The sequence below is a fragment of the Cornus florida genome, unplaced genomic scaffold (genome assembly GCF_030987335.1).
Source record: "Cornus florida cultivar Cherokee Brave unplaced genomic scaffold, ASM3098733v1 CherokeeBrave_3.0.0_Hap2_Chr05, whole genome shotgun sequence".
NCBI lineage: Eukaryota > Viridiplantae > Streptophyta > Magnoliopsida > Cornales > Cornaceae > Cornus > Cornus florida.
The window spans coordinates 36,394,338-36,466,426 of record NW_026775575.1 but is presented as its reverse complement, the minus strand read 5'-3'; the positions used below and the strand labels follow the sequence as shown (position 1 = coordinate 36,466,426).

Here is a 72,089-nt window from a genome sequence, read left to right as displayed (position 1 = left end):
GTAGTTTCCTTAATTCTGGGAAGAAGGTAAGAGCGAATTTCGAGGACAGAATTCTTTTTGTTAGGGGAGAAGAATGTAATACCCCTAATTTTAAAAAGGATAGTCCTGGTAATTTAGTTAATTATTTAATTGCATTTTTAATAATATAATAATTTAAAATGTTTAATTGCTTGTGTATTTGAATATTTGAATTTATTTGAAATTATTTGTTTATTTGCTTGATATTTGACTTAATTGTGACTTGTTTGAATTATGGTGTTTAATTTATTTAATTGTTTAGTTAATTGTATTTTTGTATTTTAATTCTTTTAAATGCTTAATTGGTTTACATTAGGGTTTAGTTAACGTTTAATCTAGGGTTTTGTTTTAGAAGTTAAGTCTTGGTAGCCGACGTAGATTTAATTAGGATTTTCTTTGGGCCGACTAGATTCATTGTAGGGTTTGGATTGAATTTAGGTTTTGTATAAACTTATAAATATACGTAATAAGTTCTGCATAGGGTTTTTAGAAAACCTTATTCACGACAGTGGAGGCAGAGAAGGAACAAAGGAGGATTACGCTAGTTTGCCGGAGAAATTTAAGAAGACGACGTTGGGATTTTTAACCGAAATCTCAAAGGCAAGTTCTAATCCTATCTCTATTCCTTAGGCTCATGTTCTTTGCATCTCTAATACAATTCCAGGATTATATAAAGTTTAAAATTCAACTGGTATACATGTTTGAGTTTTTTTTAAACTGGACGTGGTTGTAAGATGTGCATTGTTGGTTTTAATTTCTTCTTTGCATAGCTTCTGTTTTAACTTCGTGTCAGTTGGTGTTTTAAGAGTTTAATTAGTCTGGAACCTATTGGAGATCACTAGAAGTAATCTGGATTACAGTATTTGAATTGTTTAAACAATAAGCGTTTACAAACTGTAAATTGTCTGTGTTAAATCCTTAATGTATAATTTGGGTTTAAATCATTGTTGATCACTAGACAAAGAGGTTAATGGTCTCTGGAACACCTTAGAGTTAGTTCAATTTTTTTGAACCTTAGCTTAGGAGGACAGACAAACTGGACGTCGCCGGAATAGACACAGGGGAAGAAAACAAGCAGAGAGAGGAGAGGGGGAAGAGGCGGCTCCATGGAATCATGGAGCCGGCTCTAAATGGTCTTGGAGGCGGCTCCAAGTAGGTTGGAGGCGGCTCCATCTTTTTGGAGGCGGCTCCAACTTGTACCAGAATATTTTCTTATTTATAAAAAATTTATTCTGAGAATTTCATTATTATATTATTGTTTTAGTTTTCTTTCAGCCATTTTAATTATTCCTATTTATCATATTTGTATTCTGTGTTCAATTATTGCCATTTGTTTTGATATCCTCGGGTATTCGGGCGTGGGCTTGGCCAACCCGCATCTGAAAATCCGGGGGTATCTCAAATACCACCCTAGTGTGCACTATAAAAAAGGGAGAACTCATACCTCCCGCACTAGAGCCAAACTCTAGCCATATCTTTGTAACAATGTCCCAAGAGAATCCAAATTCATAATTAAGTTCAAAACTTCATATACGATAATTAAGGCATGTAAACCACCTTCCATGTACAAGAAATTTCAAATCACACAAACCATGTCTTAGGGTTCCAAGTCTAAAATAACATACCAAATGACAAGTCTCTATCATGATATAATGTACAATATAATACCATCAACTTATCTATTTAAATCATGCCTCAACAATAAGTTTTATATACTAGATTACAACATTGTAGTAATAGGCTTCTAAAATAATTACTAATAGTAATCAATAAGAATATAGAATTATCACCACAATAAATATAACAATTCAAGTCAATAAGAATTGTATATAACATTAATAATTCTACATAGATAAATACATATCATACATGCTTAAATCAATAAATCCTAAGTCAAATGTAAGGATTTCCTACAATATGTAAGACTAAAAGTATGTGCACAATATATATTAAACCCCAAAGGGACATAAAACACTTTAAGTATAAACATACTACCACCTTACCTTAATAGAGAATTGAATTTCTATAATCCAAAATAACCAAGCTTAAAATGGAAAAGTAAACTAGGATTGTGTAGAGGAGAGTGAGAGGAAACTTTTACTTTCCAAGGTTAAAGGTCTAAGGTGAGTGGAGGAGGCCAAAATGCAATGATAAGCCCTAAGCCAAGCTTTTCTTCAAAGGTGGCTAGGTTAGGGTTTTGAGAGTAAAGGGAGTGAGGAAGATGAAATAAAATGTGGTGAGTGGAGGATCTAGTATTCATCTTCTCACTATGTGCTCTTACATTACCTCTCACACACACTATTACAAGACTTAATTTGGAACCTACATTTGTCACTAATCCATGGCTCCTTTTAAAACTTAATCCTACACCTACACTTGTCAACTATCCAAGCCAACATGTGTACCTATCCTAGGCCAACAAGTGGATAAATCTCCACCCTCCACATGTTAAAAGATTAAGCTTTCAAGTAACTCCACCTTAATGCCAACAGTGGCTCCATAAGAGTGTGACACTTGTCACACTTTTCAAAAATTGTAAAAGGTTATTTTTTAAAATATTTTCCAAATTAAATTAAAAAAGGTCCCTAAGATGAAAAATAATTACTTTACATAATTACACTAAAATCCCAAAAATAAAGAATATTTCCAAGAAATTATGCATCCATGCCCTTTATGAAAAAAGTAAACAACTAGCATGTTTTCCTATGAAAGTAAAAATACAAATATCTTGGAAATCAAATATTATGGATGCATGCAAAGTTGGGATCAAATCCGAGTACAAAAAGTGCGGTTATGCAAAGGAAAACGATAAACAGGAAAAAGACGAAATAGGGAAAAAGATGAAAAAAGAAATTACCGAAAAAAAAGAAAGGAATTAAAATGACCGGGTCATTACATGTTTACTTATGCTAAACATTCAATGACATTAGGCTATGTTTCGTTCAAGGAATAGAATAGACTAAAATAATTATTTCTCATATTCTACTATTTGGTCACAAACATGAAATTATATATATATATATATATATATATATGTATATGTATATTAAAAAGACGTAGAAGAAGAAATGAAATGGATATATTTTAAATAGAGTGGAGTTAATGGGGTTATAAAATGGAGAGATAGAATGGAGAATATGAATTAAAAGATATATTCAAAGTTAGAAAATTGCGGGTAAAAAAAAAAAAAAAAATTAATTCGATGAATAAAAGTAATTTTAATTCTTTATTTTGGGTCCAAGTGGGTTGAAAGCTTTTAGGTTCCTGTGGATTGAAGTATTCTAAAAGAAGGGGTGTGGGTTCAATATTGTAATAAATATAGTTTGATTAATTTCAAATGAATGGATATTGAGATAATTACATGTTTGGCTATCAAATAGTAAGGTGCTTATAAAGAGTTTATTTGATAATCATGTTAGCCAATTTCCACAGCCAACCTTTTTATGTAAACTCAAATTGTTTGATTTCAAATCTATTAAATTATCCACTGTGTGTCCTTACAATGCTGAAACATTACAAATGGATTAAAAATTTATCCAAAAGGAAAGATGGACAACTAAATTGGGACAGAGGGAGCACCTGTTAAACTCCCCAAAGTTGTTCACCAATGGTTTTATGCTAGCTGGTTTAAACTTTTGATTAACTTAACTAATCAAAAGTTCTTTGTATTTTGAAAAGATACAGGTCGTTCATTATTGAAGTATAAGGCATGCTTTATTTATGATGGTGAAAGTGATACTAGGTTGTTGATTTTTGCACTGATAATTATTTAATTACATGCATAAGAAGTAGAAAGGGTTTTAAGCATATAAGAAATATTTCAAATGACTCAACGAAAGTAAAAATTCATAATAATTTGATTGCAGGTTTTTGTCTTTGTCACATTATATTTCTTTTGAGAATTGGGATTTTATCTCAATTTTGTGTGTGAGTATATGGCCGAAAAATTCATAGTGTTGAAAGATGGTTTAGGATTTCGATTTCAATTGAGTCTCAAAGGGCTGTCGTTACAAAATTTGGATTAAACCTTTTTTGAATGTGGTGCATGAAAAACTCCTATAAAAGCATTATGAGGAGTTATTGTTTATCTGGAATAATGGTTGAGTTATGATAATTCAATTGATAGTGATTCATAGATAATTATAGCTAGGTTTATATGCATAATCCAATATTTATCTCAATCATTTTAGTAATCTGCTGCGCATACTGATTGCCAGCCTACATTTCCTTATTTATTAAATATTATGTAATGACCCAGTCATTTTCATTCCTTTCCTTCTTCCTCAAATTTTACAGATGAATTTTTTTTGTTGAAATTTCTTTTCTAAGTTCGATTTCTTGTCACTTAGTGTCGTCTCAAGTGCTCGAAAATGATTTCTGAGACTTTTTTCTTGGGATTGACAACTTCCTTTAAGGACCGAGTCATTTTTACATTTTTCATTTTTTGTCACTATTCACTTTTGTCTTTTCTTGATTTCCATTTTTCCTTGCATAACCTCACTTTTTGTGCTCAGATTTGATTCCGGCTTTGCATGCATCCATGGTATTTTATTTCTAAGATATCTACATTTTTACTTTTGTAGAAAAACATATTAATTGTTTAATTTTCTTGTAAAGGGCCTAGGTGCATGACTTTTGGTAATTATTCATAACTTGAGGGATTTTTGTGTAATTAAATAAAGTAAATCTTTTTCGTATTAGGGACCATTTTGCAATTCAATTTGGAAGATATTTTCAAAAAGGACCTTTTTGCAATTTTCCAAAAATTTAACAAGTGTCACTTTCCTATGGTGCCACTTGTAGGCATTTGGGTGGAGAGACTTGGAACCATAATCTATTGACACATGGAGGGTGGAGATTCATCCACTTGTTGGCCTAGGATTGGATCACTTGTTGGCTTGGATGGTTGACAAGTGTAGGCCTAGGATTAAACCTAGAATGGAACCTTAGGATGATGACAAGTGTAGGTCTCACATTTAGTCTTGCAAATTACTTTTGGGCCACTTTGGGATTATGGTTTTAAAGAAGGGTTTTTGTGTAATTGACAAACTAGTGTGTGTTGACCATAGTGTAAGACCACATAGTGAGTGGAGGATTTCTATTTCCTCCACTCACATTCTCTCACACTTGGCTTCATCATCTCCCTCTCATGTAAAGAAAACCCTAGCCTCCATAGAAGAAGCTTGAAGCCTTAAGCTTTGACCTTCATTTTTGGCTACCTTCCACTCACCCTAGACCTTTAAGCTTGGAACACTTTAGATTCCTCTCACTCTTCTCTACAAAACCCTTGTTTGGTTTTTCATTTTTAAGCTTGGTTGCCTTGGATTCAAGAGGAACAATCCTCTTGTGAGGTATGAGGTGTTATCATTTATCTTCTAAATAATTTAATTGTTCTTATAGTGATATCCAAGTTATATGCATGTCTTGTACTGAAATAAGAAATAAATGACTAATGGTAACTTGTATGAAATTCACGTTAGACTTGATAAATGGCATGACCATGACTTGATCTTTGTTGTGTATTAATTTGGCATGATTTAAATGAGCTTTTAAATCTAGAGGATTAATTGATTTATGTTAATTTAAATTCAAATTAATTATACCATGCTTGTAATTCATTTGTAACTTGATATAAAGCATGGCTATGAATTACTCCATGTCATATATTAAATTGGAATCATTTGGACAATTCTTGAAATCTAGAGAAATTACCTAGTTGGTCTACTTAATTTCTACTATGTTAAACTAATGATTTAGTCATGTAATCCATGGAACTCATTGTGTTTTATCACATATCATGACTTGTTGCTCTACTTGTTGATTTTGGAAACTTAGGATATTATCAAGAACATGACTATGCTAGGACTTGGTTCTAGTACGGGGGATTATCCCTTTACAACTATAGTGCGTACTAGGGGAAGGTACCCATGGGTTAATAGCCCTAAAGTGATCTCAAGAGTACGGTTTTAATTCGGGCAATATCCAAGTATCCACTTTGGTTTGATTTCGCATTTAAATTCCAAGTCGTTAACTTTGTGAATTTACATCTCATTGTGCTATGTTGAAAGTTCTAATGTCACTTTGATAGCATGAATTAAATTGTATTGAATTGCAAACTTGGTATAAATATAAACCCATGCATTCCCTACGAGTAAACTTGTTTACTCACCCCTAAGTTACTGGGTGTTTTTCAGGTAAAGAAGCCATAATGTGGGATGCACAACAATCTTAGACTTGCTAGACTACTTGGAGTATTTTTTGCTATGTTAGAATATGCACATGTTAGCATATCTTGTTCCATTTTGCTTACTATGTCAAAAATTTGTATTTATTGTTCAAGTCATGTAATGTGCACTTAAGTGCACCTTTTGATACTCTATGGATGTGTTTATAATGAGGCTAAGGGCCAAGAACAATTATATGACAAGTATGCTAGCCTAACTTCATTGTTTGTCTATGGAAATTATGGGATTAATGCATTGAAGGGTTCTATTTTGCATATGACATGCCATGAGGTCATAGGCCATTGCAACACATCTATTTTATCACATTACATATGCTTGCATGCTCACTTTGGCAAAAAATACCATCCTTGATGAAACAAAAACTCTAAGTAGCATTTTTAGGGAGTTTTACCCTATTCTGTTCTAGGGGTATTTCGGGTATTTTAAAATGCATTTTTTTCATTTTTCCTCGTGGGTCACGTAGAAAACTCAATTTTGAGGGGGGTTTTTTCTTTCTGTTTTTCCAGAAAATGCCATCTTGGCCTTCAAAAATCTATTTTTTTCCAAAAAATTATTGCTGCCAGGTTTTTGCTGATTTTAGTGCAAATGTACTTGGTATCATCGACTTTTTTTTAAAAAGTGTGATGACCGATCCGAAACTTCCGGGGGTCTTGTGGGTGTATTTTAAGATTGTATTTTCAATTTAGGCAATTTAAAAACCTTCCGAAGCCCCATTTCCTTTCTTTGGGCAGTAGCTTGAAAAGATTTTCAACTTCTAGACCTGATTTTTTTAAGGGTATTTTGGGCGTTTCACAGTGCATTTTTTTGGTTTCCGTCCGCTAAGGCGGGCCGAAAACTTGATTTTAGGGGAGGTTTCTTCTTTGAGTTTTTCAAAAAAAGTCCGTTTAGATACCTGTTTTTACTCTCAATTGCAGCAGTAGTGGGTTGACGTCACTGTAGTTGTCACGGCCTTCATCGGGCCGCCGCGACGTCGATTTTGTTTTTGACCTTTCTCCCTCATCCGGACTCCAAATCAAGTGAATTTTTTTTTGAAATTGATAAATTTTACATTGCCTATCTAACAGTGTGCTCATTTACACCTGAATATTTTTGGATAATTACCAGTTTGCCCTTTTAACTTTATTGCTCGTTTTTCTTTGTTTTGTCGTTTCTCCTTCATCCGGATTCCGAATCATGTGATTCTTGAGTCCATCTCGATTAGTTTTTCGTTGTCTTTCCAGCGGTGTGCTCGGTAATACCCGAATCTATATATTTTTAGAAATAACCATTTTGACCTTGGGACTATTTTTGTCATATTTCCGATACTTTGCTTCCGCATTCAGACCCATCAATGGGTCAGCACAGGACGCACTGGGTTTAAAAATCCAGAGTCATCACATATTATATATTTCCTTGTAAATATCTCCACACACCATCCTTAGATTTTCTGCTCTCCTCTTGGACTAAATTAGTTTTATCTTCTTGGAAGTCTTACTCATGAAAAGAACAATCTCGTGTTGGAGATCAAGAGAGTAACTTTTGGAAATGATAATTCAAGAAGTCTCATGGCACATATGTTGATCCTGGTAGTTTCAGCTTTCCATTATATGTGAAGCTTTGGGGATTGATTCGAGATGCCCCAACATTTCTTGCACGTTATGTATTAAGTGAATTACATTGCACCTTTATCATATTAATTTTGTTCCTTGGGTGATATGAATTAGTTTACTGTTTTGCATCATACTGTTGAAGTGCCTTTATACAGGAAACCATAATAGTTTATAAATTTAAATCCTAAATTCCTAATTCTATCAAGTGTAGTAAGACTAGGGTCGGGCTTAATATAGGTATAAACAACCCATATGGCTATATCTTATAGAATGAATCCTGGGGTGGAGGAACAAATATGTTGAGCGATGCCCATTTCTTTGTAATATGATTTGCCATTTTGAGCCAAAAGTTATTTACATTATCATTCCAATCCCATTGCTTTCCCTATAAGGCTTGTTCTTTAAACCTTTCCACTTAATGTTTTTATGTCCCTTTTTATACTAAAACCTTTCAATTAATATGTCTAAAATTAATAAGCGATGTTCGTTTGTGAGGTCTCCCCCAGGAATTATTATACAATCTTTATATGTGGCCCATTCCCTTCTTTTATACAAGCTTGCGCTTTATATGTTTCACTTTCAAATGTTATTAAATGTTCTTTGCTTTTTTAAAAAAAGTGTTTGCTATCGCTAACTCGTATGCTTTTGCAAATTCTAAAAGTGTTTCACCTATCTCACTACGTTCCCGAAAACCATATCCTCCATGGATACATATATATCTTATCCTATCCACACCTCATTGTCCATTAAAATCACCCCTTACAAATGTGTTTTCATGATTAGGTAGAGATTGTATCAATTCATCTAACGAGTCCCAAATAGTTTCTTTGTGTTGTCATCTAATGCTCCTTAAGGCACTTACGCACTTAGTGTATTCAAGATATTTTCATCTAAGACAATTTTAGTAGTTATTTATTCATTTGCTTGTCTTCTCACATCTACTGCTTTATCCCTCGTGTAATTACCTACTACTATACCTACTATGTTTTGTTGGTTATCTTTCCCTTCCGAGTAAAAAAGTTTTTATCCTTTCCCTATTTCCCAAGCATTTTCACCTTTCCATTATGCTTCATTCTATAGGAAGGGAAAAAATTGGATGGAGGGAGTGAATAATGGATAGATGAGACATCCGTAAAGAAGAGATTGTGTCATTCACTCCTTCCCTCTTTTTGTTGCGTTGGATGGAAGAGAAAATAATAAACTGGATTGACTGTGTTTGTTAGGAAAAAAGGGAAGAGTTCTAAGTTATTTTTACCATTATACTCATCAGAGCATTATTATTTATAGAATTGTAATTTATGAAGGAGGGATGAAATTTTGTGAAGGAGGAAAGATAACTCATCCATCCTATTATCACTATTCTCCGTGTTTTTCTCTCTACCAAATGATGAAAGTTTATTCCTTCTTTCCTATCTTCCCCTTCACCCCTCTTCCTTCCTTCCTACCGAATAAAGCATTAGTCTCTTGTAAGCAAATTATATTTACTTTTTCTTCATTTTAAGGTATTCATTAATTCATTACACCTACCAGTTAATGCCCCTATGTTCCATGTTGTTGTCCTAATTTATGTCTACATTGAGTAGATCATGTGATGTGCTGGGAGTGGGTATGCACTGTTGACCTCAAGATTTTAACTTAAGGGCAATATAGTAATTTTTATGATTATAAATTATTAATGATGTTTTAAGGATTTACGTCTACATAGAGTACTTCTGATAGGTATGACAAATTCTAAGACTTAGCTTAACGGAGAAACCAAATATAAGTCAAAGTCAAGCCATACTCATATAATGTATTAGTTAGTTATCTTAAGCACACTGCACAGACGCACAATTATTTATTAGTTAGTTGTCTTATGTCTTATGCATAATGTATAAACACACAATTATATTAGCTATAGAATTTGAAAACAACGTGTGAAAATTTCGTACTCATGTAAATTTTTTTGCGTGTGTGAAAGTTCATCTAGGGCCTCTAAAAATATTTTAAATCTCACTGTAATGACCCAAATCGGGGTCCGGATCACTAACCGGGTCCTTAACCAAACCCGATGATACACTAGGGGTAAAATGGTCATTTTACATTGTGAGAGGGTAATAGGACCTTAAACTAGTCAAATAAAGGCTAAAATAATTATGGTAGACATTCCATAATGTTCGGTAAGGTTCTATGGTCACCGGATATGAATTCCCAAAAGTACCCTTACTCGTTTCAAGGGAAATTCTGACACTGCCCCACTAAAAAGACCATAACTCTCAACATGAAAGGAATTTGAGGATGAGGTTGGTCTCATTGGAAAGCTAACTCAAAATCCTTGAAAATAAGCTTAAGAATGACCCTATTTGGGTTTCGAATGAAGAAGTTATGACTATTTGAAGTCAAGCATCCCAAGCTGTCAACTGAAGAAGACAAAATAGTGCACTGAGGGACTTGAAATGGTTTAAGAATCCTGAACCGGTTCAAGATGGGCAGTGTGCCCATTCTCGAACCAAAGATCCCCCCCTTGAACCGGTTCAATGGGGCTGAACCGGTCAAGATGCCCAGAACCTCAAAATGCCCCAAACAGCCTGAAATTGTGATTTTGTTCACCTTAGCACTACTTTGGTCCCTTGGTGACCCTATTCAATGCCCAAACCTGTCCAAATATTGGATTTAATGATGAAACTAACACAATTAGATAGTAATGAAATCAAATAAGGCCATACATAAGTCCGATACACCATTAAAATTATACAAGTTTGTCATATATAAAAAATATGGCCCTAAGGCATTACATGGATATTGAAATCACAATAAGACCACAAAATACAAATGAATGGTCTCAAGACCATTTTCAACCATGTAGAAGATACAAAAGGATCCCTAACACTTTTTACAAAAAAAAGGGGTGAAATACACATTGAGCACAAAAGAGTTCAAGTCTGTCAAACCGATTAAACAGGTGGTGGATTGTCGTCCGCCACTTCTTTGCTATGCCTTGAAAAATGTTAATAATAAAAAGGTGAGCAAAATTGCTCAGTAGGTAGTGCCTAAGGCACACCTCTTGTGGCCCCGTGAATCCAAACAATGAATAGACTAATAGGGAATGAGATCATGCTATGCTGGGAGAAAATACAACATCAATTTCAATTACAAATGAACAATATGGTGCTATGAAATGCAACGCCCTGCTATGTCGCTCCCCATTTTCAAAATCATTCATTACTTTTCAAACTGTTAATATAATCTGTCCGTTGGTGACTCTGCGGCGACATGAGAGAAGGATTGGCTACTGTCCCTGACCTTTGGTACCTCCGCGGCGTCACTTGGGGCCAGATAGCTCAACCACGCTACAGTGATTTCCCCAGTTCCCTATAGGTTACATTAACTCCATGGACCATTGGTACATCCGCGGCGTTCGGATTTTCTCAAAACTCTTTTTATCAAAACTATGTTCCAAGAATTCCCCTTTTTCATTTCAAAACAATTTTTCCCTTTTTCTTCCCAATGTTTATGCAAAAATGCATCATGCTATGTCAATAATCATCATTTTATAATTAATTCAACTTAAACTACATAACATATTTTACAAAAACTTCCAAGGAAATTGCAACATGCTTTCATATAGCAATTGTAACAAGTTGACAACACAATAATCATAGAAAATTAACATTTGACCATGCTTCTCATATAAACCAACTTGTACACATATTCATGAATTTCATACACATCAAATAAATCATTTTAGAGGTAATCAACACAAAATAAACATACTAGGCAATAATGAATAAAGGAAATTCACAAAGGAATAAGAAATTTCGTGGATTAGGAACCCCTTCCTCAAAGTGATTAGCCAAACAAGGCCTAAGGCTAAGCCAAAATTTGAACTCTCCCAACCCCTAGCAATATGGGTGCCAAATGGAAACTCTCCTCAAGCTCACCAATTTCCTCTCTATGGCATCACCAAAAGCACCTTCTAATCTTCCGAAATCCAAGGTTGAAACATATGTGACATATATGTGATGTAGATATGAAATATAGAGAGAGGAAAATGAAAGACAAAGAGGAGGAAGAGGGATGCCCGAAAAAAATGAAAGAGGAGGCGGAAAAGTTGGTCTTGCACTTGGTCAAGTGGTCCTAATGGTGCCATTTGTCAAGTAAGGAATGCTTTATACTTTTGGTGAAGTTTCAATCTTGCCCTTACTTATTCAATGTAATGCCTCCTCTATCCTCCAAAATATCTTCCCAATTATGTAGATATATGAATATGAATATATGAGTGAAATTTCCATATTGCCCCTTACTTAAAATGAGAAAATCGGGAGAAGTCCTCGAACCCGAAAATCATCCCGACCTCGAAATTTTTTAAAAATGACACCACCACCTCTAAATGACTTAAAATGATTAAAATACATCTCTAGAACCCTTGGCTAGAGAAAATGACTAAAACGCCCTTCGGCACCAGTGTGACACGCCAAACGAGGTAATAAAATTAAATAAATTCAGAAAATTTGAAAAAAATGCACGAAAATGGAAAATAGAAAAATGGGAAACTTCACACTCATGGCAGGCCCTCCTACAAAGCTAAAAAGCTAAGTTCGCTGTTCCGTTCCGCCATTAAAACCACCTCCAAAGTCGACGATGAAACCCTAAAAAAGTTCGTCTCATCCATAGATAATAGTTCATCTCCTGTCGCTCAACGTTCCATTAAGATTAGGTAACCGCATAATAAGCCACCATCTCCATCTCCATCCCAATCCAACAACTTCGATGCAGCACCGTCACATCCTCTTGGTACGTATTTCTTCATCTTCTTCTTCTCCTTCTCCTTCTCTCAATGCTTTCTCGAAAAAAATTGAGGGAAAAGAATTCAAATTTCTAAATAAGAAACTTTTTATTTTTTATTTTTATAATGATTTATGCCTAAACCAGAAATGTTTGATTAATTTCATCTTCTTTATCTTACATCACTTCATTGTCACAACAGCAGAGCATTACTATCAAGGGAGATATCTGCCTTATTATGCGGTATGTGCGTGTTTAAAAAAAAAAAAAAAAAAACAGAAAAAAAAATTTAAATCTTAAACGAAGTATTTCGACCACAGGCTTCTCCTTTTTCGTTGCTTCTTTGTTAATAATTGGGGAAAAAAAATTTGTAATTGTTTTCTTTTCTTCGCTGTTATTATTTCGGAGGAATGGTTAGAGTGTAGAAAGTTAGTCGATTGCTGTTATGGTCAAGTTGTAATTAGTTTGAATACTAAGAATAGAAAGGCCTACAATTTCCACCAGGTCATCAGTCTTGTCCTATAGGGGTCTCACTTACATTTTCTTTTTCTTTTATTTTTTTCCTTTGAAATCTTGTTCTCTTAAGGTTATTCTCATTTGCAGGTGGTACAGATTCCGATTTGGTTAGTTCACCTGATTCACAAGTGAGCAATTCTCTCTCTCTCTATATTGATATGTAAAAGTAAATTCGGAAGTGTTCAAGACGAAAATAGGCCCGAGAGCTAAACAAAAGCCACATGCGACCCTAAGGACCCTTCAAAACAACATTTTTGGCCGTCTTAAATATTGAATCCAAGTAAAAAATATTTCTAATGTCTCATTTACCTTTAACTTACGTATACTCCGTATTATTTTTTTGCGTGTTCTTCTCTCTTCATCTCCATCATCTTCTTTCGGTTATAAAAACAATGACTCACGGATTTTGACACAGGGTTTGACCCAAATGAGGTATGTGCGCGGTGGTGGGTGTGTTGTGTTTGATGTGGCTGTGTGCTGCGGTTATAGTGTGCGTGGGTTGCGACGGTTGTAGTGTGCGTGGGTTGCGACGGCGTGCTGCAATTGTAGCGTGCGTGGGTTGCGGCTATGGGTGTGGCGGCGGGTGAAGGGAATATTGATCAGGGTTATTTTGTAGGTAAAATTCTTATAGTTGACAGAGTTTAGGATTTTATTAGTGGTCAATATGAAATTTTTGGAGTATTTTTATAAATTAGAAAGATATGTTCTATAATCACTGACCAAAAACAAGGCAAATTGATCACGTTGGAGGATTCACGACCGTCGTAGTGGTGGAGATTTGTAGAGACCACCCATTAGAGAGAAAATTCACAGTAAGAAGACCAAAAAAATAAAAAAGGGAAAAGAACGGAGAGTCGGAGAGAGGCAGCAATAGGGTTTGTAAAGGCAATCAGCCACTAGATAATTTTTAGACATTTTTCAGGCACTCTAAATTGGAATGCAACTCTTAACAACACAGATGTAGAGACAGAAACCCACATAATCCATGCATCCTTTGAACGTAAAAGAAAACAATGCAAGTAGCCAAAAAAAATAAACATATTGGACTGTTTTTAGTTATCCGAACAAGGCTCGTCTATAATTTACACACTGTGTTAGCCAGCTTTGGTGCTTAATCTGTATGAAATTTACAGCTTCTCTACTTATTTCCAGAAATGCAAAAGATCAATGCTACCACCGTGTTCAAGTTAGCTGCAGTTGCCCAGACAATGCCGAGGACCACAATTACTAGCTTCCATATCCTGATCGAAGAATATGCAAGGAATATGTTTCACCGAATATGGGAGAACTATCTTCTGTATTTTTTTTTTTTTTTTTCCCCTTTTAAATAAAAAATATATATGGATAAAAAAGCAGCAAAAATGGTAAAATGGGGGTTCCAACTACCTCATGGTATGATTCAATAATATATGAATAACGTTTTCCGAATAAAAGGCTTTGGATATGCTATAAGTTGGATTGGACATTAATCTCTCTCTATCTCTTTTTTCTTCATTTGCATTCACAGACTCATTTCTTCACTGTTCATCTTATATTCTTCTTATTCCCTTTCTCGGAAGTGAACTTGCTGTAAGTTGCTTGACATGCTTTAATGACACTGCGAACATGGGGATCATCTCTTGGTATATGTTTTAGCATATTCGTCGCAGATTTATGGTTTCCTGAAGCCAAAAGGGCCTGATACATCCTGCATAAGCATGACAAGGATGAAAATTGACCAAAACAATGAGAATCAATAAAATTATCTACTATCTCACAAGTATAATGCGAAATTCCATGACATCATAATATAAGTGTAAACAAGTTTTTTGGAATGTGAAATCTTCCTGTACGAGTACCCCTTTCCTTCTGGCATAATTTCACTTCGATACTTGTTAACCAATCGAGCAGATAATCAGACATTTAAATGACACTTCTGTTCTGATTCTCAGCTCAAAACGTTAAAAAGTAAGAAGCAAAAAAATAAAAAAATAAAATCATTAAATCCATAAAAACACGAAGAAGTCCCTACTAGACATGACCCGACAGACAAATGAGTGGAATTTTTTTCCTTTTTATTTTTTATTTTGTGTCTGTGTGCACGCATGCCGCATGCGTGTGTGGTGGTGGTGGTGTTTGGGGGTGTGGGGGTATAATTTTCTCACAGAATCAAGGTTCTAATGCAGGAGGGGAAGATATATTTAATAGAGAAAGTACTAAATAATATTAAAAGATAAATACAAGAAAATGAAGTATCACTTGCCTTAAGAAACTTAAGGTATTATAAGGAAGGCCAGCAGTCTGATACTCTTTCCAGATCAAGAGAGAGCCATGTACATCTTTGGCATTAACACAAGCACTGAGGAGAAAATCAAGACATTTTCGTGAAGGGCGAAGGTCAAGCTCTTCCTTGATAGCTTGAAGCAAATCCAGGCCAATCTGCAAATCTGGAGGTTCTGTCTCTGCTATTTGGCAAAATACCTAATCCATGATTATCATAATGAAATCAAACAAACAAATTAGATAATTGCCTTTGTGAATTCACAAAACATGCTGTAAAATCTCAAAAGAAGATATAAATGAAGCTTAACAATTTCAACTTAATTCAACGAGGGGACAACCATAACCTCATCTAAGAAAACTTCAGTAGCCACTTCATCATTACAGAACTTGTCCTTGAGTTGTTTGAGCAAATCAATGGCAGAACTAAGCCAAAAAAAAAACAAAGCATGAACATAAACAAGCTACACAATGCAAAAGTTTTTACAAAGAAAGTAAATATTTATTTTCAGTAGACCTTAAATGCTTGTGTTGAACACAATATAAGATAATTCTAAAGCATCCATCATGCCAATAATCTGAATCATCTAACTCCTCAAGTAGCTGAAGCAATCTACTTAACTCTCCTTCAGATTGAAGATGATCCTGAGATATGGGTTAGAAGTGTTACTTTTCAGAAGGTAAAAAATTACTAGAGAAAGATTCATTAAAGAAACTTACAATAAGAGATTTAATGGCTTTGGGCTCAAGCTTGCATTTTGCTTCTTTGATTTCTTTGTAAATGTTAAGTGCATCAGACATTTGACCATGTGATGCAAGAGCAATGAGAAGCACGCTTTTAATTTCATTTAAGTTCTTGACAGGTATCCCTTTGTCCAAGACTACCTGCCCATAAATTAGTGCAGTAAGATGAGCACACAAAATTTTTTATTTCAAATATTAAGCAATAATATGCCAAGTTTTCATATATCAACAGATGATCACCTAAGAGAAATATACGAAAAATTCTACTTATCCCAAAATAAAGAAAGAGAAAAGATATAGTAACTTATTTTGATACATTTGGAAGATCTTGGAACTCCAAAAAACAGACAATAAGTCAAGAGGGCATGAATAGACTAGAAATTGAGTAAGGCTGTATAACAGATAAGTCATGGTGATTTGCAAAGGAGAAACAAATTGGAAATAAATGAGACATGAGTAGAGATATATGGGACAAACAGGAATGAAAATCTAAATACAACTTTAAGTTAAAGCTGTTCATTAGGAATGATTAATTATTTATAGCTTTAAATTAGATATGTGTATTAAAGATGGAAAGTTGTTCATTTTCTATATTCATTTCTTTGGCAGTTTTATTTAAATAATTAATTGATTTGCATACAAATGAGAAGATGCATTGCACTTACCAGACAAAAAAGACAGAGACGGAGGGAAGGGAAGGAGGAGGGAGGGGGGAATCTGTTGCATGCAAAGTTTCTTGACGAACTTGTGTTGGTGGATAAAATTAAAGAGGACGAAAGATGTCTAGAAGGTTTATTGATGTGAAGCAAGTAGAAATTATGAGAAAGAAAGATTCTATGCAAGGTTTTTATTCAAGAACATCTAAACAAGACAAAACATCGAACTGCACTTTTAACCAAGGCATGCATGGATGTGTGTGTCAAGTATAGAATTAAAACTAAACTTTGTGGCAACGTCAAAATCTGTAGCAAGACAGAACAAGTAATTGTAAAACTGAAGGACATATTTCATAGTATGACCAGAAACCTATCATCTAAGATTTAGGATGATTAACAAACCAACACCACTATCAACATGTTTATTGAGAAAATTTTGACAATTGGGAAAACTAAAAAGCTTAAATATTAAATGTTGGTAATTTATTTTTCCCTTTCCCATTTCTCTTTGTTGTTTTGAAAATGGAAGGGGATTTAATCTTAACCCCTGGCCAAGCCAATGAGCAAGGTTGCATGGTCTGCCATATTCAGATACCTAGCTAGATATACTCCTTAATGCAGCATCCCTTAAATTTCCTCACGGAAAGGAAGCTAGAAACATCTGCACATGGGATCAATGGTAGAGGTCTCAAAATAAAATTATAGAAAAAAAGAAGTAATATGTAAAATAGAGAAGTAAATGGAATTATTGATGTGATACTAAGGGCTCAAAAACAATTGTATATCAACAGACTTCAAAATTTTTGCTTCAGCACTTTGTACTAAGATTGAGAAAAATATAGACTTCTCCTAGAATAAAATGAAAGAGAAATATCCATCAAAACATCAATATGGGGACCTTCAACAGAGATCTTAGCAGAGCAGTTATGGTACAAGTAGAAGCAGAAAACCTTCAGTTCAAACAGGTTCAATGACAACAGGAGCTACATTAACATGCAAAAGTACCTGTTTTGCCTTCTCATGCTGTCCACAAGCTGCATATGCATGTATAAGTGCCATAAAAATATGCTTTGTAACTTGAACTCCGGCATCCTTTAATTCTTCAAAATGCTACAACATATCACCAAAGAACCATCTCTTATGACAAAATTGTACAACATTTACAGATTGGAGATAACAGAAAGTTAGCAATGTCAGAATCATCATTGACCTCCAAAGAAAACATTAAGCAATAACATAATCTCAGTATAACAAGTTTTCAATAAAAAAAAAAAACTATAAATGAGTTCCCAATCCCCTTCTCCCACTGGGATAAAAACAAAAAATTGGATTAAATAAATGAATATCAAGATTCGTATCCTATTCTATTCAGATTTTGAAAAAAATGTTAACATCTTACACAATTTAGACAAAGAGAAATCACAGACCAAAAGAAAGAAAGGCACAGTAAGACATTTTTTAGTGACATTTTACCTGGAAAATCCTGATCCCAGTTGAATTCTAATTTTTTTTTTTTTTTTTTTTTCCTTCCTCTTAAAATTCTTCAAGCAACCGTATTCCACTAAACCTAAGCTACCGATATGATTTTCTTTCAACAATTTCTCAAAGTAACTTTTTTTTTTTTTTTCTTTAATTTTGACATCTTTCACCAAGACCAGAAAATCCTCAGCTCTTATGCACTCAATACATTAGATTATTATCTTACACAATTTAGACAAAGAGAAATCACATACCAAAAGAAAGAAAGGCACGGTAAGACACTTTTTAGTGACATTTTACCTGGAAAATCCTGATCCCAGTTGAATTCTAATTTATTTATTTTTCCTTCTTAAAATTCTTCAAGCAATGATAGTCCACTAAACCTAAGCTACCGATATGATTTTCTTTCAACAATTTCTCAAAGTAACTTTTTTTATTTTTATTTTTCTTTAATCTTGTCATCTTTCACCAAGACCAGAAAATCCTCTGCTCTTATGCACTCAATACATTAGATTACTAGTTTTCCTCAATATTATCTTAGCAAGTTTGTATACGTTGTTATCCCATCCTTTGTATTTATTTGAGAATAAAGATAATTGGAGGATGCCCTACACTAGCTTTTCTTACCTTTTTTGCCTTTAATTTCCTTGTTGACATTTTTGTATATTTCAAAAATCTTTTCTTTTCTTTTCTTTTCTTTTTTCTTTTTTTTCTTTCTTTTTTTTTTTCTTAATTTGTTGGCCTACTTTTAGCAATATTCCTTTCAAAAAAAAAAAGAATATGACACTTCTAGTTAAGAAAGCCATTGATTCCATCTTTAGCTTTTTGGCACACTCAAGAGTTCGTTTGATGTCTTTGTGAACTCTAAGTTTGACCGTATTTTAGAAAACCATGTGTACAGTAGTTTTTACAACAATGTGGACTTCCTAATTTGACCAGCAAGTTTCCTACATACGGAATGAGATTGTCATCAAAATACGACAGATCGTGGTTATTTGGTGTTGTATGCGCAAGAAGACGGAGGAATCAGTGAATCATCTCCTTATTCACTGCCCGGTGGCAAGGGATGTTTGGTCTATGTTTTTGGTTGCTTTTGGCATGGTTTGGGTGTTTCCTAGAACCACGGTGGATTTGATTGAGGCTTGGAAAGGGTGTCTACTGGAAAGCCGAGCCAAGGTTGTTTGGAGAGCCACTCCCCTTTGTCTTTGGTGGGGTTTATGGCATGAGAGAAATAGGAGACATTTTGAGGGCAAGGAGACTCCTATTTGGTCTCTCAAATACACTATATTGCATACTTTATTCTTTTGGGTTAATGGGTGGAATTCTAAATCTTTGGGGGATCTTTTGGATTTTGTGGATAGTTTAAAGCGTTAGTTGTCGCCTTTGGCCTTTTTGTGTATTCCTTTGAGAGTACTCCCCTCTTGAGCGCCTTTCTGTGAAATTTTTACTTATCAAAAAAAAAAAAAAAAAAAAACGATAGCAATATCATATTTAATAGGGTAAAGTGCAATAAACCCCCTCCAACTATACCTTAAGTGCAACTAACCCCCTTTAACTACATATAACCCCCCTCAACTATGGTCTTGGTGTAGTCTTAGGACAGAGAAGGTTATTCCGGTCATCTCTTTTCACCGGAAATTAGAAAAGTCCATTTTACCCGCAAATGCAGCTAATAAAATAGAGATAGAGAGAAATGTATAGAGAGAGAAAGAAGGGACCAAAGAGAGAACTCAAGAAACGATGTCTATGGCGGAAGAAAAAGAACCACAAAGAGGTAACATCTATGAGAAACCATCATCATCTTCTATAGAACCTCCTCAAATCCATACTCCCTTGGTACGAATCAGCCTCTACAATCACATCATCTTCTTCTTCTGGGTTGCCGGCGTTTTACGCCTCTGTTCTGCCGGAGGTTAATTCTCAGGGCCTCTCACTGATGCAGAGAATTAAACTTCTCTCTCTACTACTCTGCAATCCTTCATTTCGAAGAACAATTCTCAGTCCATAGTCCCAAATCAGAAACCCTAACCATCAATTAAAAAGGGCTTTTGAAAATACGCCGGAGCAATTCGTCCTCATGATCGTATTGAGCAAGAAAAGGTACACCGACGGCAGCACCAAAGGAGGAGAGGCATCGGTCTTGTTCGGTTGGGTATGGCGGTTCATTCATCTCTTACTGGGTGCCCAATCTCACCACAACTCATTCTCCTAATGAGACCTAACGAAGTGGGTCTTCCGCTTGTGCCCATCATTCCCACCACAATCCTCTCAAAACCCAACTCTGAAATTGACAAATCGGTTCCTATATTCACCCGAGCCTAACATTTTTGTTCTATTTTCTTATAACAAAATCATTTTATGTGTGTGAGGGGGGAGAAGCAAATTATCTGAAACCCATTTTTTGATTCCTTCTAATTTCACATTCCATTACCACTCAGAAAAGGGGAAAAAAAAAAATCTGTGCTTTGTGAATGTTGTAACCAGAAGATAAATTTAATCACAAAAAAAATTAATTTTAGCATTGAACTATGTTTTACTCTTAGATGCTTGATTTGAACTATGTTGGCATGAAGTATGTGTGAATGAGATAGAGTGATGGAGAATTTTTTTTTTCTGCTCTGCCCATGTGATGGAGATTGGGTTAAGCTAAATTGTAGAGATTTTCTTTTATTTATTTTTTGTTGAATAAGTTCTATATATATATATATATAGATAGTGAAAGAGAGGTTCAGTGTTGAGAAACGATATATTTGTGTATATATACATATACATGGACGGTGCAGTGGGTGGGAGAGAGGTTCAATGAGCAGAGACGATATATATATATATATATATATATATATATATATATAGACAGTGAAAAGAGCAGTGGTGTTTGGCTGTGTGGATAAGTTATAAATGTTTGGATTGATGGTAACAAAATGGGTATTGTTGTCCTTTCATATTCATAAGGGCACTATGGTCATATACATTCAAAATGTGTGTCAAACCAACAATTCGTAGGGTAAAGGCACTGGAATGGGTAAGTTGCAACCAAACAAGTAAGTGTAAGGGGGTTTTCTGCTACTTTAGAAATTCAGGGGGGTTTTCTGCCTATTGGGGTATAGTTGAGGGGGGTTTATTGCACTTTACCCTATTTAATATAATATATTCTTATTGATATTCGAATAGTTTCAACTTTAAATTCACTTTGACTTTAACTTATGCAACTTTAGTATATAAATTATAAATTAACTAAAGTTCTATAATTGTCATACTTGATACTTAATAGAGATATATAAATAAAAATTTATATTTATAATAGTTGTGTCCACGCCATTTCCATGTCCTACTTTTTAGGATTTGATGTGCCAGCATATCCATGTCGTGTCGTGACCATGTCCATGCTTCTTAAGTTACAACTTTTCTTTTAAATTATATTTACTGTTGGAGAATATCATAGGTTAGCCAATGACATTCTATAATATTTACCATTACCTTAATCCATTGGGTAGATTACACTAAGAACCCGCCCTCAGGGGCACAGCGGCGTTGGCAAGGATCCGGGAGGTAAATCCTTGAGGTTTCACTTTCGGACCGCACTCCTGACTTGAATGGTGCATGTGTTGTGGGGCCAATACACGTGCTCTAAGAAAAAGAAAAAGAAAAAAAAAAATAGATTACACTAAGAACCTGAGGTTTGGGTTTATTCCTCAGTGGTTAAGATTGGACTTTATTACACCGCCATCCCCCGATGTTCTAAGCATCGTTACAATGACCTCCTGCCATTAACTCTCAGAAATTTTTATTACAATGATGGATTTGCCTTCTCATGTCTCAAAAGACGTATAAAGCCTTCAGAAGTTCACACAACTACATTCATACCCAAGTCTCATTGACGGATATACCCCTTCCCCTTCTCTCATTGCAAAATACCTCTTTTACCTAGATGTGGTGCTCATTTGGATTTTATTATTGATTTTTTTTTTTGGGTTAATTACACTCACACACCCTAAGGTCTGCCCTATTAACAGCCAAATGAAACTTAGTCCTTTTTGAACACTCACATCCCCTGCCAGCCAAACAAGCCCTTAAAGATAGAAAAAAAACGAAATTACCCTTGAATATTTAATTCAATTTATTAATAAAAATAAAAAATTTATCTCAACTTGTAAAATGACAAATTTGTCCACACCTATTAAAGTCTTACGTCCATGTCTAACCCAACACCACCTCTTCCCCTCTCTCTCCACCCGCTGCCACCGTCTCTCCTCAACAACGGCCCACCGCCACCATTTATCTCCACCCACCGCTACCATCTCCCTTCAACCATGATCGCCGCCACCATCTCTCTGCACCCACTGCCACAACCACTGTCACCATCTCTCTCCACCCACCTGTGATTGCACAATATCATCATCTCCCTTATCACCACCACCATGGTTGATCTATGCCTGTGGTGGCCCAATAAGCCACTGTGAGAGTGAGGAGGTTAGTTGCAAATAGGCAGTACGATAAGGAAGTGGATCGCAGCGGTAAAAGTTGAAATGGATCAGGGTTTATGGAATTTTTTGAAGGAATCCGAATTGATTTGTGGCTTGTGGATCACGGCAGAGGTGGCGTCGAGGGGGTTGCTCATCGTCTTGTTCCTTTGTTTCTTTGAATTTGGGCCGGAGCTTTCCCGGCATTCAAGATTACGAATTGATGATCGGTAACCCTTCATTATGTAGGTATATTTATGTATTTTAATTCTATGTGTGTGATATTTCAATCATGTTTTTGTAAAGAGAAAAATGGGTTTTGATTTAGAAAAGGAAACCCTTCTTTGTGTATGTATATTTGATTATTAATTCTCTATATGTGTGATTGCAATCGGGTGTTTGTAGAGAAAGAAAAAGGGGTTTGATTTATAAAAGGAAAGTTAGAATTTGGTATGTTTTTGTGTATATATATGTATATGTGATCACAAACACACCCAATTCTTCAACTTTCCTTTTTTAAATAAATCATTCAGCAACCCCGATTGAATCAATATACATATATTCTTCAGTAATCATATATACAATCAATATACATATATTCTTCACTAATCATATATACAATCAATATACATATATACAAAAAGACACGCCCTAAATTTAATGATTTATGTACATGGGTGAAGTGATGGTGGTGGGTGGGAAGGTTAGAACAGTAATTTCATTATTTAAATAGGTCAATTAATAAGTTAAAGAGCAATAAAGTCGATTCATCATATGTCAGATGTGCTAGGGGTGTCTTTGTTAACTTCATCAAATGTGAGGGGTGTGATTGTTCAAAAAGGGGCTAAGTTTCATCTGGCTGTCAATAGAGTACACCTTAGGGGTTGTGAGTGTAATTAATCCTTTGCTCATTTCTATTTCAAAAAAATTTTTGATGATACCAAAGTAATATATATACAAGTATATAAAACAATGCGTGTGTATATATATAAATATATAAAACGATGTTACCATGTAAGGTGATGGATTTTCCGTGGGTAGTTTATCATTCTTTTTATTTGATTTTTCTAGGTATAGAATCAACTGGGCCTGTACTTTCTTGTTTTTTGTATATATGTGCAAGTGATTTTAAGTCGATCACTTAGAGTATAATTCTTTTGACTGAATCAATTAGTCAATTTTGTCAATTATCTTCTTGTTCTATGATATAAAGTGATGTTATAAAACGAACCAATATTTCATCAGATTCGAGTCTAGCAATAGCTTTTTTTCCCTTTCTTAACACCTATTAATTTTCTTTCGCCTAGGCAAGAACCACGCCCTTTTTTTTTGATAAGTAAAAAAAAAATCATTAAAAGCGTTCAAAAGAGGAACGTGTCCCTCAAAAACAGCACAAGGCCAAATAAGGCCTCTAAGCCCTCAACAAATCCAAAAACTCTATAAGCTCAGCCAAGGATTTACAATTTCTTCTTAGAACCCAACAAAAAGGGTGCTAAGGGTGGAGAATTTCAACATCCCAACATGGTTTTCCTTTCCTTCAAATAATCTCCTATTTCTTCCAAGCCATAGACACCACCAGATACACAAAGGAGTAACCCTCCAAGAGTCACAAGCTTGGGCCCCCACTATGCATCCTGAATCCCAAACAAACCCAACCCGTTAATCTTAGGCCACTGGACAATGTAAAAGAAGATGATCAACCGTTTCCTTGCCATTTTTGTACATAAAACACCAATTCACCACGATTTGCCTTCTTCTCTAAAGATTGTCTTGAGTCAAGATCTTTCCCAAATCGGATGTCCATGCAAAAAATGCTACTTTGAGAGGCGCTTTTGTTCGCCAAACGGCCCTCCATGGAAAAGATAGTCCAGGAGCATCCGCAAAACAACGATAAAATGACTAAACATCAAAACACCCAAGTGAAGATGGAGCCCAAACGCATATGTTGGAATTCTCCTCAACCATCTCTTGGCGATATGACATATCCAAAAAGTTCATAGCATCCTCCATCTCCCAATCCTGAAACAGCCTCAAGAAACGTACATCCCACACCGTTCTTCCACTATCAAGGCAATAGCAATCGACCACCATGGCATGTTTATCAGAAACAATCCTAAAGAGTCTACAGAAAGTGCTAGCAAGGGAAGGCTTCCCGCACCCATAGTTGTCAAAGGCGCCGAAGGCGCGCACCTGAGGCGCAAGGCGCCTCCAGGCGCCATCTCATCGCCTGTATTGACTTAAGGCGCATGGTTGAAAGAAGGCGTACGCCTTTTGTACACAAGCGCGAGACTATAGGCGCGCTAAAGGCGCGCCTACTTGAAAATGTTTTTTAAATGGTTTTGTTTCCATGGTTTTGTTTGTTTATTGTTTATGTATTGTTTATATTATTATCATATTATTTTATTAGTTACTAGTTAAAAGAAAAGCTACAAGTTGCAACATAAAAAATAAAATAAAAAAGAGAAGCAAAAAGGAAAGGAAAGAAGACAGACTGACAGAGGCAGCGAGACGACTGACGACTTGGACTCCGACTCTCGGTCTCGGATCTGCATCATCTGCCGGATCTAAGGTTAGTTCTTCTTCTTCTTCTTCTCCTCCTCTCCTCTTAGACTCCTTCTCTTCTCGGATCTGCCGGATCGGTGATCAATCTCAGATTTTTTTTTCTTTTCTTCTTCTTCTTCTTCTTTTCTTCTCTTCTTTTCTTCTTTTCTTTTCTTCTCTCGGCTCTCTCGGCCGAGTCTTTGGCAGATTTATTTTTATTTTTATTTTTCTTCTTTTTTTATTTATTTTATTATTTTATTTTTTTTCTTTTCTTCTCTGGACTCTGGACTCATTGTGACGACTGTTGATCACTATTTTTCCATTCTAAGTTTCTATTTATCTAACACGTTAATATGTTGTTCACTTCATATTGTATATTTGTCGGATGGACCACCATCATATTGTCTATGATCAAGTTTTCACCAAGTAATTACTTGTCTTACAACACAAGTGTTGTTATTACGTGTATAAAAAATAAAAAATAATAAAAAGAAATCCAATTTTGTAGTTTTCTTTTCTTTATTATTTGCCATCCAGAATTTTCTAAGTACTGATGATATTCTTTTGGTTTTGAAACATACTGAATGGGTCATGCTTGGATGGTTCTTTCTTTCCATTTTGTTTCAATCAATGTTAATGGATTTTGGTGAGAATTAAGCTGATGAAACATGGAGAATTCTTAACAAACTTCGAACAAAAATAAATTGGCTAATCTTGGGCTCCCGATTATAAGACACCTATCTCACGAACCCTACTGCAAATTATCATTGAATTTTTTGTATTTGAGAGTTTTGTATGTTTAATTTAGACCCATAATTGATCCTTTGATTCAGAAATCAGCCACCAATAATCTTTTGAATTGAAGATTAACCAAAAAAAATGAGATTGATTTGATTTGAAAATATATCACATCCTTGGGTGGGTTTTGTTTTTTTTTTTTTTTTCAATGTGCGCCTTGCTTCAGTCGGGCACGCGCCTCGCCTTGCGCCTCAGGCTCCAGGAGGCATTTGCGCTTTTGTGCGCCTTGAGCCTTTAACAATTATGCCCGCACCAAATGTCATCCAAAAAACGTATACTCCTGCCATGTCTGACACAAAATCTGATGTGCTTAGAGAATTCATCCCACCCCTTCTGAATGTGTTTCCAAACCCCAATCCCATAAGGCAATCTAACACCGGGGGTGTGCCACCACCCTCTCGCCTTCCCATGTTCGCTCACAATCACCCTCCTCCAGAGTACGTTTCTCTCTATCCCAAATCTCCAAAGCCATTTACCCAATAAGGTCTTATTAAAAGGCACTAATCTTCTGACTCCCAACCCACCTTGTTGAATTGGAATGTAGACCATTTCCCACTGTACCAGATGATACTTGAACTCCTCCCCTTTACCACCCCACAGAAAATTCCTCTGCAACCTCTCAATCCTTTCAGCCACTGAAGAGGGAGTCTGGAAGATTGAAAGAAAGTACGTAAGAAGACTCGTTAAAGTGCTCTTCAAAAGAGTAACCCTCCCCCCTTTGGAGAGGTACTGTTTCTTCCACCCGGCAAGCCGTTTCTCAAACCTCTCCACCACTGGATCCCAACTACGCACACTCCTGGATAAAGCTCCAAGAGGTAGACCCAAATAAGAAATGGGTAATGAACCAGTGTTGCAACCTAAAACAAGAGCCAAAGTAGAGATATCTGGAACCTCTCCTACCGGCACTAAGACACTTTTGCCCACATTAACTTTCAACAAAAAACGACTTGAAACCAAATCAGAACACATATCAAATATCTCATCTAACACACATCCGCATCACAAAAAACCAAGGTGTCATCCGCAAACATCAAATGAGAGATCTCCATCTGACTAGCAAGATCCCTACCAACCCTGAAACCTCTCAACAAACCCAAATCAACTACCCTTCACATCATTTTGCTGAAAGCCTCCATCACAATAAGGAAAAGAAAAGGAGATAACGGGTCCCCCTATGAGGACTTGAACCCTCAACCTTCTACTTTTGAAGGCGAGGAAGTACCACTAGGCTACAACCTTTGGTTAACACCCATTATTTGTTTCAAGTTCACCCTTGCCATATTCTTGTTTCAGTTGTTGATGGAAAAATCTCTCTTTATGTGTATCTATGTATCCGTCTATCCTTTAATCAATTTGATGCACAACTATCACCCTTTTGGTAGACTTGATAGCATTTTAACTTTTAAGCTTTTTGTTGACTTAGAGAATTTCATTGTGTAATTTCTTCAACCAAATCAGACAAATAAAAACCTATAATATACATATCTATATATATACACACACCAATGTAACCCAATTCCAATTTGAGAGATCTCATCTCCAGAATGAAGAATAAAGAAGAGAAAACCCAACCAAATCAACCATCATACCCAAATATATGATTAAAGATTCAAAAACAAAAATAAAATATGCAAAAACAAATTCGCAGAAACCTAACTCCAATATCTAAATATCAAATTTAACCCACAGTATTCAAGAATGTATATATATAAATATAAACATGTAACCCAACGCAACAATTTTCCCTTTTTTTTATTTATTTTATGGTTAAAGCTTTTATAATGAATTGAAAGGCACTGTCGTTGAGCACAGCAGGCGGATCCATCTCCACCACGACCCAATTCCAAATTTCCCATTCCTGATTTGAAGCTTACAAACCTTAATCCAATCCGATATCCTTAGGCGGTGGAGAGAGAGAGAGAGAGGGTGGCAGCAGTGGGGACGGGCGGGTGGAGAGAGAGAGGAGGTGGCGGCAGTGGTGGAGGGAGGGAGAGAGAGGAGGGGGGGGGGGGGGGAGATGTGTCGGTGCAGAGGCTAGAGAGAGAATATGAAGACGGAGAAGGGAATAGTATTTAGTTATGGGTCTTTTAGTAATTTCAGGAGTAAGATATTTTTGGTTAAAAAAGCTATTATAAAATATGGGGTAAAGTGCATTAAACCCTCCTGAACTATTGGGGTATGTGCAAGAAACCCCCCTGAACTATAAAAGTTGCAAAAAACCCCCTTGAACTATTGGGGTGTGTGCAAGAAACCCCCCTGAACTATAAAAGTTGCAAAAAACCCCCCTGAACTATTGGGGTATGTGCAAGAAACCCCTCTGAACTATATATTTTTTTGCAGTTTACCCCATCTATGCGAATTGATTGACTGAAAGGGACGATGAAGCCGAGGAATTTGTTGCTGGGATCGGTGGGTCTCCTATCATAGCTCCATCATAGCCGTTGCACCACCCGCCAGATCCGTTGGCCATATATATCGCATTTCTCTGCACCGTTGCGTCAGCCCATCGCCGTCACCGCCTTGCCCTCTGTTCAGCTCACCTTGCTCGCCGGTCCATTCCACCGTCCATTCCAAGCTTGCCGGCCTATTCCGCCATCTCCATAGCCGAGCACATTGCCGTTCGTGTTTCGAGCACACAGCTGTCCACAGTTCGCTGCCGAGCCCCCTTGAGCTCGCTGCCGCCTCCACAGTTCACGACCTAGTCAACTGAGCTCTCATCACAGCCAAGTCCTCCGCGCACAAGCCGCCATCATCCGAGACCGAGCCATCCCACCGACCTCAGATTTCTTTGGTCTCTTCTATTTCTCTATCTAGCTCTCTGTTTTGGGTTGTGTTGGGTGAAAAACATCTTTTGGCAGGAAAAAAAATAAAAAAAATGTAAGAAGTGTATAAGTTAAAGCGACGCAGTGTGTTATAAGGGTAAACTGGTCTTTCAAAATTTTCGGTACCGGAAGCTGATGTCATGGGGGTAAATTGCAACAAAATCATAGTTCAGGGGGGTAAATTGCAACAAAATCATAGTTTAGGGGGGTTTTTTGTAGTTCAGGGGGGTATCTTGCAAATGACCAATAGTTCAAGGGGGTAAATTGCAACAAAATCATAATTCAGGGAGGTTTTTTGTAGTTCAGGGGGGTTTCTTACAAATGACCAATAGTTCAAGGGGGTTTAACGCACTTTACCCTAAAATAAGGGATAAAGTTGACATTTCACATAGAATTCTAACACCGTTTGAACACTAACTCTGCCAGGTGTGAGTGTAACAAAGTCCAAGCTTAATCACCGTGTGTAAATGAATAAACCTCAAGAGGTGACTGTGTAATTTACCCTAATCCATTTCTATTCCTATTTTTTTCAGTGTAACAAACTTTTTATCCGTACTTTGAATTTTCCTATCTTTTTTTGCTGCCCATCTAAATTCTTGTTGGCGTTATATAATGGTCCTTCTATCATAGTGTCTACCAACTCCTTCCCTTTACCTGTCATATTCCAATACAAGAAGTTGCTAATCTATACCAGCTATCTTAGACTACTTTACAAACGCTCTTCCAAAATGGTAGAACAACCTTATCATTTTTCACCACTCAGATTATATCTGATGGTGACCCCCTTGCCTATGTTTAGAAACACCCCAAAGTTGATACAACAGGTTGCTCAAGGTAAACACTTATACTTCAATATTCTCAAGATTCATGTTCATAAGGGGTCCGATAAAGTTTAGCTCCGGTTGTCAATTACCTAATACAATATTCCTTTTTCTGGGCTTGGACCGGCTGCTGGGTTAAAATACGACTCTAAGCACAGCATACAGCAGAGTGTTTATATTATCTAATGTCACTGAATTAAAGCTTGTATTCTGTCAGCAGTAGTGGAAAGAAATTAAGCTTTCAACAAAATAAACTCTTTAAACTACCTTAATTATATTCTCTTCGCGGTCAGAATTGCCTATAAGATAGCTGAAAGTCTGAGCATCTGGTTTAACATCTGCCGTTTCCATTTGCTTGAGAACCATCAAGCCACCATAAAAGTTTTTCTGCAGAGAATTCAGCAACAGAGGAAGTAAAGCACAAAACACGTGAAAAAACAGTAGCAAAATTAATCCTTAACTCTTCAAGCTAAACAGCTTTTGACGCTATTCTACATAGCTCGACAATATAGTGCATAGAACAGTAATAAAAGTGACTGAAACTCAGTAGTTTTTGAGTTAAAATCATAGCAAGTGTCAAAAACACCACTGTGACATTAGGCATCAGTGTAATGATATTATCTGAACCATAAGCAACTTCTGATACAACAGCCATATGATGTAAAAAACACATAAGATCCTGAAGACCTGAAATTTTATGTTTCCTTTTTATCTATAAGAAACAGGAATTTTATTCCATATAAGGACAAAAGAATGCAGCCAAGAGATGGATGAGAAATCCTTCATAAATAAACAACAAGAACCAAAAGAAAAACAAATAAATCCAGAATATGAGATCTTTGAGCTGAACAGCTTTTGATGCTATTATTCTACATAACTCAGCACAGGAAACAATAAACAAGGTATAATAGGTTTAAGTCATAATTATAGGAACCTACCACAAAACCAATACTATAGTAGGCATCATTATCACTTGAAACATAAGCAACATGAAAAATACACAACTTCCATGCGATGCAAAGTTGCTCCATTGTGACCTGGAGGTCACAGCCTATCCGCATGCGGAGGTAAGGGGATGTGGACATCTGACCCTCTCCAGAATCTGCAATGGCAGGAGCCTCGTGCACTGGATTTGTCATTTTTTTTCCTAATTTGTTTTCTTGATAAGAAAAAAGTATTTTATTCAATAGAAGAGTATGAGAGTACAAAAGAGAGGACGATAAGAAATCCTTTAGCAAACAACTAAAAAGAAAAACAAAAACGAATAAATACTGAATCTCTCAACAACAAATTGCCATCCCCTCTCTCAGCCAATCTATCTCTTGTTTGACTTAGTAAAAGGTGGCTTTAGTTATGGACCTAAGTTTCTAAGCAAATGAACATAACACTAACATATTTAATGAATCTTTTGAGCACCCTAAATTCTTTATTGTATTTTCCTTTTACAATGAAATGAATGATCTGGCAACTCTCAGCATTCTTAATCACTTATCAATCCCCCAACCCCCCTCCCAATCCACCCAAACAAAGAACTCTTAGCATTCTTAATCACCAGATAAATATAGTTCTCTGAGTTGAGTAATTCCTAAATAAAAGAGCTGAGTGATTCTCCAACGTATTTTAGTTGACCCAGCCACCAGTATGTGGTTCCCCGGTTAAAAATCGTCTTCTATATAGGTTCAACTAGATCCTATATAGCCTTTTGTTTAGATTTCCACGAGAAAAAAAACTCAGTATTCTTTTATTAAATTGAATCCATCTAGTTGCACTTGCACCACCTTGCAGTACGTGTAAGTAATGTGTATTCGTGTGTATGTAAGTCCCTTAAAGGCACACAAGAAGGACTGTTCAGAATGTTCATTTGAACAGAGCCTTCGGAATCCACTGCGAGAAATAATTTTCATTCTTAGAAAAATTGAACCATCAAATAGTAAAAAGAACAGTTGCCAACTATAGTGATTTTCTATCATGGAGCATAAACCATATAATGCAGTAGCAACAGTCACAACTCAAACAAGAAGCTGATGCCACCAATCTTGGACCAATGAGAAAATCAAAAGATTCAAACAGAATAGAGCAACCAGAGCATCTCAATAAACTGAGCAACTCACCTCTCTAAAGTATCCAAGCATTATAGCATTGTACATGCTAGCTGTGGGCGTCAAATTCATTTTTTGCAGATCAACAATCATGCCATATGCACCATCAAACTGCAATTAAGAGGAAAGAAATGGAACAAACACATAGTTGTTATGCTTTTAATATCAAAATAAGAACGCAGTGTCTTCATTTTTTTATTTTATTTTTTATAAGTGAAGTATGAACACTATGTCAAATGCAACAGAAGAGAACTTACATCTTTCATTCTCACACACAAATTTATCATAATCCTGAAGGTCTCACAATTTGGTTTCAACTTATGGCGACAAATAGCTGAATAGATTCGCCGAACCTTTCAATCATTTGGAGAGGGGGAGAAGGAACATTAGAATACCTTCAAGTGCAATAGCAATGGACTCAAACAGTACTGGGGATTAATGACCAAAATTTATAGATAATATAACAACATAAAATAGTCACATCTCACATGTGAGATTTAAAAGCATTGAACTTTTAAAGCACATGTCCATAGCTATACAGACAATAGGAAGTTGGTGAAATCATAAACACAAGTATAAAACTTTGCTGCATAAATCCTAATACTGATAGGATAAACTAACAATCAAACTGGCAACAAAATATAAATAGTGAGAAAGATATAAAGTTAATTTCAAGCTTAATAGTTTCAGGTATTCATATTCAATTAGTTATTTGAATCAGGTTTACTTAACAAGGTATTATCTATACAATAAAAAATATATATATCCAAGTCTTTATTCTATTTTCTACTTGTTTGATTGTGTACAAAATTATAGATGTTGCAGAGAGAGAGATAGAAAGATATAAGAAATAGGAGGCAAAATTTAAGATTCAATATTACTTCCCATCGATGATTATAAGAGGTATTCCACAAAATTCTAGCAATTGATATTTCTGAGACTACTTCATACTCATCAGTGAAGAACAGCAAGTATTTCCTAAAAGAAGAAAGAACTCGACATACCAAATTATACTCACAGTCCTCTTCGCATGCTTCTAATAAGGAATGAAACATCCCTATTGACGAGGTCAAACCTACTTCCAACATCTGATCAACTAAATCAAGAGCCACATGTACCTATGTTGAAACAATTAGCATATAGCTTATTACAAAACATTATATAAACTGGAGGAGAGAGAGAAGGGCCGCCGCGGGGGGGGGGGGGGGGGGGGGGGGGGTGGGGTGTGGGGGCGCGGGCCGGTGATTAACAACTGCATCTCATACCTTGAGTGAATCACAAGAAAATTTAATGAGCTTCTCAAATGATATGGATGAAGGCGTCACCTCCAACTTTGCATGCAAATTTTTGAATGTCAAAATGACATCTTCAACCTTAAAAAACCAGCAGCCTAGTGTCAGAACACACGAGATATATAAACAGAAAGGACTCTTTTTTTTAAATAACAGCAAGTAGTGAATGAATGAAAATGAAATTGGCAACAGTAGTGAACACACATAAGAGACAAAAATCAAGAACTTAAAATATTTAAATACTGATACATATTTCATATTGCAGTTTGTGTATCCCAAATCAAAAGGAAACTTATTACAGCTAAATGCAACATGTCTCTCAGGCTAAAACAATTGGAAAAGAAACCATCATGTGAACTCTATGTACCCACCCCTGCTAGTGAAGAAATCAAGGTAACAATTAAAAACCACTAGCCTCCTTCAGTTGAGGTATTTACGGTGCGTGTTGGCCTGCTTCCAAGTTGTTTCTGGGTTGAAGATTAACATTGTGAAAACCGAGATCGTACCAGTTGGGGAGGTGGATGATATCCATGCTTTGGCCGATACTCTGGGGTGTGGTGTTGGATCTCTTCCGATCTCCTACTCGGGACTCCCTTTGGGAGCCTCATCAAGGAGAGTTTCTGTGTGGGATCCGATTGTTGAGCGGTTTCAGAGGAGGCTTGCAGGTTGGAAGAAGCAATAATTGTCCAAGGGGGGAGGGTTACTCTTATGAAAAGCACACTCAAAAATCTACCGACCTACTATATGTCGCTCTATCCGACACCTAAGATAGTAGTTCAAAGATTCGATGATATTCAGAGGAAGTTTCTGTGGGGCGGTTTAGGAGATGAGTTCAAGTACCACTTGGTTAACTGGGAGAGGGTGTGTTCCCCTATTAATAAGGGTGGTCTGGGGATTCGAAGGCTGGATGTGTTTAATAAAGCATTGTTGGGCAAGTGGTTGTGGAGGCTTGGGGGAGAGAGGTCCAAGCTTTAGAGGGGTGTTATAGCTTGTCATTATGGGGAGGGTGATGGAGGGTGGATTTCTAGGGAGGCTAGAAACCCAGCAGGTATGGGCTATTGGAAACTAATCCGTAGAGGTTGGCATGAATTCTCCAAACGTATTCGGTTCAAAGTTAGAAGCGGGAGAACTGTCAGGTTTTGGGAAGACAGATGGTGTGGGGATTCGACTTTAGCTAGTAGATTCCATCATATTTACCAGATTGCTGTGTTTAGAGATGTTGTGGTCGCTGATTATTATCATCTCGATAATAGGAGGGTGAGTTGGGATGTGCAGTTCCATAGACAGTTTCATGATTGGGAACTTTTGGAGGTTACAAACTTCCTAGCCTTCATTTATAGACAGGTGGTGGTCGGGGTGGGCATGGACGAGATGCTGTGGGTGGGTAACTCGAGAGGGGTGTTCGAGGTTAAGTCCTTCTCCAAATGTTTGTTGGAGCGTCCTTGCCCTATGTTTCCTTGGAAAGCCATTTGGAGGACAAAAGCTCCACTGAAGATGGCATTCTTCTCGTGGATTGTTCCTCTGGGAAGCATCCTTACTATTGATAACCTCATAAAAAGAAGTCATATTGTGGTTAACAAGTGTTATATGTGCAAGAAGACAGGGGAATCTGTCAACCATCTCCTTATTCATTGCTCAGTGGTTAGGGATGTTTGGGCTATGTTTTTGGTTGCGTTTGGGCTTCCATGGGTGTTCTCAGAATCCATAGTCGACTTGTTAGAGACCTAGAAAGGGTGTACAGTGGAAAGCCGAGTTAGAGATGCTCGGAGGGCCACTCCCCTTTGTATTTGGTAGGGTCTGTGGCGAGAAAGAAATAGGAGATACTTTGAAGGAGAGGAGTCTCCCATTTGGGCTATTAAATACAATATTCTTCTTTATTTTTTTTTGGGTAAATGAGCAGGATTGCAATTCAATGGATTGTCTTTTGGATTTTGTGGATAGCTTATAGTGTCGATTTTGGTCCGCTCTTTGGGAACACTCCCCTTCTAAGCGTTTTTTATAAAAATCTTACTTAAAAAAAAAAAAAAAAATTCAAGAATAAAATATTCCTAAATTTTCTATGACAAGTTGAACAAACTGGTTACCTAATACCAGCTATTGAAACAGTAAATTTCCTAACCACCTAGTTGAAAGAAAGAAATAGGAAATGAAGAAGCTATAAAGTGCTCGAACTTCAATACCCCGAATATATAATAACTGGCTTCTTAAAGGATTTGAATCAATACATTCCATTAGATTTTAGGATTTGCATATTGTTGGAATATTATTATAGACTAAAATCACTCCAATCATATTCTATCATAGACTAAAATCACTCCTACAACATTCTCAGAGCAATATTCTGTGGAGTAATTTAAGGTTCCTATAATAATATTCTCCAACACATATAGATCTCTCAAATTTTAATTTTAAATTTAACAAGACAAAATGATACAACATACACTTCAAGTTGTTTCTGTTTCATGATGAACTTTCAACAGACAAAAAATGGAAACAATTTTGAAAATACTTTAAAATGCACAAAACTGTGAATGGAGATGGAAATGAATGATAACTTCTGGACAAATTAGAAGAATAAGATCTTAAAATATAATAGCCTCAAAAGTTGAGATTACGCTGTTGATACACACACAAGTGATAAGACCAAAAAGTTACAAGAGGGAATATCAACCCAAATTACAACTCTTACAAATGCAGAGTATTCTTTATACTGTAATCAGGTACTCACCCAATCAGCAACCACTGGACATGGCTTTACAAGTTACTACAAAGGGAGTTTCAAAGGATACCTCAAGATTTAATAATATGGTAGGCCTATGGCCTTCAACATTGCCCTATTGCATGCTTCTCCTGCCGCAATATGTCACATGCAACGGACAGTTCCTAGGTTTATCCATATGAGTTAGACTGCAAACAGACCTTGTAGTTTTTTCCGTATGCACAATCTCTCCAATGAGGCCCCTGAATAAGTTATTAAGAGAACCTCTTCCCTACAGTTAAGCCTCGCTGCCGACATTATTATTACGATGAGTACCTCTTGCCATGTCTCCAATTGGCATTTCCCAAGACTTCAAAGGTTGAAAAAAAGGCATCTTGATTCACTTTTGAGATTAGCTTACTACAAGATGATGCTTGAAATACAAAGTCTATATACTGTACACAGCCTGAGTTGGGAACATGACTCAAGGAAAGTATATCTCTTGATGGACGACTGCTGCACCATGTCCCACTTCAAGTTATGTGAATATAAGTATGGTACAGCCCAAGGAATGCATGGTTGATTCATCATAGTCCACTTCGAGGTAAGTGGACAAGAGCTGGCCCACTGCTATCTATGGGCACTTAGCTTGGTGGCCAGAGTCCAAGACATACCAAGGTGACCTCAACTCAACATCTAGGATTGTCTAGTCACTTCAGTGACATCTTGCCTATATATATCACCTCATTGGATCATGCTACAGATCGTGGTGCACCATAGGAGCACAATCCAAACACATAGCGCCACCTAATTGGACCCCTCACTATTACCGTCAGATGGCATTCAGTTCTGTTTGAACATTAACGTTCAACGAAAATCCAAACCCGTCTCTCATATGCCATTCCATCCTATTATGTTGCCATCCTTGTCTAACCAAATGTACGACTGTCCCTGAGTTCCCCAAAACCTCCTCATCATGCAGCAAACCAGGACTCTATGTCGGATGAACCACAGGAATGCTCTGCCACTCCGAGGCAAATGATCTAGAAGCCCAACTAACAACGCAGGAGTTCAGTTGTTATAAAGAGAGAGAAAACCGGTAATCACTAACTCTTATCCTTTCTTTCCAAATCCTCCCACTTTCTGAATGATAGAAAAACTACTATTTGAGGAGCTAACAAACCCCTCTTCCTTCCTTCTATTATTTTCCTTTTTCACCTTATTTTTAAGCCAAACACAAGATAACTCTTCATCGTTCTCTTTTCCTTCCTTCTATTCCCAATTCCTTCAATCAAAATACACTTTCCGCAACTCACTGACATTTCTATATCTGTTAAAAGGACCAGACCAAGCTGGTGTAAATATTACAGGCTCTGACTTGGCTTGACTCAATTCCATTGGGCTTCCACAACTTTCCAGACACGTGCCAACCCAAATTCTGTAAACCAAAGTGCAAACTCGAGCCACGTTCGGGCCTTATATATATATTTTTATTTTTTCTACTTACTTACTAATATAGTTAAGACTATGACACAATTTATATTAGGCTAGGTGGTGTTCCTTTTCCTTTTACATCAGATTAATTGGTCATCTTTTAATTGAAATAAAGAGCAACTCATTTTATACCAGGCTAGATGGTGTTCCTTTTCATTTCACATCAGATGTGGGTTGAGTAGCTCTCTACTATCAAACCCTATGCAATGGGCATAAATGGGCTGGCCTAGAAGGCAAAACTTATACCAGGACTAAAGAATTTTGCGAAGCCTGAGCCCGACCACATAACGAGTGATTGTGGTCCTACAAGCCACTAACAGGCCTAGTTTCGGGCTAAAAGATTGGGCTCAATTAGGTCAATTATGGGCAGAGCTTCAGTTGAACTGTATCTGGGCCTATCTACAACCTTAGTTAATCTCATCAATAATGGGCCTTAATTGGATGTAATTCAGGATATATATATATATATCCAATTGTCTTATTATTTAATAACTAATACAATTAAAATACATATATAAAGTATTATTAACATTAACTAACATAGATACAAATATTACCAATTCAATAACATACTGTCCCCAATTTTTCCCCACCTTCATGGGGAGGTTGTGCTTTGTCCCCAATTTTTCTTGGACAAAAACAACCCAATAAAACTTGCCAGCTCATAAAAAACATGGACATATTTGTAATTTCAAAAACTACCTCCCCATCTCTTCATCTTCCCCACCTTTTCTTTCTCTCTACCAGTCTACCTCTCACATCCTCTCTCTCTATCAGTCATGAACCATGCCATGGTGAAGCACGTCGTCATGAACCTGCACCGCCATGAATCAAGCCGCCGTCACGGTGATCTAACCCTTAACCTCTCCGCCACTGCCGAGCGCAAGATCTTAGATGTATTTGTTTTGCCAAAATACAAGCGGTGCGCGGTGGTGGTTGTGGGGATGAGGACGGTGGTGGTGGTCGTGGGGGTGAGGACGGTGGTGGTGGTCGTGGGGGTGAGGACAGTGGTGGTGGTTGTATAGATTGTGGTGTCTTGAGGCTGGATTTCCGGTGACCACCATGGCTATGGGGTTCGTTCGTCGGAATACACAATAGTGATGGTGGTTGTGGGGATTGTGGTGGTGATGCTACTGATTGTGGTGGTGGTGGTGGTGTTGATTTGCCAGAATACACAAACTGGTGGTAGTGGTTAAGAAGGTGGAGATTGTAGAGGTTATGGAGGTGCGGATGGTGTGGTGGTGTAACTGGTTGTGGTAGTGGTGGTGACACCGCCGATTGTAGGGGTGGTGCCAACGATTGTGTTGTCTGTAGAGTTTAGACTAGGAGTCGTTGTGAAAGAGATGCATGGTTTAAATTTTAAATTGACTAAATTAACCTTTATTACGAGATGGTTATAACTGATGTATCAAGGGTAAATATGTTCATTAAAAATTGGGGACAAAGCTTAACCTCCCCATGAAGATGGAGAAGTTAGCTTTCCCCTAGTTTAACGTATTATTAACATTTACTAACATAATTATATATATTACCAATTCAATAAGATATTTTACTGCTATTAAATAAAGAATATAATAATACACTAATAAAGTAATATACTTAAGCAACAATATACATTTTACGGTACTAACTTTACTACAAGTTATATTATATAAAAGTAACACTCTCTTCGTCCCATGATAAGCATCCTTTCAGGGATTCCAATTTCTTAAGGGAACATGTATTTAATAGAACTCTCCCTTTGAAACTCCAAAACTAATCCTATAAAATTTAATGAGCTACATTCTTAGCTTGAGAAAGTTCTCAAAACTTGAGGATAATTTAGAATAATTCAAAATTTATACATTTGACTTATCAAAAGGGTCACTTATTTTAGCACATTCCAAAAAAAGGAAAAGAGGGACACTTAATTTGGGACCAAGGGAGTATATTACATTACTACAGTACTGTATCCATGAAAATTTTCACCAGTCAACCATGGAAGGCATCAGTATTGCAGTTTGTAAAAATTACCTACTTAAGGGGTATCCCAGAAAGATCCGACCCAAACTACTATTGCACATCAGCAGTCAATAAAAACTAAGTGTTATAATCTTTAAAAATAATAGATATTAAAAATGGATCAAAGAGCAAAAGTGCATCAGCTTTATTGTGGCCTGATGAACATTACCAGCAGCATTCATGAGAAGTTCCTCACCGCTAAATTTGGCATGCTAATTGCATAGTTATAGATGAAGTTTGAGATATTTTCAGCTCCATTATCTGCATTTAACAAGAGAACCTAAATACAGAGCCCTTGAAACACAATGCTGTAAAGAACAAATGAAGACTCGAGTCACAGCCAATTAAAGAAACCCAGATCCAAATTACTGACGCAATATAGTTTTAGTAGGCATCATATATTCAAGTGTATTTGCTGTAAGATGCAAAGGAATAACAATTTCACAATGCAATAAGACGGTAATAATTTAAAGATATGATCATTTAAGTAAATTACTTCTACATGCTAAGTCCACAAGAATGTTATTCTAAATTAAAAACATTCTCTAATGACAAACTTTTCAGTTTTTTTATTAAAAACAGAACTTCCAAAAAAAAAAAAAATACTACTTAAAATCTCACTTAACTGGTGCCAATTCCATCAGTAACTTACTTCATGTAGGACCTTAACACTATACTAAAGCAACAATATTGGAAATACCCATCTAATTAGAAATAGAAAATCGTGAACATACCACAGGTTTTGAATGCCAAAATGAATTTCTCTGCATAGGGCTCCAAAAGAAGCCTCCCCAAGGATTTGAAAATAGTTGCTACATGGTCTGGCGATGAAATTCTCGTTATGTCAACAATATCTAATAGCAGCAAAAGCTCCTTCTTCCGGTCACTTTCACACAAAGCTAACAAATAATTCTCTGCATGCCAACAAACAAAAACTATGTTAGAAAATATCATAGAAGATTTTAAGGTGGGAATACTCCAAAAATCTTACACCATTTGCTTTGTTACTTAAAAAGAATAGGGTAAGTGAAAAGTATACGAGACAAAAGAAAGCTCAGAATTCATCCATTTTAAGTACAGAAAATAAGCGGAGCGAAATAAAGGAAAAGGAAAGGTGGGTTAACCCATTCCCTGTTTTATTCACTCGTAGTTTGTGCCGGAATGTTATACATCTAACTAAATGTTATACATCTAACTAAATCACTTCAAATCACCGCATTTTGAGGTAATAGTTTTTTTGTTCCTGGGGAGATATTTTCTCTCTTAATCACTCCACATTTCTTCTCTCCTCGTCAAATGAACCAAGCTATAAGAGAAGGATATATTTCAAAACGTTCTTTTTTCTTCTCTTCTATTCCCCCAACCAAGCATTGTGTCAGTTAAATCATGATTTGAGATGATTTTGAACAAGTGCCAATACATGCACATGTGCTACAACAAACACAGCAAACCAAGCAACAATTATGAAACACGACTGAAAAATAAACACACCACACAAAGAACACAAAGATTTATACGTGGTTCGGCAAAGCCTACATCCACAGTGGAGATCCGGCGAAAGTCTTCACTATGTGTAAAATCGGAGTTTACAAGTTTCAACCCCACTCTCTCTCTGCGTACAATTTTTCAGTGTCTCTTGATCATCAGACTCCAAACCCTAAGCGCCCTTATATATTGGGCATCAAGAGAGTACTAATTAGGGTCCAAGACCCATGAGCAAAAACGAGTCAAAAATTTTCCTTGGGACCAAGCCCAGCCCAATGGGTCGTTGCGACCTGGCACCAAATTCGTGCCATAGCATCACAACATGCAATACTATATATTTGAGAATGATGTGATCTTTATTTTTAAGTTTCAAACTATCTAAAAATGTGAATTCAGAAAAGATAAATTAAAAAGATTCACCAGAACAAAAAGAATATCTAATTGACTTTATACCTCATCAATTTTATTAACTGGTTAAGTTATAGGCACTGCTTAATAATTAAGTGTTTTTAGTCATATCCTAACCTAAGGAGAGTATTTTTTAACACTTCTAATTTTCAGTCGAGCAACTAGCATAATCCACAACAAAGGATCATTGTTTAATGAAATCTTGTCCTCCTGATTTGGTGTGGCTACATGAATTAAGTTTGCCTTTCTACTCTTTTTAAAGCCATAACTTTAGTTAATCACATTATAAAATCTTTCCTTATTATCTCAACCACTTTTATTTGCCCTTTATTTTCCTTGACAGTATCTTAATTTGGTGCAAGTATTGGTCTTCGTCACACATGATCAAACCATCTTAGTCAATTTTCTCCGATTTTATACCAAATGGGTGGTACTTCGTCCTCACACAAATATTGCCATTTCTATTCTTGTCTTGCCATAAATCTATCTCTAATTTCTGCCAACACCAAATTTGAAGTGTATGTTTTATAACTTCCCAACAGTCTATCCCATAATATTTTTTTTTTTTTTTTTTTTTTCAATAGTAAGATTTCATTACAATGCGCTCAATAGGGGAGCGCACCCAAAAAAATACACAGGAAGCCGAAACCAGCCGACTATAATTTTAGACCATCCCGTAAAGTATGATCGTGTATAATAGTTGTTTCATATAATTTACCTTACAAATTAAGATGTAAAATTGACGTTGTATGGTAAATACAGTACTTCACTGAACCAACCAACTTTAAAATATGTGAGCAACATCTCTAGTCCCTCCCTCTCTTTGAATAGTTTGAGCCTAGTTAATAAATCATTTTCTGGTTTCCCTTGATTATTGATCATTACTATACACTCACTTTAATTATATTCGTAGTTTTGCTAATTTTAGGTTCCGAATATTTGGTTTAGACTTATTCATCTGAACCCTATTTATTCTAGAACTTTTATCTAAACCTCTATTTTTATATTTTATTCCTATTCTAATCTCATTAATCAAAACAATGTGATCGGCAAATAACATAAAACATTCAAACCTCATCGAGGACGTGTCGTGTCAGTGTATCCCATAAGTAGAGCAAAAATATAGGGGCTCATTGTTGATCGTTGATTAAAGCTTACAGAAATTGAAATTTCATTTTTTCTTCCTACAATTGTTCTCAGGGTGCTTTGGGTTAACATAATTGGAATTGAATTGAAAACTTCAATTTCATAGAATATAGGTTTATATGTGTATATATATATGGTTGCAGATATGTTTGTATATGCCTACATGAGTGTCTATGTGTTCGCGCATGTGTTCATGTATATTGCGTATGTATGCATGTGTTTGTGTATATTTGTGTATGTGTGCCTGTGTGTGTGAATATTTGTGCATGTGTGGATGTGTGCGTGAATATGTGTTTGTATGTGTTTATCATGGTTAGCTGTCGCGGGTGCGGTGTAATGAACTCAGATCCATATCGGCTTAACGTAAAGGAATCGGATTTTTTTTTATTTTTTTTTGTAAGTAAAAATGTATTAGAAAGCATTCAAAATGGGAACGCATCCTGCAAGCTACACAAAGGCGAAAGCCCAAGAAGAAGGTCCTATGGACCCAAAGAACCCAAAAAATCAACAATCTCCTCTATAGATTTACACCCCATCACCCAACAAAAAAAATAATAATAATAATAAAAAAATTCAAAGCCCCGATGGAAGATTCCTTCCCCTCAAAAGATCTTCTATTTCGTTCCTTCCAAATGCACCACCAAACACAAAAGGGAGCCACCTTCCAAAAATCATGGGCATGGGATCACACAAAACAACCTTTCCAAGCATCAATCAATCTCCTCAGAGACCGAGGCATAACCCACTGGACACCAAACAAGCCAAATATAAGACTCCAATAGTCATGAGCCATAGGACAATGCAAAGAAGGTGATCCACAAAATCTCTATCCCTCATACACATGCAACACCAATTAACAGTAACCTCTCTCCTCCTCCTCAGGTTATCAAGCGTCAACATGCCACGGCCCAAACTACAGTCCAAACAAAAAGGCCACTTTAAGAGGAGCCTTCGAGCGCCAAACCTTCCAAGGAAAACCAGCGCCTGATAAGTCCGAAAAGCAATAGAACAAAGAACGGACCTCAAATCTCCCCCGAGGAGAGGGCACCCAAATAAGGGAGTCTGGGCCTCTACCATCTAGCTTCTGTCTATACAAGAGATCCAGAAAACCGAAAACGTCATCCAACTCTTAGTAGACCTGTCAATGGAGCGGATTCTGATCCCGATCCGATTCGATTAGTCGGATATGGATTGAATAAAAAATCCGATAACCCGATTATGATCCGAATCCGATAATCCGTTAGCTTAACAAATCGAATATGGATTATGCTGATCCGATCCGATTAAAATTATATATATAAATAATTATATATATAATTATTTATCAATAATTTTACATATTTATATCAATACTCCTATTAGAATTGTATTAGAGGTAACTCGATTAAAAAAAAAAAAAATCATAATGATATATATACACGAGTGTGGTGTTCTCATCCACATGCTAATAAATCTCTTAATATACATACTAATAGTGTGGTGTTCACATCAATGTTATATATATTAGTTATATATTACTAAATTTATATATATTAATTATTTATCATTATATTTATTTGGTTGCATAGTTATATTATGTAGCATTCTGTATATTAGTAATTCTCCACTTCATCTAACTTTATAATTATATATGTTAGTAAATATGATTTAAATTCGAATTCGAATCCGATTCGATCCGAGTGCCAAGCTTAATAGGATATGGATTGGGATATTCAGTCCAAGAACCCGTTAGTGATCTGAATCCAATAATATGTTTGCTTAACAAATCGGATATGGATTTGATCGATCCCATCCAAATCCGATCCATTGACAGGCCTAACTCCCCGTCTTAAAAATGTTGCTGAAACCGCACATCCCAAGTAATCCTTCTCTTATCAAGCCGAGAATGGTCCGCAACCAAGGTGTGTCTATCAACGGCAATCCTAAAAAGCATGGGAAAAGAACAGGCCAACGGACAATCACTACTCCATAATTCCTCCCAAAACCGAATGCCTCTACCGTCTCGAAGTCCAAATCGTTTTAGAAAATTCATCCCAACCCTTCCGAATGAACTTCCAAACACCAACACATCCAGCTGATCTAATCACATGAGAGGACCAACCACCTCTCTCCTCCCCAAATCGGCACGAAATAACCCTCCTCCATAATCAATGACGCTCACCTTCGAATCTCCGCAACCACTTCCCTAAGAGAGCCCTATTAAAAGGGATCAACCTCCTAATGCCCAATCCGCCCAATTGAATAGGTCTACACACCCGCTCCCAACAAACGAGATGAAACTTAAACTCCTCCCCCAAACCACCCCAAAGGAAACTCCACTGAAGTCTTTCAATCCTATCAACCATGGAAGCCGGAATATGGAAAAGAGAGAAGTATGTGGGGGGACTGGACAACGTGCTCTTCATAAGAGTGACCTTTCCACCCTTCGATAGATAGCTTCTTTGACCCAACAAGTCTTCTCTCAAACCGTTTAATCACGGGATCCCAGGCCCCCACTCTCCTCGAAGAAGAGCCCAAAGGCAACCCCAAATATGAAATAGGGAAAGAACTGACCCCGCACCCAAGAACCACGGCAAGAGAGGCAATATCCTGAACCTCCCCCACAGGGACAAGAGCGCTCTTGCCCACGCTAACTTTCAGACCAGAGACTTCCTGAATGCAAACTAGTACACACCTCAAATATTTGAAGCGCTCTTGCCCAAACTAACTTTTAGACCAAAGACTTCCTGAAAGCAAACTAGTACAAACTTCAAATATCTCAGCTGGGACACATCAGCATCACAAAAGACCAAAGTATCATCCGCAAACAACAAATAAGAAATCTCCATCTAGTAAGCTGCATCTCTACCCGCTCTAAAACCTTGATGAAGCCCAAATTCACAGCCCTCCTCATCAATGTTGAGAGCCTCCATAATAATGATAAAGAAAAACGGAGAAAGAGGATCCCCCTGTCTAAAGCCCCAAGGGTTAGCAGAGAAACCAGTTGGAGACCCGTTCACCAGAATCGAAAATCTCACGGACGAAATGCAGGACTCATCATATTTTGGCTTGACCATTAGGGTTGCATCATCTTCCTCGATCAAAAGTTGTTTTTCTTCTCCACCAAAATTTTCTACCAATTCAGGAATTTCCTCCATAAACTCACCATCCAAACGACTTTCATCAAGTAGAATAGGTGTTGGTTTAGGTGTTGTATTGCTGCAAAAAGGATTCAAAAAATCCTCTTCATAAAAATCTGAAATCTGAAAATTGATATTTGTTGGCCAACAACGATCAGTCCGCCCATCGAGTGATTTATGGCGACGCGAAAAATAGAATAAATTTTTGGCAATAGTCTCAGTGTCTGACACATCATCATCCACCAAAACATTGTCAACAACCAACGTGTTGACAACAAGTTGACCCAATAGTTGAGTCAACAACTCAACTTGTCTCCGCAAAAACTCTATCTCGCTTTCATGTTGTTTGGGTAAGGGTTCAGCCAAATTCTGCAACCTACGATTTCCTCCTCTCGGTAGTTGTCGTGGAGGCATGATTGAGCAGTCGGAAAGCTGAACCAAAGCTTTGATACCAAACTGATGCCGGCTTACCAAGAGGAGACAATCAAATTGTCTTTCACAGCAATTTTAAAACGAAATAAAAGAACGATGCAAGAGAAAAGGAGAAATTGCAAAGCAAATTTTATTTGCTGTAAAAATAAGAATAATCTCTTCAAAAAAAAAATTGATTGAACCCTAGAAATTACAAGGCTTGATATATAGAATTTCTTCCTCACCAATCGTAGCCTTATATTAGCTAACTACCAAATATAAAATAAAACCAAAACAGGAAATAGGCTGAAAATCAGAAAACTACTCAAAAAGGAAAGCTGATGAAAATAAGAAAACTGTTCAAAATAACGAAACTTTCAAAATATGGAAAGTTTCTGGAAAACAAAAATTCTCTTGCAGAAATTTGAAATTCTGCCGGCATCATCCTTACACACGGTTAAGTTGTGTAATTGAAAGTATGTATGAAACCTTTATCATTAATCAAAAAAGACTCCAAAAAAAATTACTCTAGTAAAACCTATACAAACAATTGATTGACAACCTTTATCTTGTTCCAGTAAAACCTACTCTAGCCAGTGAATTTCAACACTACGTTAAAAGAAAGATGTCATGGTACCTCGTACAAGATACCAGCCAAACAAATATGCATGCAAAACAATATACCTCGAATGTTGGGTTTGCCACCATCAGCAGTAGCGGGAATATAATTGCATAGCTCTTGAATTTTGTCTTCGTTATCAACTCTAATCCAAAGCATCATCTCGTAGTAAGCTAATCTCGAAAGTGAATTAGGATTCTCATCTCTGATTACTCCACAAAAAAATTGGAATTCTTCTACCATGCACATGTCAATCAAATACACAAGGAAGGGACCATAAGTTTCTTCTTCAAGCGGAAATCCCTGTTCCCTCATTGACTTAAACAGCTGAAAAGCCTTGTAAGCCTGTTGTAATGAAACTTCTTCGTCCTTACTTCTCTTAGCCTTCTCTACGCAAAGTCCTATTAATGCATTGTATTCTTTAATACCTGTTTCTCGTCCTAATTTACCAAATACCTGAATGGTAGCATCTGTACCCAGTTTTTCTGCACACATTCTAACCAACCGCCCAAAACGATGAGTTTGTGAACTCTTAAAAACCCACTTTTGCTTTCTTTCACGTGATATTTCTTTCCGTTGGAGTGAGATGTTGTTGTGTGACAAGCTTGAGAACCATGGTATGTCTAGAACTTTTTCTAGAGAATTGCTCACTTGTGAATCAGGTGAACTAACCAAATCCGAATCTTTACCACCTGCAAATGAGAATAACCTTAAGAGAACAAGATTTCAAAAGGAAAAAAAAAACAAAAAAATGTAAGTGAGGCCCATATAGGACAAGACTTATGACCTGGTGGAAATTGTAGGCCTTTCTATTCTTAGTATTCAAACTAATAACAACTTGACCATAACAGCAATACATTAACTTTCTACACTCTCTTGAGTCTAACCATTCCTCCAAAATAATAACAGCGAAGAAAAGAAAACAATTACAATTTTTTTTTTCCCCAATTATTAACAAAGAAGCAAAAGGAAAAAGGGGAAGCATGTGGTCGAAATACTTGGTTTAAGATTTAAATTTTCAATTCTGTTTTTCTTTTTTTCAAACACATACCACATAATAAGGCAGATATCTCCCTTGATAGTTGCTTCGCTGAATGCTCTGCTGTTGTGACAATGAAGTGATGTGAGATAAAGAAGATGAAATTAATCAAACATTTCTGGTTTAGGCATAAATCATTATAAAAATAAAAAATAAAAAGTTTCTTATTTAGAAATTTGAATTCTTTTCCCTTAATTTTCTCGAGAACCAAACGTAAGCATTCAGAGAAGGAGACGAAGAAGAAGAAGATGCGTACCATGACGACGTGACGGTGCTGCATCGAAGTTGTTGGATGGAGACAGTGGCTTATTATGCGGTAACCTAATCTTAATGGAACGTTGAGTGGCAGGAGACGAATCGATGGATGAGACGAACTGTTTTAGGGTTCTGTCGTCGACTCTGGAGGTGGTTTTAATGGCGGAACGGAACAGCGAACTTAGCTTTTTAGCTTTGGAGGCAGGCATTTCACACAGGGCCGGCCCTGAGATTTCAAATATTTTGAGAGGCCCTAGGCAACTTTCACACGCGCAAAAAAAAAAAAATTATAAGAGTGCGGAATTTTCACTAGATGTTTTCAAATTCTATAGCTAATATAATTATGCGCTTGTACATTATGCATAAGACAACTAACTAATAACTATAAATTTATCACCATCAATAAATAATTGTGCGTCTATACAGTGGGCATCTAACTAATAAATAATTGTGTGTCTGTGCACTGCGCTTAAGACGACTAACTAATAACTATATATTGTTATCACCACCAATAAATAATTGTGCACAGTGCACTTGTGCAATTTGCATAAGACAACTAACTAATAACTATAAATCTATAACCACCAATAAATAATTGTGCGCCTATGCAAAGTGCATAAGACACATAACTAATAACAATAAATCTATCAATTAAAGAGTGCAAAATTTTCACAGGCACAAAAAATTTACAAGAATGCGGAATTTTCATTAATATGAGATGATAAGAACATAAAATATATTAATGTTGAAAACACACAAAAGAAAACCCGGTCTTGGTGCTTTAAAAAGAGCACGATCTAGTTTACATCAAAAAAATTAAAAGAAACTATTCAACACAACTTAGTCACAAAAATCCAAATTCAATTTTATATCAAAGTAAATGTTCAAGGCAAATAACCTCGCGAGATCCTAAGAAGAGTGTCCTGCTAGCATGTGAAAGAAGATAACAATTAACATAAAATGGATGGAGAATCATACGGAAACAATAATAACTAAGCATTGCCGATCAAACAATAAATATAATATTAAAAAAATCTAAAATCAAGCAATTTGGTCGAATGATCTCCTTGCTGAAGTTTTCAATGGAGCTTAACTTTTGTTTTGTTAAAGCCTGCTCTTGATTTCCATGTGTTTGTACATTCTGATGGCAAGTGCTTTGAGCCTTTGACAGTATTATTAACTGAAATTCTAGCTGAGCCAACTTCAAATAACATCAATAATGGTCGCATGTATCTTCAAAAAAAAAAAAAAAAACCCTTAATATGGCACTTTTAAGTATGAGCATAATTTTGAGATCGAAAAAGTCAATTATTACCTCAGGTCCTCAACCCATTAGAAGGGATCCTTAATTTTCGTAGGATTGAATGTGAAAATGCAAAAAATTATGACGAAAAGGGGTATGGTTGCTGCTGTTGTGAGACCAGAGTGGACTTAGGGAGAGGAAAACAAAAAGATCGATTCATACAAAAGGAGAGAGAAGAGAGAGAGAGAGAGAGAGAGAGAGGGAGAGAGAGTGAACATACCTCGTCACGGTGTCACCTGAGCCGGAGGCGATAGCGGAGGCTGCGTCCTATGTTTTTTTTTTTTTTGTTTGTTTTTTTTCCCATCACATGGGACTCAAAATTTGAAGCCCTCAAAAATCAAAGGCCCAAGGCAACCGCCTTGGGCCAGAACCGGCCCTGATTTCACAACCAACCTCTCACAACCGGGCTAGCAGGGCTGAACAGCAAATACACATCTTGTGAGAAGCTTTTCAGTCCATTAATATATTACTAATTCACAATGGACAAAAGTCCTTTGGAGTGCCAAATTGGATGGGGCCAACCCAGGTCCGACCCCAACCCAAATTCGGGTCCAATCATTGTCTGCTGCAATCTCTAGACAAAGGGTTAGGTCACAAAAATGCTACCTTCATCTAGTCACTCAATAATCAAATTGCATTTACTAGGGGTGTGCAAAAAAACTATCAACCCGAAAAGTCAAACCAGATCAGACCGGACCGAATCGGGTGGTCTGGGCCGGTTTTATAGCGGTTTGGTCCGGTCATAGTTTCAAAATAATGGAATCGTGAATTTTTTATTCAGTCCCAGATTAAGGTCCTACAGGACCAGACTGACTCAGACCGAACCGTTATAATATGTATATAAATATATGTTATATTATATATATATATATATATATATATATATATATACATACACACACACCTATATATTATTCTTTATTTTGTAAGAGATTTCGGCACAAAGATCAAACGGGAGCCAACATTCATCATCATCTGATATTTTTTTATTTGCTTTTGCTTCTCCCAATGTTTTAATTTTTGGGTGGGTGCCCACATTCCTCCACTATATCATTTTTTTTTTTCTGTACTCACACAACCTTATTCACTTCTTAGTTCTAATCGCCACGGGATCCAGTTGTTTATGAACCCTTTTCAAGCAATCTTCAAAGTTAGGTCATCGTCGTTGATCTTTTATCGTTGCCGTCAGTAACATCATCTTTCTCACACTCTCTCCCCTACTCTCTTACTTTCAGTTCACATATCTTTGAGTTTCACGGCGTGTTTGCACCTCAAGCACAACCAACAACGACAATGAATCAAGTTTCTTAGTTTTCAACCACGAATTTGTCATCCTTTTCAGTTTCAGCAAGATTCAACCTTATTTTAATTTCTAGGGTTTAGTTTTTGGATCTATTTCACCCACTTTCCCCTCATTTTTTTCTCTTTATATTTTAATCTTGGAATTGGGAATCTAAATGCTTTTATTTATATTTTTGTTATATAGACAATTCAAGGAAAAAAAATTAGAAAATAAAATTCAACTAGAACTATGGAAACAAACCGAATCAAACCTTTTTTCATGATTTGGGCTGGTTTGTTCTATTGCTCAAATGGTCTTATTCGATTTCAGATTTTCTGGAACCATAGGGAGCGGTTTGGGTTCAAAAATCCTCAAAACTGGACCAAACTGGACCTGTGCACCCCTAGTGTTTACTGACATAACGCATATGCTCATAAGTATCCCTCATATGAGATTACATCGCAGAGATGTCTTGGTTCTAAATCCCTGTAGGAAAATGAAGAGAACAAGATTTAGCGTTTTCTAGAATTGGGTTAAAACTAATGGATTTGGGTTTTATTTTGAAGAGAGAAAAAATAATATATTCCCTCCGTCTCAAATTAAATGTCCATTTTTGGCTGTCTCCCATTTAAAAAGTTAAAGTACTCCTTTTTGTAACATTATCAATTTTACCTTCTTACATTAAACTTATAAAAAGTAAACCATCATTTCTTGTGGACCCAATATGGACATATTTGGTAATTCATTCACTACCAATACAAATATATATATATATATATATATATATATATATATATATATATATTAAAATTCATCCTCTTAAAAAGTTAAATTTTTGAAAAGGATATTTAATTGAGACGAAAAATAAATTAAAAATGATCAAAAATAAAATTAGAAGAACAATTTTGTGTATATAATTATTAGGAGTAATGGATAGAGTTTAAGATTTTTGGGTAAATTGCACTCACACTCCCTGAGGTTTGGGTCAACGCCACTCAACAGATAGTCAACGCATTAGTTTACATTGACACCCGCTGAGGTTTCAAACGTTTACATAAAGACCCCCCTCTACCCTAGAAAATGACCATTTTAACCCTTGACTTAGTCAACAAATACTTAAAAAGGGTAAATTACTAATATAACCCTATAAACTAAATTTTAAAGGACCAAAATTCCCTTCATTTTACATTCTCTCTTTAACCCCACTATTACATACACCACCTGATACCCACAACATATACCCTCTCTATCTTTATCTCCATCCTCCCATACCCTCTCTGTCCTAACACCACCCACCACCATCGCCGCCCCTTCATGAGAAACCCACCATACCACTGCCGCCACCACCAACAATCAGAAGCAACCACCACCATTGCCATCGATCAGAAGCGACAAGATCAGAGGCAAAAGCCACCACCGCTCATGAATTAGAGGCAAAAGCCCTCTACGAATTAGAGGCATGATCGATGATTGCAGTGGCGAACAAAGATTTACTCAGTGATGCCACCAGTTTCAACAATTGCAGCGGCGAACATAGATCTTCTCTTCGCCACCGGTAATTTCGCGAGGGTAGGGTTAAAATCGATCTCTATGGTTCAACAACTTGCTTGGGCAGTGTATGGGTGTGTGGGTATGGCGGTGATTGTGGTGGGGTGTATGGGTTTGACCCAAATGCAGTGTGTGTGTGGCGGCGGGTATTGTGATTGTGGTGGTGGGTGTGTGCGGTGGTTATTGTGATGTGCGGCAATTGTAATGTGCATGGGTTGTGAAGGTTGTAGTTTGCGTGGGTTACAGCGGTGTATGGGTGTGGCGGTGGTGGGTGAGGGGAATGCAAAATATTGATTAGGGTTATTTTTGTCAATTAACAAGTTCAGGGGTAAATATGACTTTTGAAACCTCAGGGGTGTGAGTGCAAACTAGTGCGTTAATGTAATACCCCTAATTTTAAAAGGATAGTCCTGGCATTTATTTAATTGTTTAATCCTTCATTTAATTGTTTAATTGTGTGTTATTTTATTTAATTGGTTATTTTAATTGTGTGTTTATTTTATGGTTATTTAAATTTGATTTTGTTTTACTTAATTCTTTTATTTTAATTGATGGATTATGTTAGTTAATTATTTTTGTTTACTTATTTCAATTTCGTGGGTTATTTTAATTGGATTAAGTTTAAGGTTTTATTTATTACATTAGGTTATAGTGTTAACTATATAATGGAGTTCGTATGTAGCCGACACTGTTTAAGACGTAGGTTTTGTTATGGGCCAACAAGGATTAGGATTAGGGCTCTATCTCTACACCTACAGGGAATCGGGATTTATTTTACGTCTCTATATATATAAAACAGTGTGTGGATATAGGGTTTTGGGAATACGAGAATTCTATTTACGTCTCAAATTTACAGAGTGAAATAGAGAGGGGTTTTGTAAGAAAAGAGCATTGTAGGGTCCGTCAAGGGAGGAATAGAGAGGACCAAGGAGGTATGGTGGTGGACTAACTAGAAGCAGAGGAGGCTTGACAGTGGTTTGTATTGCCGGAACAAGCAAAGTTTGAACAGGCAAGTTCTTTTCTTTCTTCTTCCCTTTGCATGTGTTCTGTGCACCTAGATAGCCTCTAGGATTTAATTAAACTTTTAACTGAGTTTCTTAGGTATAATAGATGTTATATCAATGTTCTGTATGTGTGAAAATTTGTTCAGTTACAGTTTGTGCGTGTCTGTGATTTATTTGTTTCTTGAAGCATGAAAAATCTAAAGAATCTGTAGCATCTATTTTTGTATTTAACTGCTATAAAACACATCTTAGGATTTATTCTGGACTTAGATGGGACTCTTAGGGTCAGTTTATAACCAACTATACAGGTTGGGAATGGGCGAAATTACTGCAGAAAGTCGCAGGAGCAACAGAGGTTGAAGGAGGCTCGAGGAGGAGGAAAGAGCCGGCTCTGGAATGCATAGAGCCGGCTCCCCCATTGAAGAGCCGGCTCTAGGAGAGGTAAAGCTCTGGAATGCATAGAGTCGGCTCCCCCATTGAAGAGCTGGCTCTAGGAGAGGTAGATTCGGCTCTACCCTCCTAAGAGGAGGCTCTAGGAATTCCAAGAGCCTGCTCTTTCAAAAGTAGAGCAGGCTCTCTCTCAAACTTTGTTCTGAAGTTGAATTTATCAAGCTGTTTGGAGTTTTGAGTGTCTGAACTATGTCTAAAAATTCTTGGACTTTTCAGTGTGACTAAGAAGCTAATTTTAAGTGCTAATAGGATCCTTGATTGATCAAAGCTTGCCTCTGAATTAACGGAACAAATTGTAGAAAAATTATGCACATTGTATACGATTAACGGATGGAAGAAGACTTAGTTGCTTAGGCTAAACTTTGTGAATCCAGTAGATTAACATGAGCTTATATGTTGATTCTAAATGCATATTAGGGTCATCTATTTAATAAATGTGTTATATACATGCTCTGGATATAAATGGTTGACAGATTTAATCTTTTCTGCAATTACCTGAATTTTTGCTCGGATTTAAATTGCTAGAATATAAACTGTTCTTCTGCAATTACTTGGATGAGGGTTTGGACTGTAAATCACTTAATAATTGTTTATATGTTATAATATGTATGATTATGGAGGATTGTATGCACCGGTATGGGACGGTGGCATACGGATGGTTTGGCTTAAAAACGCTAACCTAACCTACCGGATGGAAAATATAGATTGTAAAATATGGAATCCATTAATGTGTTATGGACGATTGTATGCACTGGTATGGGACAGTGGCATACTAGGGGATGGTTTAGCTTAAAAACGCTAACCTAACCTACCGGATGGAAAATATGGATTGTAAAATATGGAATCCATTAATATGTTTAAGTCGAATCAACTGACTAGGTTGAGAGACTTCCTGGATTAATTGGTTGTAGTTAAGTCACTTCAACTGAATAAGTTGGGTGCTTATCTGGACGGTATTTTGTATGTCTCCTCATTGAATAAGTGAATGACATACTATGGTTTCGGATGGACTTTAGATGTATGGTTATGGTACCACGATATGAGCGTGAGTCTCAGAGTCATTGGTTAGGGTGCGTATATGCAGTGGATGCGTAGCTGGATATAGTAGGTAGGCGTACCCTGTTAGGTCTAGGTACTTATGCCCACCTTTGGGTGCGTTTTCGCATGTTGCCTTCTATTCAGGTTGAGACCTCTACTATAGTTCAGTAAATGTCCTTAGTGTGGACATATATGTATATTATTGGATTACGTAGTTATGGTGAGGGTATATAGGGTGTATCTGCGTATCGGGCATTGTATGTATTACAGTTGGATTAGGACTTGCATGTGGGCCTGACCCACTCCTTTATTATTCTTTTCAGGTAACGGACGGTTCCAGTCTCAAGCTTGATCATGCTAAGCAGGGACTCTCATTCATTCTACCGACAATGTAGGATTTCACTTCATGATTTAGTCTTGGTTAATTTTTATTTTCAGTGATTCAGTTTCAGTTGAAGTTTTATTTCGGAGTCCACTAGTTGGATTCCCAAGTTGTAACCTTGGAGGTTTTGGTAGGATTGGATTATTAATATTTTCAGTTTAGAGGATTTTATATTTCTTTTGGTTCTTTATTTAAATTCTTAAATTTCTATTCTGTATTCACTTTAAAATATTTTAATTGTTTGATATTTCCCTCGGGTTTGGGCCTGGGCCTGATCAACCCGTGTCTTAGATCCGAGGGGTATCACAGCTAACCCTCCACTGAGTGGCATTGACCCAAACCTCAAGGGGTATGAGAGCTTTTGGAAGATTAGAGTTCTAGATATAGATTGGCGGCTCAAGGCTTCTTTCCATTGTTGAAGGCTAAAGAAGGTGTTCGGATTAGAATTGACAGTCCATAGAGATGGCGTTTGGCACATCATTGAAGAATTCTTCCTTCTTCATGAATAGTTAAATTTCCACTTAGGGCATTGATGTAACCCTAGCCAAGTTACATGTGTTAATTACTTTATTTTTGGGGATCGTTTCTAGATTATGTATATTGGTTGCATGGTTAAGAGCAATTGACTCAGTAGTACTAAGCAATTGGGTTTAAATGATAATAACCGATTTTGATAAAATTTGTATCTTGTCTTAGAGTTGATTTTACTTTAATCGAATTCAGACTTCTTTTATTATGGGAGATTAGCGGCTAAGGGCTTCTCTTAACGATAGGAGTAGTTATCATGTAATGGTGCTTAGACGAATGTATGAAAGAATAGTTTGGTAGTTCATACCTAGGGAAGACAGGTTATACTGCAAAGTAGATTAAGTAGTTAGGTAGACAGGCTGTACCAATCGAAAATGAATTATGCTTCTTTTTATTTTTTATTTTTTTTTAATACATATATCTCTCTTTTATTTGAACTGGAAGTGAGTGTGAGGCCACTCGGTTCTCGAATATACATAAATATGAATTTTTCCAGAAAATATTGCAATTGACTATGTTATGAAGCTAGTGGTGAAGTCAATCTCTAAGTTCTCCTTCTCTTGATACCTATTCTATCAGAGCTTAGTTTATTTTTTATTTTTAGAATTAGCAAACATATCAAAATTCTTCTCTTAAATTAAATTTATAACTGGTTTTACACTTAACAATTCCCTGTGATGCCCCTCAATTCTAGAGCCACGGGTGATTAAGTCTGAGCACAGATCCGAGGGATATTAAACAATTAAAGTATTTAATCGAACACATAATACAATATGAATTAAGAATAAATAAAATAAGTGACAAAAAACTAAATAATAAATCTTTAAATTAAAAATAATTAATCCTCCAAATGAAATATCCAAAACCTCCGATATTATTACAACTAGGGAATCCATTTAGTGGACCCCTAATAATCTCCCAACTGAAATAACTGAAATATAATATAATCCGAAACTAAAACATGAAGAAGAATCCTATGTAGAATCGGAAGAATGATGTGGACTGTCTTTACTCAGCATGAACAAGCTCTATGTCTGAAACTGACGAACACTTGAAAAATAATAGTGGGTCAGGCCCACGAACAATTTCTTTCTACGATAACCCAAACAGAGACCAGAGAAACTACACATCTATAGCTAATCATGCAATAACTACATAGTCCATAAATACATGTAAACACTAAAGGAACCTCACTAGACTCTAGGGTTACCTCAACCTGAATAGTAGGCAACATGCAAAACGCACATATAGTGGGCATGAGTGCCTAGACCTACCAGGGTACACAGCTACACTATATCTAGCTACACATCCTTGGCAATATACGCACCCTAACCACTGATCCTGAGGCTTAAGCTCATATAATGGCACACACACACATATATATATATATAACATATTAATGTGTCTTATTTTACCACTCGCAATAGTGCGATTCCGTTTAGGATAGTGCTATAAAGAGAGGTGTCGAACCCATAGAGAGATGAGATTTATATTCAGTTTTCAATTTATTTTTATTGGTTTACAGATAACTGGTTGAAAATTTTGTTGATTGTCACGATTAAAAACAAACTAAAATTAAAGCAAAATGTTAAACTAGAGTAAATTAAATAATCAGAGAGAAAAATCTTAAGGCTTTAACTTTACCACAATCATCATACTATGGTTAATTATACTAACTCTGGGGATTTAACAAATATGTTTTTAAAATGAATTGAACTTAATAACATTCATTCAATTCGGGTTTTAAAGAAAAATGTTTTATAAAATTCAGTTAACTATAACCTATCTGCGGTTAGCGTGGATTATCGACCTACCTACTCTAACTACTCTAACTACTTTGTAAACAATCCACCTTTCCTAAGCATAGACTATGAAAACATTCTTTTATAAAAAACATTGCAACACCATTATATGACCTCTATTCTCATATCCGACAGGGCTCCTACCGTCCAATAAGATAAGTTGAGAATAGAAAACAAATAATTATATCTAAGACAAGGTAATAACAATTTGTAATCTATTAAAGCATGAAAACCAATTGAGTTGTCTCAATTGTTCTAGTTATATAATCAAGGAAACATAATGTATTAAAATAATCCAAGAGTTAAAATAATCAAACCATAATATTAGATTGGTTTACATCAGTGCCCTAAGAGAGGAATTAGCTACTCATGACAATTGATGAGCGCTGAAAAATGCGCATTTAAACCCCTTAAGCTTAGGTATTCTAGAACCTTTATCTATCTTATTTTCCCGCTTTAGATTGATTTTGTATTATTTCCATTTTCAGGTACCTATTCCAAAAATAAGATAACTCAGCTAAATAAGAGCATAATTGAAGCAATCTTGAGATGAATCAAAGAAAGGAGTAGAGTGGGAGCAAAAGGAAGTAAGTGGTGGAAATTCAGTAAGTTCGATCGATCTCAGAAGATATTCGATCGATCGAAAGTTCATCGATCTCAGCATTTCAAGATGGATCCAAGCTCTTTTGTCCTTATCCAAAGATCCTACAAAGTTCGATAGATCCAACTTTCTTCTGATCGATCGAAAAGATTCCATCTTATCCAGTTGTACCACCCTACCTATCACATTTGTGTCTTTCTTTAAAATATCTTCAATATCTCAGATTTGTTTTTATCCAAAAAGGTGCCGCCATAGAGGATCGATCCAGCTTAAGTTCGATAGATCTCAGCCATGTTCGATCGATCTCACCACAAGTCCAACTGATCGAACTTCCTAAAGCGCAAGAAAATCTAATTTCCAGCTCATTAAAAGTTGTCTCATGTCTAATCATTGGAGGGAATATTACTGTACGAGCCCAGCTCATTGGGGGTGATATTTAACCTACCCATATAAGGAATATGAGCCATTCTTGAGAGGAGAATAGATACATACACTAGAGACACAATTTCCATATTCTTAGTGAGGAAGAAAAGAAGAGAGAAGGCTAAAGACACAAGCTTGGAGTTATTCTATCAACCAAGAAGAGAAGCAATCTCTACCATGGAGTTAGCCCTTGAGGGTTGGAGGACACCATCTATGAGTGGCTAGACATCCTCTTGGGGCTAGAGTTAGCCCTAAATATGCTTTCTACATCTTGATTTATGTATTTTTGAGGGGATTTGTATTGTGATAGATGTTTTGACATATTTATATACATAAATCTTGTTTATTCAATGATTTGTGTGGTTTAATGCTTCCAATTGATCATTTCATTCTATTCATATGTCTATGTATGCTAGAATAGATGTTCATGTGTTTGTCTCTATTTCTTGTATTATTGATGCATGTCTATGTGTATTAATACCATAGATTTAGAGATTGTCAAGACATAGTACTTAATTGAATGCTCTTGTGGTTTATTTGATGGTTCATACTCATTTCTTGATTGATTGTGCCTCTCCCTTAGTTTAATTAGTTTAATTTCATGTCATTAGCTTAATTGTAGTGTAGTTGTTGTTTAGATGTTAAATAGGAGGACAATCTATGCTTGTTGTTTGATGTTCCATACTTATGAAAGCAAGTAGCAGATATCTCTAACCTTGTGAAGTGTTTGGATTGTGAGCTTAAAGAAATGATTGATGGCTTAGTTTGATATATTGTGCTATCCACTATGTTGCTTAGCCAATATATACTTAATTTGTCATCCATACTTGTTGAAACAACCACACACACACACACTATTGTTGCAATACATGTTTTCCCCCTCATTAATCATTCATTAAGGGTGTAAAAAAGCTATGCTTAGTGGTGATCTCTAAACCTCAAGATCTCTCTCTTATTTTCTCTCCATTACATTTAATTGTTTACTTTAGTTTAAATTATATCTTAGTGTAATTCAACTACCAACCAATCTTTTGATTACTTGACCTACTAACCCTAATCTCGATTCCACAACCTAATACTGCCCACCAATCCCTTGGGACGATCCTTACTCGCCCTAACTATATTTTTAGTGAAAGATAGTAGTGGTAATTTCTAAATATAAAACTTGGCCACATTCATCATAGCCCTACACTATTTTTTGCACAAGCTTTGTGACGATGACACACCAAGTTTTTGGCGCCATTGCCGGGGATTGATTGAAGGCAACGTTGTATTTGTGGAATCAATTAAGAATTAGTACTCTTTTGATCGTGTTTTTACTTTATTTTCATTTTGGTTACTTATTGTGTTGGTTCTTGTTTAACTAGGTGCATTGAGCTAGAATGTGAGCAAATTAGCATTTCAAGTAAGGAGCTAAGTAAAAGCAAGGAAAAAGCTAAAATCTAAAAAATTTGCAAGGCTAAAATTGAAAATTGAATTGAAGTGCTAAAGGACCCTTTGTGAGCTTTTTCTTAACTTAATCTCTAGTTAAATCATCGGCCTGTGTGGAGGCTTGTATTTTAATTCTTAGATAAATCGTGAGCCCACGTGGAGGCAATTTACTTTTCTTTGCATATTGTTGATAACATGGGAGTATGGGATCATTGTATGTGGAGGAAGTTTGTTGATTGTTGATTTATTGCGAAGGTGAAGTGATTGTTCATTACTTGTTGCTTGTTATGTTTTGTTGTGCATGCATGGTCGTAGATCATTGAAACCTACTCTTGTCCCTCTAAAATTTTATCTTGAATCCGTTATTCGAAATCCTAGGGGAAGAGGAAGTTCTAGTCAATCCATTTCATCAATGGAAGAACATAATAAGGACCATGTGGAGGACCTTGGTCACATAGACCAACAAGGTATCGTCCACCCCAATGTGCATCATGATAAAATGCAAGTACCATTAGGTATGCCGAGGCCATTCATTCACCCACCACAACAACAAGGCCAAGTAACATTAGGAATGCCAAGGCCAATCTATGCTCCACAACCTCCCATCATTCAAGGCAATCAAGGTGCCCAAGTTACACCTCCAATTGTTAATCCTCCCCTTGCTTTAAGAGATCACTATATGCCTAATGAATACAATGCACCCACATGTATTCAATTACCACCATTTAGAGCACACCACTATGAGATCAAACCACAAACCATTCAAATGCTTCCTAACTATCATGGACTTCTAAGTGAAGAACCTTACAAGCATTTGGATGAGTTTCTTGAAGTATGTTCCACCGTGAGATACACAGACATGCCAGAAGAGGTCTTAAGGCGTAAAATTTTTCCATTCACCCTTAAAGACAAGGCAAAATATTGGTTTAACAATCTTAGGCCTTTTTCAATAACTTCTAAGGCAAAAATGCAACAAGAGTTCTTGAAGAAGTACTATCCGATTTTTAAAACCAATGCCATGAGAACCTCAATTCGAGAGTTTTCACACGGGGATGGGGAAACTTGCCATGAGGCATGAGAAAGATTCAATGAATTGCTTAGGAAGTGTCCACATTATGACATGCCTAAATGGCAATTAGTTCAATATTTCTTTAAGAGATTATCGGACAATTACAAGGGCATGGTTGATGTTTCCATGGGTGGCTCTTACATTGATAGGTATGAGGATGACGTGTGGCGTCTTTATGAGAGCATGAATGAAAATTCTTTGCATTGAACTTTATCTTCTAAGAATGGTAGGAATTCAAGTGGAAGGAAGAGTGTTGGCTTACATCAAGTTGACCATTCCAATGAAATAGCTGCCGAGATGAAATCCTTATCTCAAAGGTTTGATCAATTCTTGATCAACCAAAACTCGGCAAATCAAGTGTCTTCCATCCCCAACCATTCCCATCATGCATCCAATGAGACATGTATGACTTGTTTAAGTGTTTTACATTCTACTTCCAATTGTCCTCATGGACATGTTCAAAGTGAGCATCATGAACAAGTCAATGCAGCTTTTATTAATCAAGGGAACAATTCTTATGGCAATCATTATAATCCTAGTTGGAGAAATCACCCGAATTTCTCTTGGAGAAACCAAGGGGAAGGATCAAACCCTCCCCAAGGTGGTTATCAAGGGAAGTATGTTCCACCTCCGATGTAAAGCCAAGGTTCCCAAGGTTTTAGATCATCATTTCAATCATAAGGAAATCAATTTGCTAATTCTCATTTTCCTAATCAACCATCATATTCTCAAGGAAATTCTAGGAGTCCCACTTTTGAAGAGAAAGTTTTGACCGCTCTAGGCACTCTAGAGGCGAACACTCAATTGCTTCATTCTCATTCTCAATCCATTGCTAAGCTAGAAACCCAAGTAGGGCAAATAACTAGTACTTTAAATGCTAGAGAGAAAGGGAAAATGCCTTTGAATGCACCACAAAAGTAACAATGTGTTGTGGAGACTCATTCCTCATCGGAAGGTCACACAATAGAGCTTGTCAATGCGGTGACAACTTTCAGAAGTGGGAAGATTGTGGACAACCAAGTGGGTATGTCCAATGAAGAGAGTGAACCGGTGCAACCCAAAGTTGACACCCGTCCCGTTTTTCTTCTTATTCCTCCTTTATTGTATATGCATGATCTTTCAAATAAGAGTATCTTGAAAAGTGATTTGAAAAGTGATTTTGAAAAGAAAAATTTGCAAAGTGATTTCAGAACTTCTTGTGCTGAAGAGACTTCAAAGAAAATTCCTGAAAAAGTTTTTGAGCCAAGAGCTCCATTTCCAGATGCCTTAAAAGGATCCATTTTAATTGACAAGTAAAAGGCCAAAACAAATGAAATTATGGATGTGTTTAGGCAAGTGAAAGTCAATCTTCCACTTTTGGATGCAATCAAGCAAATTCTAGCTTATGCCAAGTTTTTGAAAGACTTATATACCCAAAAGAGGAAGAATAAAAGCTAAGCACCTAGGAAAGTGGTCTTAACCGAGCAAGTAAGCTCAATTTTGCAACATAACACTCTTCCAAAGTTTAAGAACCCCGGTTCACCTACCACCTCATGCATCATTGGAGATCATATCATTAATTGGGCTCTTCTTGACTTAGGAGCAAGTTTTAATCTTCTTCCATACTCGGTATATGTCAAATTAGGCTTAGGAGACTTGAAACCGATATCGGTGGTTTTGCAACTTACCGACCAATCCATCAAAAAGCCTAGGGGTATCGTTGAGGACGTATTGATTAAGATTGATAAATTTTTCTTCCCCGTTGATTTCATTGTCATTGACACGGAACCGGTCCCGAATCCTAAGAGCCAAATTCCCGTTATCCTTGGCCGTCCTTTCTTGGCAACCATGAATGCTAACAATAATTGTAGGACGGGGATAATAAAGATCTCATTTGGCCACATGAAAGTGAAGTTGAATATCTTCAATCCGACCCCCAATTCATTTGACAAGCATGAAGAAGTGAATGTTGTAGAGAAATATCATGACAAAGAATGTGAAGAAATAGAGTCTTTGTGTGAAACCAAAATTTCAAAAAGTTTATCTTCAACCCTGAATTCCAAGAAAGTTGTTTTAAGATCTTGTTTTGAAAGGGCATGGAAGCCCAAGGATTATGTTGACCAAGGACCAAAAATTTCTTTTGAGTCTAATCCAATAAGTTCTTTAGGGAACTATTTATTGAGTGGAGTTCAAAACACTTATCACCCCATCAAGGAGGGGATGCACTACAAGATGTTTAACCCGGGCTAAAAGAGCCCAACGTCTTGCTAGAGACGTTAAAGACTAGTACATTTAGTAGGGTGTCACAACCCTATTCCTCCCTCATTTCTATTTTAAATTTCATTTCTTGCGAAGTCTAGATATTTGCTTTAGGTTCATATTTGCATTGTTAGGAACTGTGATTAGGATTGCATACACTTTCATGTTGAAAATGAGCATTTTGTATAAGTTCGATCGATCTCCAAGGAGGTTCGATCGATTAAACTCCATATTTACATCTACCTGCGTCCAATCACCTCTCTGTCCAATCGTTCGAAGAAAACCTGCATATTTCAGCTCTCTATCTCATCGTTCGAACTTGTTCCTAGATTGATCTTTAGTTCTTCAATCGATCCAACTTCATCTTAGATCGATCTGCAGTCTCAACACTTAGAAATTTTTGAACCTGCATCCAACTTGCATTAAAAGGCTCTCTGTCCTATCGATCGAACATGTCTGCAGGTTTTTTCATGTTCGATCGATCGGAGTTCTTTTGAGATCGATCTTTCTGCTCTTTGATTTACCATTTTGATTTAAGTTGATTTTTGTTTTGATTGTTTATTCATTCCAAAAAAAAAAAAAAAAAAAATCCAAATAATAATTTTCATTTTAAAATTTTTAATTTTCAAAAATTCAAAAGCTTCAAAACAATTTTGTCTTTTAGTGAGGAGAGATCGATTACAGTTCGATCGATCTGAGATTTCAGTTCAATCGATCGAACTTGTAACGGAATGTTTTTAAAATTCAAACCTAGGGTTGTTAGATCGATACCATAGATCGATCTAACAACCTCACCTTCGTCCCTCGCCACTGTAACTCACTTCCCCACCTCCGGTGAACCCTCCGGCGAGTCCATCTCATCTCGAATCTCTCCATCTCATCTCGGATCTCAAATTTCAACCTCCTTCTCATCTCATCTCTCGGTTTTGGGTAAGATCCGAATCCCTCTTTTGATTCAAGCTTATTCTTCATGAATCCATGCTTTATATGTTAGATCTATGATATTTTGATGATGAATATTGCCATATTTGAAGCTTTGAAGCTATATATATATGTGTATATATATGTATATACAGGTTTTATATTTTTTGATTTTAATTTTTGATTTTGGGGGTCACGGGCCAAGGAAAGTGACCAAAATTGTTGATTTGTTGTGTAGAGGGGCCCACAAACTTGTTTGTGAGGCCCCCATGCCATCCACGTCACAGATCTGTGACTTTTCGAATTTCACCTCACAGTTTGATCGATCGAACTTTTTTTGAGATCGATTTGTAACAGATCGATCTCACTTATTCAAGATCGATTGAACTTGCATCGATCTCATATTTTTGTAATCGATCAAACTTCACAGATTTGCATCACACACTTCACACACAATCTCTTATGTTTCATGCTATCTCATACATGCCTAATGCCTATGTTTTCCACATTGGATGCATTCTATACTTATACTGTCTAATATACTTCACATAATGTCACTTATTCCTTGTCACTTGCATAGATTCATGTTCCTTATCTGCTTTGTCTATCTTATTTGACATACATGATTCTATAAACTGTGCTTTAATTCTTTATACCGGCACTGAATTCCGTTTTGCAAGTTTTCCTTTTATTTTGCAGGCCATGGCTAGGGTCAAGACTGTTGCTCGTGGACATTACCACTGCAGAGCCAGACGGAGATTAGATGACTAGGTAGGTCCATCTCACGTCTAGGACTCCATTTCCGAGCCAGAGCCAGAGACAGATCCACCTTAGTCTCCATCCGCTAACAGTAGACTGCAGTCTTCTACTAAGACATCTTCTTCACAGGCTGACGCTGACACTGAGCACATACCATCTCCATCACCACCACCAGCTCAGCTAGCCTAGGACTTAGACCGGCCATTACAGAGATACTCATGCCTTTGGGTGGCGCACGAGTCAGTCTTCGACATAGACTACTTTTCCCGATTTTTTCTTACCAGAGCAGCATATGACGATATAGACCGGAGGGGCATCGCAACCATACTAGCCCCTGTTACATACCCAGTGTACCCGAGGTTAGTTAGGATGTTCTTCTAGAACCTCCGACCTGCCCCGAGTAACCTAGCGGAGTTGCGGACTATCATTGACGGCTACCCCATCAGTATTACTATGGACACTCTTTCCAGATCATGCCGATGTCCACTCGTCTGCCCTTCCAATCTCTGGGATACCTATCCTACTCTATGGAGGCCCTCATATGCAAACATGGCCGTTGCACTCACAGGTCACTATGCAAGTGACGAGACTTTCGCCACTCGGACTTATCTGCCAGACGACCTGTGGTTCTTTGATTCGATGCTATACCGAAATGTTTTTATGGCTGGCCACAAGATACAGAGGCGTGGTGACTTTCTAACAACTTTATACGCCTTCTATACAGGGCACTAGCTATCCATTCCTGCGCTTATCTGGAGTATTATGATGAAGTTGTATGCTGATCATATCAGCAAGGCCAAGCCCAAAAGGGCTAAGTACCTCCCATTCGACCATCTCATGACACAGATTCTGAGAGACCAGCGTTATCCCTTCCAGCCACGAGATTGTACTGAGTCTGGGGCCTGCTCATTCAAGAAGAAGGATTAGGATAAGAGCTACCAGGCTCTTATCGAGAGTCTACAGGACGACGTTGTAGAGGCAACTGAGGAGTTAGAGAGAGAGGAGTTGGAGCAGGCAGCGGACGATGTACCAGTCGATCCACCTGCCATGCATATGGATATTGACTTGGAGCAGCCCACAGAGGACCCAGAGCATCACTTTCCGGTTGGGTCGCCCGTTCATTATGAGGAGCACGCTCAGGATCATCATTCTCCCGCTCCAACAGCACCTGAGGCTCCAGTTGAGATACCCAGTTTCGGAGAGCGTCTTCAGACTCTAGAGGATGGCATGATTTCCATCCGGGCTTATATTGCTTCACTCCGCACGGATGTCATAGCTGTATTACGTGATCTATCCAGAGACATCCGCGGAGCACGCCCTGCCCGTTCTTCCTCATCCACTTGATATTTCCATATCTTCTTCTCCTATTATATATCTGTGATATCTGTCATATTTTTGATACTGTTATATACTTACGGCCAGTCTGTTGGCCTAAACACTGGATGTACTGTACTGTTCTTTATTTCTCTTTTATGCATATTTTGTTTATGGATGTCATATATGCGTATTAATATATCTGTCTGTGATTGACTCATCAGGTGCATCCCAGTGACTTCAGTGAGAGAGAGTACTGCACGAATTTTTCTGGACCACCCTTTTTCCTTTCTCCTTACTTCAATTTCTTATCCCATTACACTTGCATGTCCACAGTGCACCTGTTATTATTCCCTTTGTTGTCTAATGAACTTTTATCCAGTGCCATCTTTTCAGAACCACAGTTAATCTCAAGTTTGGGGGGGCTATGCCACCTACTTTGGATACTTGTATCCCAGCCATTCTTTGCTTAGCTGCACTGGTATACTTTTTCCTTTGTTCTCTTTGCACATTGAGGACATTGTGCCATTTAAGTTTGGGGGGGGGGGGATAATGGTGTTAATTGCAGTATTTGCTTTCAATTCAAAATTTTGAGCATGACTTGTGTATTTGAGGAATTTTCTATGATTGATCCATTTTAGCTATGATTTTGATCTTTTAAGGACTATATTGCTTAAAATTTAAAAATTGCTTGACTTGAGAGTCCAATACTCCTTGTATGCCTTGTGGATGCCATTTAGGAGTGAATTTTTCGAAAGATTGATATCATGCTTGCACTTGTGGTCCACATTATCCTGATTTTATGATTTTTTGAGATTCACTCTAGTATTTTACACTAGCACAAGTGCACACTAGCATTCATTTGTGGGGTACATGCTTTGTTGATTATTGAATTGGTTATATCCCAATTGGGCTAGTAGTGCATTGAAAGCTTTCATTTTGATAAAGGTGGATAACAACCCCTTTTCATTAAGTAGCCAGGATTCTAGCCTCATCAAGCACTGAACTTCTCACGCCGAAAGGTTGAGGGCCCAAACTCTAGGTTAATAATTGAATGCCGTCTGGTTTGGGAGTCATTGACCTAACGCTCGACCTCATGAATCGCTAGAAAGCTTAATAGATTAACACATTGCACCATGCTTCCATCTTTAATCCTAAAAAAAAAAAAAAAAAAAAAAATCGAGTGAAAAGAATAAGCACACCTAGAACAATAAAGCTTTAATAAAAGATCCACCTTTTGTCATGATGATTGGTACTAGATTTGTGTACTAGTTTGAGGGTAAGGATGTGATCATTTCTTTAGTTGGCTAAAATAGCAACATACTTGATGTTGGTCCACTCAAAAAGGATTTTAGAGTTGCTTTGATTTGCATAATAATTTTCTTAATGTGTGGAGGACCATACTTGCTTGCTTGATGTTGAACTTTCGGGAGATTGCTTGGAAAGGGTTGAAAAATTGCATACTTGAGTTAGTTTTCTCCCAATGCTTGTTTGCAATATTGGTGCCTCTTTTGTGATATTGAGCTTAATGTTTATGGGTATCATTTCTGGAAACCCTCACGAGACTTCACTCGTCCACTAGGGGTAACCTAGGGGTTTAAAAGGCTTGTTGCATATGCTTAATGTAATCGCGTTCCCTACGAAAGTGGCATTATCCATTTATTGCTTTCTAGTTCATAGTGTATATTTGTTCATTTCATTCCTTTACTTTCTAGTTCATTGCTAGGGACTAGCAATATTTAAGTTTGGGGGTGTGATGAGCGCTGAAAAGTGCGCATTTAAACCTCTTAAGCTTAGGTATTCTAGAACCTTTATCTATCTTATTTTCCCGCTTTAGATTGATTTTGTATTATTACCATTTTTCAGGTACTTATCCTTAAAATAAGCTAACTCAGCTAAATAAGAGCATAATTGAAGCAATCTTGAGATGAATCAAATAAAGGAGCAAAGTGGGAGCAAAAGGAAGTAAGTGGTGAAAATTCAGCAAGTTCGATCGATCTCAGAAGATATTTGATCAATTGAAAGTTCATTGATCTCAGCATTTCAAGATGGATCCAAACTCTTTTGTCCTTATCCAAAGATCCCACAAAGTTCGATCGATCCAACTTTCTTCCGATCGATCGAAAAGATTCCATCTTATCCAGTTGTACCACCCTGCCTATCACATTTGTATCTTTCCTAAAAATATCTTCAAAATATCTTAGATTTGTCTTTATCCAAAAAGGTGCCGCCATAGAGGATCGATCCAGCTTAAGTTCGATAGATCTCAGCCATGTTCAATCGATCTCACCAAAAGTCCGATCGATCGAACTTCCCAAAGTGCAAGAAAATCCAATTTCCAGCTCATTAAAAGTTGTCTTATATACAATCATTGGAGGGAATATTACTGTACGAGCCTAGCTCATTGGGGGTGATATTTAACCTACCTATATAAGGAATATGAGCCATTCTTGAGAAGAGAATAGATACATACACTAGAGACACAATTTCCATATTCTTAGTGAGGAAGAAAAGAAGAGAGGAGGCTAGAGACACAAGCTTGGGGTTCTTCCATCAACCAAGAAGAGAAGCAATCTCTACCATGGAGTTAGCCCTTGAGGGTTGGTGGACACCATCCATGAGTGGCTAGACATCCTCTTGGGGCTAGAGTTAGCCCTAAGCATGCTTTCTACATCTTAATTTATGTATTTTTGAGGGGATTTGTATTGTGATAGATGTTTTGACATATTTATATACATAGATCTTGTTTATTCAATGATTTGTGTGGTTTAATGCTTCCAATTGATCATTTCATTCTATCCATATGTCTATGTATGCTAGAATAGATGTTCATATGTTTGTCTCTATTTTTTGTGTTATTGATGCATGTCTATGTGTATTAATGCTATAGATCTAAAGATTGTCAAGATATAGTGCTTAATGGAATGCTCTTGTGGTTTATTTGATGGTTCATACTCATTTCTTGATGGATTGTGCCTCTCCCTTAGTTTAAGTAGTTTAATTTCATGTCATTAGCTTAATTGTAGTGTAGTTGTAGTTTAGATGTTAAATGAGAGGACAATCTATGCTTGTTGTTTGATATTCCATACTTATGAAAGCAAGTAGCATATATCTCTAACCTTGTGAAGTGTTTGGATTGTGAGCTTAAAGAAAGGATTAATGGCTTAGTTTGATATATTGTGCTTTCCACTATGTTGCTTAGACAATATATGCTTAATTTGTCATCCATGCTTGTTGAAACAACCACACACACACACACTATTGTTGCAATACATGTTTTCCCCCTCATTAATCATTCATTAAGGGTGTAGAAAAGCTATGCTTAGTGGTGATCTCTAAACCTCAAGATCTCTATCTTATTTTCTCTGAATTACATTTAATTGTTTACTTTAGTTTAAATTGCATCTTAGTGTAATTCAACCACCAACCAATCTTTTGATCACTCGACCTACTAACCCTAATCTCGATTCCATAACCTAATACGGCCCACCAATCCCTTGGGACAATCCCTACTCGCCCTAACTATATTTTTAGTGAAAGGTAGTAGTGGCTATTTCTAAATATAAAACTTGGCCACATTCATCATAGTCTTACACTATCTTTTGCACAAGCTTTGTAACGACGACACACAATGATGTCGGATAGCATATGTGTTGGAGTTGTCTCCATCGTCACGGACTGCACTTCTCTTCTTAGGATCTTCACTTTCTAAGGTTGTGGAAACCTTAAAAGCCACCACAATCAGCCTTCTGAATCACATGGCAAAAAGGATTTGGAATTTCAAACCTCTTCTATCAAGGCTTAAGCCTTCTTTTATAGAAGAAAATAAGGATCTGGTGGGCTTTTAGGTCTTGTGGCCCATCTGGAATGAGATACAGCTTGAAAAGAGAACATTCCCGTAACTTAAATCTGACATGTCATGGAAGGCTCGAGCTTTAGAAACAAAGGCTTAAGCTTTAAGGTTCAGGCTCAAACTTAGGGGTCAAGGCTCGAGCTTTTTTGGATAGATGCTCGAGCTTTAAGAATTGGTGATTAATCTTCACTTTGACACTTAGCCAAATTTCTTCAATTATTTTCCGAAGTGTCTTTTTCTTCAACACTTAGAATATTCTTGGGATTGAAATCTTTTACCATTGCTCGATCCAAACTTCGTGGGCTCGAGCACTAGGTACCAAGCTCGAGAATTTGGTTCTCAAGGCTCAAGCTTTAACGGATGGTACTCGTTCCTTGGGATTAGGCACGAGGTTTGGGAGCTTGGAAATCAACTCTTCAAATTCCGACGCCTTGTGCTCGAGCTAAATGGTCAAGGCTCGAGCATCCTATGGTCAGGCTCGAACACCCTTGGTTCAGGCTCGAGCCTGAAGGTACAAGGCTAGAGCTTTAATGCTTTGTTAATTTTTGTCTTCTTTGACTTGTAAGGCTCGAGCCTCATGACTTGGGCTCGAGCTTTGGACTCTAAATTCTTTCAAACTTCACCATTTAAGTTATCGGTTTGCTCTGGATAATCGGTAATGACTCTGTAAGCTTCAATATCATCATAAAGTTCCGGTTTTAACCATTTCTCTGGGAAAGTACCTACAAACACACATTGAACATAAATCAGTCTAAATATGAATAGAAGTATTATTTTAGGCCTTAACATACGCATATTCAGGGGTTCGAATATATAATATTCAGCGCTTATCACATATGTCTTATCCAATATAAAATAAACCACGATGTATCATCCAACTTGTTCAGTTGACTTGACACGAATATAAGTAGGACTTAACATTTTAGTTAATCCGTTTACTTATACAAAAATAGATAGGACTTAACTAATAAGTTAATCCGCCCTTAGAATGCCACCATCCTATACTGGTGCATTACATCCACACAATCCAATAGTTGATGTAACAATTAAAAAAGTACATCAAATAATCCAGAAATAAACATAATAACATAATATCATATTATCACAAAATAGGCATGACTTATAATTTATTTAAGCTTTCTACATCATATATCCTACACAAACTGAATCTTAAACATGTTGATATTTTATTATACAGTCAAGTAAGCATTCTCTAAATATAATTCATGCTAAACATTTAATCTCAATTGTTAGAACAAATTAAAAAGATTAAATCCATTCATTCTGTAAAACATTCCAATAGCATACATTGTTATGATCAATTCTATTTAAAAATTTATTTAAACTCATACCTAGTTCTTATTTAATGGTCAGGACCATTCAAAACCAATTAATATCAATTTAACGCTGTTTACGAAAACTTCCCAGGTATGGCTCGAGCTTTCAAACTAGTAGTTCGAGCTTTCTATCCATGGCTCAAGCTTTACATCCATAGCTCGAGCTTTGCATCCAAGGCTCGAGTTTTTCACGTATGGCTCGAGCACTGTAACAACGGATCGAGCACTGTTACGTGAATCAACCCAGAACTTCTACTGTGAATTCGTTCTTTACTGTTAAGGATTCTAAGGCATATTTCTAAGTCTCATCAATACACAGATATGAAATTACATCATTTAAAACATGTAACAATTCATAAAGAAACCAGATCAAATCCATGAATTTATCAATTCATACAACATAAAACCTATGTTCTAGATCAATTAAATTATAGATTTCAATTTTAATTGTTCTTTAAACAAATCCTAAAATTATACTAGAGATATATAATTCACAGATCAAAGGAGAAGTGTAGAACAATAACTTGCTTTTAGGGATTTAATAAAAACCCTAGCCTCTTTCTTCTTCTTTCTCTTTCTTCTTCTTCTTCTTTTTCTCTCTCTCTCTAAAATATATTACGTGATATATTTCTAGTCCCCTTTTTCAACCCTATAGTTATATATTTATAGGATAAATAATAACCTTACTCCTTTTTCTAATCCAATTCAACTTAATAAAGAAAAATATTAAAAGGTAACTAAAATATGTTGCGTATAATCTATGTATATTCTTATTAAATAAATATATAAATATATATCAGATTATTACTAAATGACTTTCCTTAAATATATAAATTTAAATATAAATATATATATATATATATATATATATATATATATATATATATATATCCATGGGTAATTATCCATACCTATAAAATCTCCTACCCAAATAGTCCATGGAACCCAATTGGTTGGTCCATTACTACTAACCATAAAAATAAAATATAAAATATAAAATAAAATAAAAGAAACATTTAATCTACAAT

General features: G+C 36.6%; 1 protein-coding gene, 1 long non-coding RNA gene and 1 pseudogene across 7 annotated transcripts; 1 reads left to right on the top strand and 2 right to left on the bottom strand.

Moving 5' to 3' along the window:
* The first annotated feature begins 12,242 nt into the window (after positions 1-12,242).
* Positions 12,243-14,567, top strand: LOC132306281 (uncharacterized). Its single transcript, XR_009481892.1, has 4 exons — positions 12,243-12,625; positions 12,819-12,859; positions 13,220-13,260; positions 14,285-14,567. It is a non-coding gene; the product is annotated as an uncharacterized LOC132306281 (long non-coding RNA).
* Positions 14,426-49,398, bottom strand: LOC132306280 (pentatricopeptide repeat-containing protein At4g04790, mitochondrial-like). Of its 6 annotated transcripts, XM_059803618.1 has the most exons (19): positions 49,302-49,391; positions 49,094-49,187; positions 48,873-49,011; positions 47,780-48,039; positions 47,536-47,586; positions 46,550-47,176; positions 40,031-40,210; positions 39,493-39,557; positions 33,077-33,184; positions 32,816-32,929; positions 32,069-32,164; positions 31,824-31,922; positions 29,980-30,099; positions 17,797-17,901; positions 16,112-16,276; positions 15,909-16,036; positions 15,739-15,817; positions 15,375-15,592; positions 14,426-14,819 (listed from the first exon to the last, which is right to left on the bottom strand). In XM_059803618.1, exons 4-19 carry the CDS (start codon positions 47,985-47,987, stop codon positions 14,657-14,659), a joined length of 2,526 nt encoding a protein of 841 aa, XP_059659601.1. In that variant the 5' UTR covers positions 47,988-48,039; positions 48,873-49,011; positions 49,094-49,187; positions 49,302-49,391; the 3' UTR covers positions 14,426-14,656. The 6 variants fall into 6 exon arrangements, with proteins under 6 accessions (XP_059659601.1, XP_059659603.1, XP_059659598.1 ...); XM_059803620.1 differs by having other exon boundaries at positions 47,536-47,583; positions 47,780-49,011; XM_059803615.1 differs by having other exon boundaries at positions 47,780-49,011; positions 49,302-49,390.
* An 11,195-nt stretch (positions 49,399-60,593) lies between these two features.
* Positions 60,594-60,692, bottom strand: LOC132310832 (small nucleolar RNA R71; annotated as a pseudogene).
* Between the last annotated feature and the right edge of the window lie 11,397 nt (positions 60,693-72,089).

Coding starts and splice junctions, on each gene's coding strand:
- LOC132306280 (XM_059803616.1), bottom strand. CDS start 47,987: ATGCCTGCCTCCAAAGCTAAAAAGCTAAGTTCGCTGTTCCGTTCCGCC. Junction 30,100..31,823: donor TGCTTGGATACTTTAGAGAG/GTGAGTTGCTCA, acceptor AATTCTCTGCAG/AAAAACTTTTATGGTGGCTT. Junction 17,902..29,979: donor GCGAAGAGAATATAATTAAG/GTAGTTTAAAGA, acceptor GATATGTTGTAG/CATTTTGAAGAATTAAAGGA.